The sequence below is a fragment of the Barbus barbus genome (genome assembly GCF_936440315.1).
Source record: "Barbus barbus genome assembly, chromosome: 17".
Taxonomy (NCBI): domain Eukaryota; kingdom Metazoa; phylum Chordata; class Actinopteri; order Cypriniformes; family Cyprinidae; genus Barbus; species Barbus barbus.
Window position 1 is genome coordinate 406642 of NC_136745.1, and position 72089 is coordinate 478730.

Consider the following 72089-nt stretch of genomic DNA (forward strand, 5'->3'; position numbering starts at 1 on the left):
TGTTAACATGATTGATTAGTTCAAAAATCAGATGTGACCTGGTTAAACATTTAACTAGTCTGTCTTTCCCTATAAAAGCTGATCCATTCTCCATACCTCTTATCCTCTGTTGGATCGCGGGATATAGAATATACATATATATTGATACAATTGTTCAACACAATGTTGAACAATTGTATCAAAATGTGTTGTTTGCTGATGAGCAAGTGCAATGACTTTGTTGCTGCAGTGACACATAGATATGCTGTAGCAGCTGGAAAACAGACATGCATGAGCTCCATGTGTAGAAGACCTAGACAGGAAAACACTCTGCAGTCAGACTGTTTAGCATCAAATGACTGCTGACCTGACAGCTTGTGAAATCATCCATTGTGTAACCTGTCCAAAAAATTATTGTGTGCCATCTACAAATTTAAAATAAAATGTCTTTGCTTTACAAAATGTAAGTACTTTTAAAAAATGCTTATACATGCATTTGGGTCATTCTGTGCCAACTTAACCAGAGGTCCCTGGCAAAAATTTTTGATTTTGCTAATATTTATTTAGAATTTTTTTCTGACGAAAGATAAACATGTATAGTGATGAAGGCCAAAATATTAAATGTCTTGGATGAATATATATATAATCCACTTTTTGTAAGGGGGGGGGGGGGTCAGTTCAACATTTGGTCAGTTCAATACATCTGGAAAGGGGAATTTGGCGTTCCTTGTAACCATGAGAGCTCCCCAATCTCACCAGTAGGAAAATAACAGGACAAATTTGACGGTAATTAAACGTTCTTGCTGCAACGTCGTCTTAAACTTTGTTTGCTGAAGACCGCGGCCGCACGACTGCCACTGTTGCCAACTCTCACGAAACAAATAAGCAACCGCAGCTTCAAAAACAAGCCCAATATTGTTTTGATGATTTATTATCATCAATATTATTTATTATCAATTATTTATTACCAATAAATGAGCCTCCAACATATTAAACTGAAACCACTCTTTTATCTGAAAAGCAAAAACAGAAGCTATTTTACAAAAATCAGCAAACTACAACATAAGTGGGAACAAAACTAATCTCCAATCACCTGAATCAAACTCAAAAATCTGCTGAAGCTGGTTGCCTTAAAATTTTAAGTTAGCTCCACTTTTTTTTTACAGTGTAGGGGTCATTCTATTTTTCTGTCCCTATAGCTTTACAGAAATATTACACATGAAAAACACTAGGTTACATAGTTTTTTAATATTTTAAAAATAAACAATGTGTTATTTGAACAATTGCACCCTTTTGAGCCATCAATGTGGCGATATTTGTTTTTAATTAATTATAAAGAATTCCAAGCACCACATAACTGCTCATCCCCACAGCCATATACAGAGGGAAAGTGCTTTATTTTGGTCAAAAACAGGTTGTTCTACCATTTAAAATAAATTAATGTATACATAAATATGAAATAAATTACATAAAAAAGCCAAATAAATAATATATAAAAAATATTATATTAAATTATAATATATATTATATTAAAAAAGAAAATGTTCTATTATAAAATATTATTAGAAATATTATAAAAATAAAAAAATCATTAAGCTGTCATTTATGTGTATTCATGAAGTCAAATGGTAATCTAATGATGTGGTCTAAGTTTAAATGTAAAAAAAAAAGTAATACATTTTAAGACATCTTGCCATTCCAGGCTATTCGAACCAAATGTATTTACTCTTAGTATTAGGTTTTGTTTTTTTATTACAGCCCGTGATAATTACAGAAACGTTGTAAAAATGAGGCTAAAAGAAAGTGACCCCACTCAGGGGCGTCGCTAGACCCCTTTTACTCGGGCACGTGCCCCAGTATAAATCTCAAGTTTAAGTTTTAACTATTTACTTTATTTGTCAGTGTATTCATTTACATCGATAATCGCGGCAAAAAACAAACAAAAAAACTGGTCTATATGCTACGTAGTAACCTAACGCACGTGAGAGGTGGCAATGCCTCCATCACGATATGATTGGATATGATCGGTTATGATTGGATGTGATTGGTTCATGAGATAAATCCCGCCTCTTGTTTTCGTGCGAGCTTCCGGCAGAATGAAGAAAATGATGGTGTATTGACTAAATATTAAGTAAACAACTCACCCACTTAGATTTCACATCAAATTAAAACTTGAAATGGCCTGAAGACGTGATGACCGTGTCAGTTAGTGAGCATTCACTACAAATACAAATAACTTCAGTTCAATTCAGTACAAATAACTGGTAGAAGCTACACTAACTCCGCCCATCAATGTAAAGTTACTACAAAAGACCTCAGTTAATGAACAAGTCCAGTGGCGTAGAGAGTAAAGTGCCAAAGTCATTTATGATGCGATCGACCCGGGTCCAGTTCCGCCCTTTACCGGACTTTTTTTCTCCATTTTCAAGTCTCATATCATATGGGGTAAGTGTAGGGAGGGCTTATATTGCCCCAATACAGTGGCAACCATTTAATAATTTGAATTAAAATGATAATTTACTCTCAATATGTATTTTATAATGTTCTACAATACTAATGTGCAGATAATTGCCACTATTTGATGATATACTTCGGCTCTCAACGAGAGCGGACACATTTTTCTTCCCTCTCCTCCCCTTACCCTCCCTGCTTTGCTCTCTCGTCTCGTCTCGTTTATTGTCTAATACTTGAGAGACTCTCTCTGCACTGCTCTCCAAACTGAAAAAGCATGGATTTGATCAACTGGTCTCTCAACGCAATTGACACCATCTTCTCGACGAGAAGCTTGGGTTCGGGGAAACCTGGCTGCCCTGCCGGAACGTTTGCAGCTGGCTACACGATGGACACATGGGAAAGATGGCGGGTCGTGTGTCTGGCAGCTCTTTCCGTGGAGGACATTGAAGATATCTACCTATTCGGAACCACGATAACAGGATTTCTGCTGATTGGATTAGGCTTTGCCCTGGGTTATCAAAGAATTCGGGAAACGGGAACAGCCATCAAAAGCCTCACAAGGCTGCCCGTCATGATTGAAGCAGTGGGCAGAGCGGTCAGCACTGAGACTATTAACCGCAATATGGATAATATTACGGAGAAGCTCACTGCTTTGCAAAGGAAAATTGATGGATTTGGAGACCAGAATGGACAAAGAGAGTAGCCGTGAAAATCGGAATGCGGCTACTCGCCCCAAGACCAAACAATCACAATCTTATCTTCTTTCGGCTTCCCTCATCCAACATTGACCTCGGACAAGGCTGTTGTTGGAAAACAACCCCGGGAAGAGCACTGCAGTGTGACGCTCTCGCGTTCCTTCCCCCCTCCACAGACACCTGCTGATTGTTGACTCTGTCTGGGTCCTGACCAAGGCTGTCTCCATGGCAACATGCTGTGTTGCGGAGCTGGATTATCTCCTCTGTTGCAAGTTATGTGTCTATGCTGTACTGATTATGTGCTTTTGTTGCTGGGGTGTTTTTCCTGTTCTCACACTGTACTCCCTAGGGAGCATAGTTTGGGGGTTATCCCCCCCCCCCCCCCCCCTCCTCATGTTTAAGCTGTATTTCTTCCTCAATTCCCTGTCTTCCAGTCCTGTCCACCCCCTTGTCATATTGTATTGTATGTATGTTTGTGTATGTATGGACAGGTTGATGGCTAATTTCGCTGGTACTTGTGACTAGTGACAATAAAGGGCTCCTACTACTACTACTACTATTTGCAATAAGTAGTATAAATAGCAGAAAATCCTGCTCTGTTAACAGTGTAAATAGAATCTAACTCAGATTAATAAATGCTGTAGGAGTATTGTTCATTCTTAGTTCATGTTATCTAATGTTAGCCTAACTAATGAAGTCTTTCCAAAATAAATATTGTTCAAAATTTTACTGCCTATCGTTATTATTTTGGAATAAATGTAAAAATGCATAAAAACAATATGAAATGTATAATTATTATATGTTAATAAAATTAAGTGTAACATGGACATGAGTTTATATATATATATATATATATTCTTATATTTGATATACCGGATTAAAGGACTAAAACCCCTGATTCTCATCTGTCATACTCATAAATGGATCATAATCATCAGATATATAATCACCTTTCAGCTGAGTTGATATTGGCAGAAGTCTCCCGTCCTTTCCCCCGGTGTCCGTCCTAGCTCAGTCAAGTTCGGGCCTCTTGGAACTCGTAATAAGGATTCAGATAACTAGTTATTATTTATTAATCACTCAGAGGCTTGTTTAAAAGGGTTAACGAATCACCAACACAATGGTTTCCTTTAATTAAAAACAATAACAAAAATAACAGCGAGTAAAAGATCTTCACCACTAATGTACATTCATTATTCCAGCATTTTATAGCCTCGCATATCATTTGCATGAATCCCATAATAAAAACCTCCCATCACTTCCCCCTCTTCTCCCTCTGTCTGTGTCCGCCTCCGCTGCTCGTGCAGGCAAGAGATGAATCCTCTGCTACAGAAGCCGCACAAGACAGGGTCAGAAGTTCAACAGAAGAAATGATAACATCTCCAGACAGCAAGCATGCATATTGTTATTTTAAACTATAAGGAAAGCAGCAACACCTTCGAAAACATAAGTCTTGTAAACACTTGTCTGAACCACTATATCACACCCCTAGCGTGTGCGAGTAACACTTCAAGTCTCGGTCTCAGATACAAATTACTTTCTTCAAACTGGTTGCAAAATGCATCTCCTAGTTTCGACCGCTCTCTCACAAAACAAACAAAATAGCCACAAAGCAATCAATACTCGTGCTCTTACATATACAGCACATACTTTTACTATTGATCAGGAGATCGCATATCGGTTATGGCAGGAAATGCTTCAATATATATATATATACACACTGTAAATACTGTATATAACTGCCTCGTTTTAAAACACCACCGCACGCCACTGGTGCTATTAATGCTCAAAAAATGAACCAGCCTTGTTTGGACTTGGCTGAGAAACTGGGGAATGCCTTTGTTTGTTTGTTTGTTTTTTCTAGATTAAATATGCTCTTTATTTTAGTTGCAGCCATAAAATGACTGGTTTCTTGAAATACTGTAATTGTAATTTTTTTAAAAGATGTAATTATTCATTGTTATCATTGTGTATGTAGAAGAACGCATATGTGCAAGAACAAATTCTCTCTGCTTTTATTATTTCCATACAGTGTATGCCATTTATGCCGTAAACAATGTTAATGTTCATGTTAAGTATGTTAAAGATACTTCATTTTCAAACATACATATTTACCTTCCTCAGTATTGTTGCACTGTAAGAATAGTGTTTTAAGCAACGGAAGTTTGTAAAGTGCCTTGTGTTGCACAGTTCTTGCACACAGCTGGCTTTCAAGAGAACAGTGATAGAGGACGTGATGTGGCCTGTGCCCCAGTAGAGCCGAGTCTAGCAACGGCCCTGATCCCACTCCTCTACGATCTACTCCTGTCACCGCTTGCACTACAGCGTCAGGTTTTCTCCAATGAGGGGTGGAACACATGGCAAATTACGCTACGACACTTATATTATTGCACTGGTTGGCTATTAACTGCGAGCAGACAGAGTGTCAATCAGTGCATTGCAGAATGTCCCTAACAAACCGTATTTCTTTCCAAATAAGCCCAAAAAAACAGCAACCCACGACCAGACATTTTTTCACGCAACTTTACAAAAAAAGAAGGCCAAAGTCGGTATAACACACGGATCTGGCGACTGGAGTGAAGCACATAATTGTTGTAGTGAAAATAATTGTTAAAAAGCTAAATAAATAAATAAAAGTAACATTATTGTCAGATGATGACAAATGATATCTGTCTATATTCTGTACCGGTTTTGATAAGTAAAGAGAGCACTATTTACACCAGAACATGTATTTTCATATTATCCTATCTCTGTGGTTAATACTACATTATGATATACTATAAATTAATAAAGTGTATACTACTTCACTACTACAGTTTACTATAGTAAAAATTAAATTTGACTACAGTTACGAACTCACTATAGTTAATACTGGAGTATGCTGTAGTATAAATTAACAAACCGTAGTAAATACTATAATACAGTACAGTGTACTACAATTTACTATAATACATACTATTTTACTGCAGTATTTACTATAGTTTATGAACTTTTGGCAGTACTACAGTTTGCTGTAGTATAAGTTAACAAAGTGTAGTAAATACTATAGTATACTACTACAGTTTACTATAATTTACTACAGTTTACTATAGTATTTTTTCATGTGGGAATCAATTTATGGGGCAAATCAGCTCTTAATATTCAGCTGCTTTGAAGTAAGCAGCACACAGAATATGAGGAATATGAGGAATATGAGAGCTTCAGTCAGACCGGAAGTGACGCGTCTGAAGCTGCTGCAGCATGAGCTCCTGGCGTCTGGGAGCGAGTCCAGTCTCTGTTGAATCAGTGTAATGTTGTTTACACACGGGACGCTTTGCGGTTGTTACATAATGTATGCAGAATATTGCACTTTACCTTCCGCTGTGGTTAGACTAGGTGGTTTACAGGGTTTATTTAGGTGACGCTGTTCAGTCACGTGCATGTGATGATTGTGTTGTGTTTCGGATGTAGAGCACCAGGCCGTTAATAAACGAGACTTGAGCTCCTTCAGCTGACAGACGAGTGCTTTATATGAACATCTCGAGATATACGGGTCGAGCTGTAGTTAATGATGTGTTCAGCTGGCGGATCAACACCGAGGTAAAGGTAAGAATGACGATTACTGCTTATTATTGTACTTATTAAATCATCTTCAGGTGTAAACTGATGTTTGTAATGTATCGAAGCTGATTGAAATGTAGAGTTAACAACGCTAGTTTGTTTCATTCCCAAATCAGTCTCGTAGTTGTTTATATATTTATTTGCCCATTAAAGTTTATATAAAGTATTTGGGTGCTAATGTTACTTTGGCAAACACCTTGCAGCCTGCTAAACATTATATTAATGTGTCCTGCTATTTGATCATATATTGTTATAGTATGCATTCAAAACATGGTAATGCAGTAGTAGCCTATTTTTAACTATTTTATTAATTAAAGGATTTATATACAGTACTTGGCTTAAATGAATACAGAAACGCACACACACAAGAGATTCTTAACGAGTATTAAATTGATGGGTGAGGTCATTTATAGTCTTTGTGATGTTGCAAAGTGTGAGGAATCGGGCATCTTCTGCTTCATTTTCTGTGTTTCAGCACATGCTGGAGTGTAAAGTGATGCCAGCACTGATAAAGTCCTGTTCTCATCCTGTAGAAGAGCTTTACTACCATTGGACCGCACTTCTTACTGTACTCCTCTAGAAATGACACAAATCTATATTTTGTAAATGTGGGCCTTTAAAAAAGTCTCAGTGAGTTCAAAGTGCTTTGGCTGTAGTAGCTGTTTTTTGTGGTGGATAACCACGCGTGTGACTTCTGCAGTCACCTTTATATAATAGCGCTTTTACCCGTGCAGATTGTGTAAAAGCAGCTTTACAGTATTAAATGGGAAAATAGAGATCGGTTATGCAGTGTGCATCTTACTGCGTGAGATAAAGTCACTCTTCACAGCTTTTGCTGGATTTGCTTGGTATTTCTTCTGTTCTTTTTGTAGCAAAAAATCACTCTTTACAAAATAAAAGGGTGAAGTGAAGGCCTGGGGTCTGTTCTAACCTCACTTGACACTTAATAGCCTACATCTGAGATGATTTAACAGAGTTGAGATTACTCGTGTTGACATGTTCAATCGATTCTCGAAACCGTGATTGGCTGGCATAATGACATCATATAATTAAGATCAAGGGAACAGCCTGACGAGCAAAATGACAAGTTCTAATATAAAAATAAAATGTGTAAAAGTGAATTTAATTTGTCCCCATTTCTAGTATTTGTACAGGTTTGCGTTTTTCAATGTCAAGACTAGTATTGCGATTAGCAATTTGTTTTATTTTGAAGCAGATTTGTTATGAGATGGCATTAATTAAACTTTCTTTATTTATTTCTCCGTCTAAATACTGTAAAGCTGATATAAAGCCACCCAGCTCTATATCAAGCCGATGTAAAGCATTGTTAAAAGCACTATAATAATAGTGACGTGACTTCATCCATATGATCCATCTTAAGACGTAACTGACTGTTTAATTGTGCATCATGAAAGTATTTGGTGATTTGAGAATCTAGTGTATCTCCAGCGATGCACAGCCACCTGCATAAGCTCAGAATGGTGCGACTGCAATACAGTTATGAGAATTATTCCTTCATGAATAAATCTTTCATTGAGTAAAATTGGTCATGTATATTTTTATAGATTCTGTAATGTCAATTATTTTAAAAACACCTTTAAAATTTTACACACACACGTGTGTATATATATATATATATATATATGTGTGTGTGTGTATATATATATATGAGTTAATTTGCAAAAACCGATAAACACCACTTTAAAAAAAAAAAAAAAAAAAGCTGAGTGCCATACATTAAGAAAAAAAAAAAAAAAAAAAGTGAAGTGGTGTGTGGTGACCCATGCTCTGCATTTAACCCAACCAAGTGTACACTCAGCAGTGAACACACACACACACACACAGCAGTGAACACACACACACACACACACACACAGCAGTGAACACACACACACCGTGAACACACACCCGGAGCAGTGGGCAGCATTTATGCTGCGGCGCCCGGGGAGCAGTTGGGGGTTCGGTGTCTTGCTCAAGGGCACCTCAGTCGTGGTATTGAGGGTGGAGAGAGCGCTGGACATTCACTCCCCCCACCTACAATCCCATGACCATCAGGTTACAAGTCCAACTCTCTATCATTAGGCCACGACTGCCCTAATATTACACTCTAAAAAACGCTGGGTTGAGGCCGCTGGGCAGGACGTTGGGTTGTTTTAACCCAGTTTTGGGTTGAAAATTGGTCTTGATCATAACTCAGCGGCGCTGGGTTGGGAACGCGGACGCGAAAGAGAGCACGCACGTCACGTCAACGCCGGACGACACCAGCGCGAGAAGCCGCCATTTTCTCCGCCTGAAAGAAGCGAGAAGCGAGTGAAAGACGTTATGGTAAGTAAAGATTAAAAATGTAAAGTCATAATTCATAGTTTGTGTCCGGGAGCATTTTGAGATTTCATGGAAGGCGTTATGTAATAAAGACTAGCTTGATTATTTTAAGGCTGATGAAGTGATAATTGTTATAAGTAATGTTTTGCATGTAATATTTCAGACTTGTTGAGCTTGTGTGTTAATGCCTGCTCCGGGAGTTAAGGACACAGAAGCCTGCTCGTGTGAGGACGCCATATTCTCAGCTTCTGCAGAAGAGAGGGGAAGAGAAGGCAAGTCAACTTCAGCATCCCATGTTAGCAAAAACATGTTTTGTTTGTTTTTTTAAAACTAAGAGTAAAATAATGTTTGTTTGTTTTTTTGTAGATGTTGAAAGCCAGAGACATAGGAGAGCATCATTCTTTTGAGGTTGATGAAGTTATTTTTTAGAAAATAAATGTTTCTGTTGTCTCCTGCCTGTTTATTTCACATTTTGACAACAACAGTGTGTTTACGTGTTCATATTTTATGTAAACATTGATGTCTGTGTTTTTCATTGCAGAACTCAAACCAGCTTTGGAGATGTCTGATTTGGAGAGTCATCATTCTTGGTCTTCCTTTCTTAAAGGAATAGTTCACACAAAACATCATTTACTTGCCCGCATGTCATTCCAAACCTGTAAGACGTTTGTCTGTCTTTACAACACAAATGAATATATTTGTAATTTTCTCTCATAATTCTTTGTTAATCCATTGAGAGTCTAGATAATCTGTATTTTCAAGCTTCATAAATACAGTTATTGTTGAAGTAATCCATTCCAATATTTATATATGAATAAACCTTAAATTATATGATAGCGAATGTCTGTTCAGAAGAAAATATTGGTCTCCCAGACTTGCAATGGAGGACAAAACTTAAGAGAATATTAAATATATTTATTTGTGTTCCAAAAATAATCAGAGTTTATGGGTCTGGAACAACATGGGGAGAGTACATTATGACAGCCAAAGAGCAGCCCTCCACGGTCATGGAAGATTGTGAGGTATGTGAAGGTCATGTCTGTTTTAATGTTTCAGTAAAGAAGTAGCTTTCTGAAAGCAATATATTTATTTAAACAATATTTCATGCCCTCACACTAGTGCTGCATTGTAGAGCGCTGCGGCAGACAGACATTAAACAACCACACAAAGCAGACTATTTACCTGTCCTTACTGATGTGGATGCACTTCAGTCTGAAAATGGATAGTTTAATTAAATGTTTTCTTTTTTCAAATGTTTTTCTCTTTTTAGGCCACTGATGGAGAACAGGCGGTGACTGGGATGAATGCTGGTCAGAGAGGAGAATGACGTTTCCCCCTGATGCAACAGTGGTATTAAAGGAGGACGCTGCCCTGGATGCTGTGCTGATGACTACATCAGTTATGCTAAAGAGATCATGGAAACTGACAGTGATGCATGATCTGTATTCATTTACACGCTGTCATTCACACACATGCATCTGTTGAATGTTATAATATCAGTGTTAATATTGTGCTTTATTTGTGTACTGTCATGCCAGAATAGTTTGTAAAGGACTTAACTATTAACTAATTGTACAATTATTGTATAATAGTGTTTTTGTATATTTTTATGCATTATATAAACTATTTACCAAAAAAGTCCAATTTGATCAGAAGTTATATATAATAAATGTTCAATGCTTCATTTATAAACTCTGTAGCTGTTAATGCCATACTTTGCCTCATTTCTTCTTACATGCATGTTACTTTTTGACTGTTTTCTCTTGTTTTTAATAAATATTTACCTTTTGAAAGTCATTCTTTGTGTGATTTTAAAATGAACAAGATTTGTAGGTTTAATTTGGGATAATTTTAGCCTAGCAATGTAGTAATTTTAAACCATAAAAAAGCAACCCAGCATGCTGGGTTAAACATAATAACCCCACTTGTTGGGTTAAAATAACCCAGCGCTGGGTTGCCAAATAAGCCAAATTGGGTTGTTTTTAACCCAGCAGTTTTTAGAGTATTCTCCACATATAGCGCGATCTGAACCCTAAACACATTTTGTCAAAACAGCCTGTATTGTCCACTTCCAAAGGGTCGTGTGTTCACGTTTTACTGCAGAAGCCGAGCGTTCTTGTTGTTTGTGAACAGAAGCCGATAAGTCCATTCTAGCGAATCAGCGCGCTGTATTCAGGTCAGGTGACAAGGCTACTTTCCCTTTGAAAGACGTGCTAGCTGAGAGGGGTTTCGTCAAAGCTGACTAAAAGTGATCGAGGATGGATAATTCCGACGGACTTGATGAATATCCTGTGATATCTTCTTTAGGGCATAAAAGGAAAGTAAAAGCTGAAACGTTTTCATGGATACTCGCAAAAGCAGCGTGTTACAATGATGAGGGAAACGCTCTGTGTACTGCGTGTAATCACATCCAGAATCTATGATCACAACAGTGTTTGAGGCATCTACATCGTCATCTGAGATTACAAAGATATTTAACTCTAAAACATGCAATGTGGACTTATCTGCTTTTGCCAAAAAACAAACTTTTAATATGTAAAAAGCCCCCCCATACTCTCAATGAACTTTAATTTGTAAATGACCTGTATTAGTTTACTGATTATTGCTCAATCAAAACAACCCAACTGCAGTTTGATATTACCTGGAATGCCCAACCCAGCTTTATCAGAAGAATCCGTTCAGCGTGGGGATACTCGCCCGGAGCAAACTTAATGGAACAACATGTAAGGAAATCAAACATCTGAACATTTCTTATTTTCTTATTTTGAAACCTATTCTAGCGTCACTCTTACAGTATAATGTTACCGTCACAGTAGGGCACTAATGTTAATGTTCTCCAGCGTTATTCAGTAAACGCAGTGCTAGGCTCTGAATGCCGCTGCCGTTTACTGCCATGTTTAGGTTTCCCAAAAGCATCGTTAGCTAAGTGGATTGTTGAGGCAAATGTTTCTACGATCAGCTTAGACATACGATGCTTTTTGGGACATGCAGCTCTGGTCAATGTAAATGTTTATTTGGTCTTTAAACAACTAGCTGATAACAGTATTCATCCTAAATTAGTTTAAGGCTAATACACAGACATGAATTTTGCATTATATTGCAATATATACAAAAGCAATCTACACATTTGTAGTGAACCTTTACAAACTTCCTTTAATTGCAGGCTGAGCTGAATGCTGAAAGTAAAGAGTGAGCCTCAACACTTCAGGTAACCTCTGTTGAGTTGAAGAGCAAGTCTTGTGGTGGCTCCTCACATAACAGGAGACAGACTTTGCTTGTTCTTTTCTACAGCTATTGTTGGTTATACACTTAACTAACTTGTGTATGTTTGTGGTTTTCTAGGTTTGTGCTGACCATATAAGAGAAAGCAGCACACACTAGCAAGATTTCACAGATGCTGCATGACATTCTTAAAGTTGGATCTTCAGGTGAAGATCAACACTACTTCAACACTAACTACCTCCATCACTCTCTTCATTGTATATAAAATAATGTTGGCATGCTGGTTTAACATGTTTTTTTTCCATGATGTCAACAAGAAACGAGCCCTTCGTGCTCTCCCAGTGTACGTGTGTGAGGAGAACTGTTCTTCAAGACATGAAATGTAAGTATTGAGTGCATTAAATAGAACTGCTGCTGGCAGTAAACATACAGTTGAGGTCAAAAGTGTTCTTACACCTAGCAGAATCTGCTAAATGTTCATTATTTTACCAATATAAGAGGGATCATACAAAATGCATGTCATTGTTTTTATTACTGACCTGAATAAGATATTTTACATAAGACGTTTACATATAGTCCACAAGAGAAAATAAGTTAAATGTATAAAAATGACCCCGTTCTAAAGTTTAGATCCCCTTGATTCTTAATACTGTGTTGTTACCTGAACGATCCAAAGCTGTGTTTTTGTTAGTTTAGTGATAGTTGTTCACGAGTCCCTTGTTTGTCCTGTACAGTTAAACTGTCTGCTGTTCTTCAGAAAAATCCTTCAGCTCCCACACATTCTTTGGTTTGAACCCTTTCCAACAATGACTGTATGATTTTGAGATTCATCTTTCCACACTGAGGACGACTGAGGGACTCATTTGCATCTATTACAGAAGATTCAAGCACTCACTGATGCTCCAGAAGGAAACAATGCATTAAATGCTGGGGGGTGAAAACTTTTTGAATTTGAAGATCAAGGTAATTTTAATTTATTTTGTCTTCTGGGAAACAGGTAAGTATCTTCTGTAGATTCAGAAGGGCAGTGCTAAATAAAAAAAAGATTTACACAAAATAATAAAAATATACACATCTTCATTCTGTTCAGAAGTTTTCACACCTGGCTCTTAATGCATGGCTTTTCCTTCTGGAGCATCAGTGAGTGTTTGGATCTTCTGTAATAGATGCAAATGAGTCCCTCAGTTGTCCTCAGAGTGAAAAGATGCATCTCAAAATCATACAGTCATTGTTGGAAAGGGTTCAAATGCACAAAAATGCTGGAAAACCAAAGAATTTGTGGGAGCTGAAGGATTTTTCTGAAGAACAGCAGGCAGTTTAACAAAATAAAAATAAATAAATAAACCAAATTTTTATTCACCAAATAAAAACACAGCTTTGGATCGTTCAGGTAACAACACAGTATTAAGAATCAAGTGTATGTAAACTTTTGAACGGGGTCATTTTTATTAATTTAACTTATTTTCTCTTGTGGAATATATGTAAACATCTTGTATGAAAAATATCTAATTCAGGTCAGTACTAAATAAAATAAAAAACATTCATTTTGTATTATCCCTCTTATTTTGGTAAAATAAATAACATTTTTCAGATTCTGTAAGGTAAACTTTTGACCTCAACTGTATGACCACAACTGTCTACTTTTCGTTCCTTAAGTTAAAGTTCCAGTTTTACTCTGTGCTTATTCCAGGAGGAATGGCGCGAGCTATACAACGCTGACACAAACACCTTTCCTGCTGAGCACTACGAGTTCTACAAGCACTGAAATAGTGATGATCTTCCAGTGTGTTTGACTCAGAGATACACTGTCACAAGGTTTAAAAAAATAAATAATCAATTGTAGGGCTGCAACAACGAATCGATTAAATCGATAAAAATCGATTACTAAAAGAGTTGGCAACGAATTTCATAATCGATTCGTTGTGTCGCGCGACGCGGAGACGTTTGATTATTAAAAAAAAAAAAAAAAAACTTTAGTTGAGCGCGGAGCGAACACACTCGGTCTCTCTCGCACACGGGTGGGTGCTAGCAGAGTTCGGCGCCTCATAGACAGGGCGGAGCTAAAATAAAAAACGAGCTGAGGTAGAGGAAAGATACATGGGAGGCAGAGAAATCCGTGCGACCCAAGTCATCCAAGGTGTGGGAGCATTTCACACTAAATAAACAGAAAAAGTGTGTTAACTGCAATGCAAAGTGTCTGATCAAAGTAAGTGTGTGTGTGTGTGTGTGTGTGTCAGTGTGTGCGTCTGCGAGTGTGTGCATCTGCGAGTGTGTGCGTCTGCAGTGTAGTGTAGAGAACAAGTTCTGACATTCAAACAAATCCTGTTAAATTTTCTGATTTGTATTGTTCTTTATTTTTTATAAATTATTTATTGTTCTGCAGGTGCGTGTCTACGTGGTTAGGTGCCCCCTCTACCAGATGTCTTGCGATAGGCTTGTTTTTAATAAATTTCTAACTGCATCTGGCGTATCTTGGCATGTGTAGTCAGCTACCTAGGGCCGCTTACTTCTCTTCTTTATTAATTATAGGCATTTTAGCGTGATCTAAATGACAGATGTCGAGAGCGCATAATGTTACGCGATCATGTAATGCGCGAGCACGCATCTCTCCACTCGCAAGCGGATTTCCTTCACTCGCACAAAACTGGACGTGTGCTTTTAAATCTACATTGTTCTTTTATGAATTGGCTCGGGTCTCACTCAGATATTGTGTGTATGCTCAAACGTTATCCTCGCATCACTGAAGACCAGAAAAGCTTTTTTTTTCTAATTCAAGTGAAGAGTAGGCTTTTCTCACTAAATGGAAGCAAGCTGAATATAGTTAGCCTTCTCTAGTTATTAATTTTATTAATACTTATTTTAGTTAAGTGCTTAAATTGTAAATATGCATTTATTACATTATTTTATGTAGTGCATTTGTATTTTGTTGTTTTTGTATATAGTTATAGAAGCATATCAACCAGGTTCCAGAAATAATCACCAAAGCTGCTTTTGAAATAAGTGGGGGTGCTCTCTTAATGCACATTTTCACATATTTTGTCCCTTCTATTACTATCAATATGCTGATACTTCGAGAGCGAATCCTGCATAAATATGCAGATGTCATTCCCAAAACTTTGCAACGTGTGTGGGCAAAAAACAAAGTTCTACATTTTAAATGGATTGCCTAGAAAGCTTGCAAAGAGTGCTCATAACCAATAAAGCTGTCACGCTTTGTTCATCGCGATCTCACAAAGTTCTGTGCAATGAATCTCACACTGTGCAATTAATAGCCTATATAATATAGGCCTATTAACATCATGTATCCAACCCCTCCCCCCGGCCACCCTCTTTTGAGGCAGTGCCCCAAACTGGCCTCTCCATTTAAAATGCTCTAGACATGCCCCTGTTGTTCTGGCAGCTCAGGTGGCATTTTATTTAAAAAAAAAAAGTCTATATATTTGGCAGATGTAAAGCATACATGTGTATGTTTTTTGTGTTAGTCCATTTTTATTTTATTTTATTATTATTATAACAGCTCTGGGATGTTCAAGGAGCAACGTGTTTGTGCACTTTCTAAATATTTTAGTTCTGTTTTTGAATAAAGGGTTGGAAATGAATGCCTTGTTTTTGTTTTTTTATCCGATTCATCGATTAATCGAAAATAGAATCGACAGATTAATCGATTATTAAAATAATCGTTAGTTGCAGCCCTAATCAATTGTATAGCCAAAGTTGTGTATGTGTTTTATTTTTTTATTTAATAAAGTACCACTGCATCAAAATAATTGAGAAATCAAAAACATTACATATGGTACAAAATAATTGTAAGTACGGTGCACTTAAATGAAGTAAAAACAAATAAAAACTTTTCAGTTTGACTTAATTATTTATAATTATTGTTAACTTAAAAACAATTGAGTTGCTTAAGCTAGATTTGTGAGGTATCGGCATCTACAAAAGAGTACTCTGAGCTTATCAGGTTTAGCAGTGTGCACTCGCCATAATGACATGGCAAAAACAGATTCAAAAGGAAACACTGAAAAAAATGACATTGCACAAGTCTTTATACCCTTTGCTTTGACACTTGAAATTTAGATCAGGTGCATTCCAGTTTCACTGGATCGTCTTTCAGATGTTTCTGCACAGCAAAGCCAGTGTACATTTAACTCAATTCAAGTCATATCAGAACTATTAACAGGTGAAATATCACAGATAATACTTTATTCAAAACATTTAGCCACAAATTGTCATCATTTATTTACCTTTTTTCTTGTTCTAATGCCGAATGCCCTTCTTCCTTGAACTTGAACTTGAGTATATTGATAAGATACGTGATACAGTATGAGCCCAAACACGATTTCAGCAAGTCTCAACACAGAGTTGTTTTTCAGCGGCAGGGACTGGGGAAGTGATCAGAGAAGACGGAAAGCTGAATGCAGCTAAATACAGAGCTATCCTTAATGAAAACCTGGGTCAGAGCACTCAGAACCTCAGACTGGGCTGAAAGTTCACCTTCCAACATGACCATCACCTTCCACACACAGTCAAGACAATGCAGGAGTGGCTTAGAGACAACTCTATGAATGTCCTCGAGTGGCCCAGCCAGAGCTGAGACTTGGAGCCAATCAGACATCTTTGGAGAAACCTCTAAATGGATGTCCACCGATGGTCCCCAGCCAACCTGAGATGATCTAAAGAGAAGAAGGGCAAAAAAACAGATGCAGATGCAGATGTACAAAGCTTGTTGCATCATACCCAAAAAGACCTGAGGCTGTAATAGTTGCCAAAGTGCTTTGACTAATTTTTGAGTTAAGGGTATGAAGACTTGTGCAATGTCATTTTTTCAGTTTTTCCTCTTTAATACATTTGCAAAGTTGTGATAAATCCGTTTTTTTTTTTTTGCTTTGTCATTATGGTGAGTGGGGTGTAGATTTATGTGGAAAAAAAGTAATTTAAAGCAGTTTAACATAACACAACATAACAAAATGTGAAAAAAATGAAGGGGTATGAAGACTTTCTATAGGCATGTGTGTGTGTGTGTGTGTGTGTGTGTGTGTGTGTGTGTGTGTGTGTGTGTGTGTGTGTATATATTAGGGGTGGCACAGTACACAGATGTCACGGTTCGATATGATTTCGGTACAACAGGAAAAAAACAACATCTACTGTGCTCGGTTTCTTTTCATTTATTTTGAACAGAGAGTATAGTAATACTAAATATTATTACACTATATATATAATCTGCAGTACATATATACATACAAGGAATAAATTCTTGAAATATATTTGATTTAGTTAACAGATAAATAAGGGGAAAACAGTGCGACGCCTTGCCTATATATGCTGAGTTTCAGTTCATTTTTGTGACCGGCTTAATTTGTTCCCAGAAAGGAAACTCAAATGGTTTTGTTTTCATTGTGAGTGTACACAAGTAAAAGCAGCCCTTTATACAGTGATGCATTATTAAGACGATAAGTGTTTAAAGTTGATTCTGCTGGTATAAGGAAACACACACATCAGTTCCAGCATGGCTAAAGTTGGTACTTCATCAAACTAAAGTACAAACATCAGCGCCTCTGTGTCTCCGTTGGAACGCAACTGAAGTACAAAGCCTATAATTTACATAAATAATAGTTTAGCATTCAGATACGTTACATCGCAAATATGGAAATGTGGAATATTTGGATTTGTGCCGAATGAGGGAGGTAGGATACACGAGCACAAAGCTCCATTTCGCAAACAGTGCACAAGCCTCTAAAGTATACTCCTTTGTCAGTCTATGTGAGAGACGCGTTCAGAATCAGCACATGGTCACTGTCTAGTGGACTTTGTTTTCAAGTGCGCAACTCACTTTGCATTTGCTGTTCTTCTGCTATCAAATAGTGTTGCATTGCTGCGGGCGCCCTCTTCTGGATTGGGGTGAATTGCCTGTATTCGTTGTAAGGCCTCATGTACTGAACCGAGATGCCAGTTCCGTGACGGTTCGGTACGAATATATGTACCGTGACACCCCTAATATATATATATATACACACACATATACAGTCATGGCCAAAAACATCGGCACCCTTGGTAAATATGATCAAAGAAGGCTGTGAAAATTAATCTGCATTGTTAATCCTTTTGATCTTTATCTTATTTAAGATCTTTTATTTAAAATCTAACCTTTCATTGGATTATAAGAATTTAAAATTGGGGAAATCTCATTATGAAAAATGTTTTCTCAAATGCACGTTGGGCACAATTATTGGCACCCCTAGAAATTATTATGAGTAAAATATCTCTGAAGTATATTCCCATTCATAATCACAGTTTTGAGCACTCCAGGGTGATTATGAACATGAAATTATCCAGCCATGGCTTCCTGTTTCACAGAAATATAAATAGGAGGGAAAACAAAGCCCAAATTCCCTTAATCATCCATCACAATGAGAAAAACCAAAGAATATATTTCTGATGTGCAGCAAAAGATAATTGAGCTTCACAAATTAGTGAAGTGGCTTTAAGAAAAGAGCTAGAGCAGTGAAAATTCCCATTTCTACCATCAGAGCAATAATTAATAATTTCCAATCAACAGAAAATGTTATGAATCTGCCTGTAAGAGATCGTGTGTCTATATCGTCCTAATGCACGGTGAGGAGGAGAGTTTGAGTGGCTACAGACTCTCCAAGGACCACAGCTGGAGAACTGCAGAAAATAGTGGAGTCTCGGGGTCAGAAAACCTTTAAAACAAATTGTCAATCAGCCCCTTCATCAGCACGTGTTGTTTGGGAGGATTTCAAGAAACATTCTCCTCACTCATCCAAAAACAAACTCCAGCATATTCAGTTATCAGACAGGACTGGCACTTCAAATGGGACTGGCTTCTATGGTCAGATGAAACTAAAACATGAGCTTTTAGCAGCAAACACTCAAGATGGGTTTGGGGAACACAAGAGGTGTCGAAATTAATCGATGCATCACGATGCAGAAGTAGAGGATTCTGCATCGATGCAGTAATAGACCATCAGTGATTATAGCCTATGGCATCATTCACACTTGCTTGCCACCTGAGTATTAAAAAAGCACTCTCTATTTTTAAATCTGAGCTTGGCTTTTTCTTGCCTATGGCACGTGTGTGCACTAGAGACAAACACAGCGGCTTCATTGCACAGAATATGTGCATTGCTTGACAGTGCTTCCACTCGCTGTTATTTTAGTCTTTTACTTTAGATATGCTCTCATTTCTGCCGTTTGGTATGCAGTACGTAATAGAAATAAACTCGCATACTCACATGCGCTTTGTGTTTGTTTGTTCTGAAGCTCGGGGCTGCGGTTAAATGCACTTGCGTCTACTTTTATGATCCAGAATTGATGTAAACACTGTCAGTAATGTTTTCAGAACAGGACAAAGCATCTGATATGTGGAAATAGATCTGTGCATTAGCGTGAATGCAGTCTATTAAAGCTGCCAGAGTCTATGATCTCATCAGTAATAATAAGGCTGAGGAAAAAAGAAAAACCCATAACTATGATTATCTGTAAACGTTTGATACTTGAAGCACTCCCAGATAATGAAAATGCTTTTTGTTTATCACTTGTAATTGTCTTTTCCCCCCTTTATTACTTTATATTTGCTTGTATGTTTATGTTTTGAAGCTAGCTATATTTACTTTTAATTCTTAATAATAATTAATTATATATTAATTAATTAACACAATTATTTAAAAAAGTAGCCTGCTTATATGATTTAATAAAAATGTACAAATATATTTGATATAATCGTGATGCATTGTGATATCGAATCGAATCGTTGACATTATAATCGTAATCAAATTGAATCGTGAAACCAGTGCCGATTCACACCCCTAGTGAACACAGGGATAAAAGTACCCCATGTGTAGAATTAAATATACTGCTGTATTTGTGATGTTGTGGGCCTATATTTCTGCTGGAGGTCCTGGACATCTTGTTCAGACACATGGCATCATGGATTCTATCAAATACCAACAGATACAAAATCAATAAGTGACTGACTCCGTTAGAATCTTATAATGGGCCATGTTTGGATCTTCCATCCATACAATAATACAAACACAAACCTCAAAAACAACACAAAAATGGGTCACTGAGCACAAAACCAAGCTTCTGCTGGCCATTCCAGTCCTCTGACCTGAACCCTGTAGAAAATGAGTGAGGTGAACTGAAGAGAAGAAGCTGTGAATCTGAAGGATCTGGAGTGATTCTGGATGAAGGAATGGTCTCTGATCTCTCATCAGGTGTTCTCTAACCTCATCAGACATTATAGGAGAAAACTAGTTCTTACGTACTAAGAATGGACCCATGGTTATTTCAGAGACCTTGTTTTTTTGACAATGTATCATATCACAACTGCATTGTTTTTGAATGTCTGTGCTGTTTAGTTCCACTCTTGAAACAGTGATTCAGTATTCAGTTGTCCTCTTTTATGCAAAGAAGACTCTTCATGATTCTCTATCAAGTGCTTGCATTGTTGTCAGCATTAAGTCTACGAATGATTCAGTGGGCTCTATAACATTTTTAGGCCTAATTGTCAAGAAATCAATTCTCTTTAAATGTTTTGTTTTAACATGCTTACCTGTGGATCAAAAATGCCCTTTAACTTGCACCAAAAAATGCATTTAGTTTTATTTCAGGAGGGTGTTCTCATTTTTGCAACCCAACATTTTATCTCTTTGATTTTCCTGAATAATATTAACATGGTTCTTTGGCATCAGGTCAAGCAGACTTACTCTAAAGGACCCTAACATGTCTTCTGAGTAAAGAGAAATTGATGAATTAACAGATTTGCAAACAGGATCGAGAATGTGGCCTATTTTTTGGTGGTTTCAATTCTGCATTTTGTGCTATTTAATTGACCAGCTTGGGTTTTTTTCTTCTTTTAAGGTCCAGTCAACCAAATGAGGAAATGCACGCCTGTTGTTTCAGGCAGCAGAAGTGAAGAGAAGATTTTTTGCTCAGCTATCATGAGGAGAGCTGTTAGACAGTGGCATTGTCAACCCAGGTAAACACAGGACATGATAATACTAGGATGCTTCTTTACCTGGAAACCCTTAAAGCATGAATTCAGTCACTGATGCTGTAAGTTTGATTACATTTAGGTAACTGACCTTTGTTTTACTCCAGCAGAAGGCTGCTTATTCCTCTTCTGAGCTTGGCGTTGATTTCGCTGGCTCTTTTGAAACTGCCTGTCTTTCACTCGGACCCAAAGCCTGTGGAGGTGCCAGTGGACCCCGTCTATAGAAAGGTGTGTCTGTCTGTCTTTTACATCGTCTTTACATCACTTTACCATATCTGTGATCAACTCAAATTAATGTAGCTTCTGTTGACTTCTGTGTGGATTCGCAAATATAGGTCTGATGATGTGGATGGTATCCGTGTTGCCAAAGCAGAAAACGCACTCGGTCACTATCGTAACCTCGGTTCCCTGAGATACGGAACAAGTACTGGCATTTGTAAACATGAACTAATGATCAGTTAAGCATTATATAATGTTTGGTAATGATTTATAAATTAATCTTTTAATCATTGTAAACCATCTGCCAAAATCATTTGAAGATTTAAAAAAAAAAAAGCATGATCATATGAATTAAAAGTTTAATGACATTTGCAAGTATTTAAATCTACATTAAATAATGATCTGTTAATCATTTGGTAATGTTTAATAAGTTAATTAGTTAATACGGGTATAACGCATATCATGCATCAAACGGTTCAGGGGCAGTTCCAAATGGAAGTGATCATCCCTATCCCCTTGGAGTGGGGACTTTGCAGTGAACAGGGCATGTGCGTGTCATTATGTAGTCGTTTGGGATGCACTTGGTGAAGGGAGCGTAATTTCCTCATTATTTTCAGCTGGGATGCTCCCGGGACAACACAGCACGGTGTGCATCAGCAGATTCGCTAACGGACACCGGCATAAAATAAATACACATTTTAAAAAGTAATTTTTTATATATTACACAGCATATTTTAAAAACTTTTTAAAATATAAAATGTATGTTTATTTGCAACAGTTATGCTAACAACAATAAAAAGACATTTGACATTTAAACAGCGATATCTGCTGACGCACACCGTGCTGCATTGTCACGGCAGCATCGCGTTCCAGGCAGGAGAGCGCCTGTAGGTCTCCTACTCGCTTAACCGACGCTAGTGCTAGTAGCAGAGCAGTCTTTAGCGACAGTGACCGAAGGTTCATAGACTGTAGCGGCTCAAAGGGAGGGCCTCAACACAGTGGGCAAATCCCATGTAGGGACGGTGAGGGGCCGAGGCGTGTAGTGCCTAAGTAGACCAGGACACACACACAAAAAATTTCACATTCTGGAGAAAGTTGTTCTTTTCACTATCTGTGGCCATAAAATTAATTAATGACCAGCACCGTGCACAAGCATCCTGCTCTGCTCTCCTTAACGTCTCACGAGACCCCTAAAAACACAGGACATATGTGTGGAAAAATCTGGAATGTATTTAAAACAGGACTTCACAGTTGTTTCTTATCACTTAAGCATAATTCAACCAGAAACAGGACAAGACCTTGGTGTCTGGAAAGGCTCCAGCACCGACCCTCCCGGATATCTCCTGACCATTAACGCATAAATTCAGTGATGTTATCAACCAGGAGAGATTTATTTATTTATTTTTCTTCAGTGCATTAAGTACAAAGCATGGTTTACACAATAAATAATAATGCGAATGACAGTCCTGTGGTATATAATGTTATTTTGTTGAAATGTAGTTTTTAAAATAAAAAAAGTATTACATCAAAATATGTAATTGGCCAGCGAAGGAAGTTCATGCTGCTGGAAGCGCCGCTGCGAGATGCCAATGCCACAGTTTCTGCCAGCCCCTGATAACTGAGAGGAGACTTTCTATCGCAGAAATCAGCTAAAACTAACAAATCATCCACAATCCCTCTCAAACACGCTTAGATTCCCCTGACATTGTGCGTCGCTTGAATCCGTCGTCTTACTCCTGCTGTAATGACGTATAGCTTTTCTCGCTGTCCAGTGACAAGGCGTGCTACATTTACAAGCCAGAGACGGGTTGGCTCTTCAGATCGAGGCGAAAGTTGATTGGTTGCTCCCACGTGTTTAACTCGATTGACAAAAGGACAAAGAAAAGCATTTGGTAAATAGAGAGAGAAAAGTGTTTGCCAAATGCATTTTTAAAAATCGTTTTAAAATGTGCATTTAAAAATATTTATTAATGCACTTTTTATTGTATTATTAATCTACATTTTAAAACATTAATTAAATAAACAGTTTTAAATTTGTCTATTTATTTATACATAAAAAAAAACTTTTTAAATGTATTGTTTTATTGTTTTATTAAACTCAATTTAAAAACTTGAATTAAATAAACATCTTTAAATATGTCTATTAATTTGTCCATTTAAAAGTGATTTATTTATATACATTTTTATGTTTGAATTATTAAATCAATAAATTGATTCTTCATTTTATTTTTAAGTGGCATTCTTGGTCCTCCATATATCAGAACTACCTCCTATCTACTGAATAGCAAGATGTTAAAACTTGTGTTTAAAGAAAACTTATCAAAAAGGGTCACATAAGTTTGTTACTTTAAGTTACAGATTCACTTTTTACTATGGCAGGGCCTGCCATCTTGTCTTTTTGGCTTGTTGTTTCTGATTGCACTTTAACCCCAAGGGGAAATCCAGATTAAATCCCAGAAGGGAAACTCAAAACAAAATGAAGTTAAAACTTGTTTTGAACAATTTCTTTGTCATCAGCATATTGATTTTAAGTAGGGGGGATCAATTTAATCAATTCATATCGCCCAGCCCTAAAAGCAGTGAACACACACACCGTGAACACACACACAGCAGTGAACACACACACCGTGAACACACACACAGCAGTGAACACACACACACCGTGAACACACACACACACACACACACACACAGCAGTGAACACACACACAGCAGTGAACACACACACAGCAGTGAACACAAACACACAGCGTGAACACACACACACACCATGAACACACACACACAGCAGTGAACATACACACAGCAGTGAACACACACACACAGCAGTGAACACACACACACAGCGTGAACACACACACACACAGCAGTGAACATACACACAGCAGTGAACACACACACACAGCAGTGAACACACACACACAGCAGTGAACACACACACACAGCGTGAACACACACACACACAGCGTGAACACACACACACAGCAGTGAACACACACACACAGCAGTGAACACACACACACACACACCATGAACACACACACACAGCAGTGAACATACACACAGCAGTGAACACACACACACAGCAGTGAACACACACACACAGCGTGAACACACACACACACAGTGTGAACACACACACACAGCAGTGAACATACACACAGCAGTGAACACACACACACAGCAGTGAACACACACACACAGCGTGAACACACACACACACAGCGTGAACACACACACACAGCAGTGAACACACACACACAGCGTGAACACACACACACAGCAGTGAACACACACACACAGCATGAACACACACACACACAGTGTGAACACACACACACAGCAGTGAACATACACACAGCAGTGAACACACACACACAGCAGTGAACACACACACACAGCGTGAACACACACACACACACAGCGTGAACACACACACACAGCAGTGAACACACACACACAGCGTGAACACACACACCATGAACACACACACACAGCAGTGAACATACACACAGCAGTGAACACACACACACACAGCAGTGAACACACACACACAGCGTGAACACACACACACACAGCGTGAACACACACACACAGCAGTGAACACACACACACAGCGTGAACACACACACACACACACACACACAGCAGTGAACACACACACACACAGCAGTGAACACACACACACACACACACACACAGCGTGAACACACACACACACACAGCAGTGAACACACACACAGCAGTGAACACACACACACACACACACACACACACACACACACACACACACACACAGCGTGAACACACACACACACACATAGCAGTGAACACACACACAGCAGTGAACACACACACACCGTGAACACACACACACACACAGCAGTGAACACACACACAGCAGTGAACACACACACACACACACACAGCAGTGAACACACACACACACACACACACACACACAGCAGTGAACACACACACAGCAGTGAACACACACACACCGTGAACACACACACACACACACAGCAGTGAACACACACACAGCAGTGAACACACACACAGCAGTGAACACAAACACACAGCGTGAACACACACACACACCATGAACACACACACACAGCAGTGAACATACACACAGCAGTGAACACACACACACAGCAGTGAACACACACACACAGCGTGAACACACACACACACAGCAGTGAACATACACACAGCAGTGAACACACACACACAGCAGTGAACACACACACACAGCAGTGAACACACACACACAGCAGTGAACACACACACACAGCGTGAACACACACACACAGCGTGAACACACACACACAGCAGTGAACACACACACACAGCAGTGAACACACACACACACCATGAACACACACACACAGCAGTGAACATACACACAGCAGTGAACACACACACACAGCAGTGAACACACACACACAGCGTGAACACACACACACACAGTGTGAACACACACACACAGCAGTGAACATACACACAGCAGTGAACACACACACACAGCAGTGAACACACACACACAGCGTGAACACACACACAGCGTGAACACACACACACAGCAGTGAACACACACACACAGCGTGAACACACACACACAGCAGTGAACACACACACACAGCATGAACACACACACACACAGTGTGAACACACACACACAGCAGTGAACATACACACAGCAGTGAACACACACACACACAGCGTGAACACACACACACAGCAGTGAACACACACACAGCGTGAACACACACACCATGAACACACACACACAGCAGTGAACATACACACAGCAGTGAACACACACACACAGCGTGAACACACACACACACAGCGTGAACACACACACACACAGCAGTGAACACACACACACAGCGTGAACACACACACAGCAGTGAACACACACACACACAGTGTGAACACACACACACAGCAGTGAACATACACACAGCAGTGAACACACACACACACAGCGTGAACACACACACACAGCAGTGAACACACACACAGCGTGAACACACACACCATGAACACACACACACAGCAGTGAACATACACACAGCAGTGAACACACACACACACAGCAGTGAACACACACACACAGCGTGAACACACACACACACAGTGTGAACACACACACACAGCAGTGAACACACACACACAGCGTGAACACACACACACACACACACACACACACAGCAGTGAACACACACACACACACAGCAGTGAACACACACACACACACACACACACACACACACACACAGCGTGAACACACACACACACACAGCAGTGAACACACACACAGCAGTGAACACACACACACACACACACACACACACACACAGCGTGAACACACACACACACACACACAGCAGTGAACACACACACAGCAGTGAACACACACACACCGTGAACACACACACACACACACAGCAGTGAACACACACACAGCAGTGAACACACAGACACACACACACACACACAGCAGTGAACACACACACACCGTGAACACACACACACACACACACAGCAGTGAACACACACACAGCAGTGAACACACACACAGCAGTGAACACACACACACCGTGAACACACACACACACAGCAGTGAACACACACACACACAGCGTGAACACACACACACACAGTGTGAACACACACACACAGCAGTGAACACACACACACAGCGTGAACACACACACACACACACACACACACAGCAGTGAACACACACACACACACAGCAGTGAACACACACACACACACACACACACACACACACACACACACAGCGTGAACACACACACACACACAGCAGTGAACACACACACAGCAGTGAACACACACACACACACACACACACACACAGCGTGAACACACACACACACACACACACAGCAGTGAACACACACACAGCAGTGAACACACACACACCGTGAACACACACACACACACACAGCAGTGAACACACACACAGCAGTGAACACACAGACACACACACACACACACAGCAGTGAACACACACACAGCAGTGAACACACACACACCGTGAACACACACACACACACACAGCAGTGAACACACACACAGCAGTGAACACACACACAGCAGTGAACACACACACACCGTGAACACACACACACACACACACACACACACACACACACCCGGAGCAGTGGGCAGCATTTATGCTGCGGCGCCCGGGGAGCAGTTGGGGGTTTGGTGTCTTGCTCAAGGGCACCTCAGTCGTGGTATTGAGGGTGGAGAGAGCGCTGGACATTCACTCCCCCCACCTACAATCCCTGCCGGCCCGAGCCTCGAACCCACAACCTTTGGATGACGAGTCCGACTCTCTAACCATTAGGCCACGACTTCCCCAATAAATCATTAACAAGCATTACATAATGTTTAACTAATCATTACTTAATATATATTCACATATCTAAATATGAGATAATGTGCTTGTTAGTTAACTATTAAACTTATTAAACGTTACCAAATGATTAACAGATCATTATTTAATGTAAATTGCAAATGTCATTAAACTTTTAATTCATATGATCATGCATTTTTTTTAAAATCTTCAAATGATTTTGGCAGATGGTTTACAATGATTAAAAGATTCATTTATAAATCATTACCAAACATTATATAATGCTTAACTGATCATTAGTTCATGTTTACAAAAGTCATTAAACATTCAATGCGTTTTAAAAACCTTAGAAATGACACTATTACAAGTTTATTTGTTAATGTACTGTTGAATGCTGAGAAGTGTCATTTACACTTCAGATCACATATTAACTAATACTCATTTTTACATTTACAAATGTTGTGAAAATGTAGCTTAATTATTCATTTTAAGCACTTCACAAACTATTCATGTTAATATATTAATGAACTCATAATCACAGTCTGTAAAGGTCATATATTTGGTCTTTGTTTGTTGTGTAGATGTGTACTATTTGAGTGTCTTAAATCATTTATTAATAATTTATTAATGTTTTTGCAGTACCCAATCTAAAGTGGGCACTATTCATCAGTTGTAAATGTTTATAAACATTTACTAATCATTAGTACCTTTATGAGCAGTCATTTTGATGGTAAAAAGTCACCGCAATTCACCCTATTTTCAAATCTTTACAAATCATTTATTCATGTTTTTGCAGCATCCAATCTAAAGTTGAGACTATTCATCATTTGTAAATGTTTATAAACACTTACTAATTTTTAGTATCTTTATTGGCACTGGACTTTTAGCTACTGTAACAATGTTTGTGTCAAGGGTGGTTAGTTTAGTTTAGCTAAATGCTTATATAAGGACATAACACACATTATAATTTGGGTGCAAAACATGTTTTTATTACCTCAACACTTATATTAGTATACTATTGTCACGGGTGGAGAGAGACGAAGACTCACATGCTGGCGAAAAGTGGGTCTTTTAATAAAAGAGAACAAAAAAATGAACAAAAACCACCCCGAAGGGGAAAAACAGGCAGACAGAGAACTGCAGTACCTGCAAACATACCCACACATACAACTCAAACATCAAACAGGAAATAACGAAGCAGCACAGGACTGCAGACATCAGGAGAATAAATAGGGAGACAAACGAGGAGGACACAGGTGAAGTCACTGAAACAATAATGAGATAACAAGGAGGGCGGGGTCAGACAATAGACAGGAGAGCACATGGCACAAACCACAAACAACAAGCCATGTGCTCAAACAAACACACAGTGACATCTGGTGGCCAATAAGGGCACACCAGCACGACGTGACAACTATTGTATGTCATTAAACAGAATATTCCTTGAATCATCCATCAACAGGAGGGGAAAAAATTATTTTCAAGAACATACTTATTTTATCATTTTTCAAAGCAATGCAATATAAACAGATTGAATCGTGTTTCCTGATAGTAATCAAATTGACCCCTGTACACTTGTTGACCCCTTAACTAACCTTAAACCTACTCATAGCACCAAGCCTGTCCCTAACCTTACCCGTATCACACCTGTGTTGTGCATTAACAAAAGCTTTTAATCATTGTATAACATCTGATCAAATCATTTGTACATTTGTACAAGATGTGCATGATCATAAGAATTAGAAGTTTAATGAGATTTGAAATCATTTTAATTTACATGAAATGTTAATTGTTAGGTAATGTTTAATACATTTATTAGTAAACATTAACACGCACATTATTTCACGTTTCTAGATGTGTGAATATATTCTAACTAACGATCCGTTAAGCATTACAATGTTTGTTTATGATTTATTAATGAAAGTTATTATAAAGTGTTACAGAAATAAGAAAACAGAGAATGGAAAAACATTTGATTCCTGGATATTTCTCCATTCTGTTTTTGAAAATATTACATTAGGAATTTCTGAAAATGAACTCATTATGCAGGTGTTTTTTTGAGCATTTGGAGCAGGCATCCAGAAGTTGAATGATCGATCGCAGATCTGTTTGTCTTTACCATAAGCCAGTTTATGTTGAGCTGCACTACATGAGTGAATGACTGTTTGTCTGAGTCCCTGCGACCAGCAGCAGAGAAAGTGAGTGGTTGTTTAAATCAGACTGTCCGATATCTAACCACAATTACAGTATCAAACCCACATGTCAGAGGTGAAGATAGGCACTATATAAACTTACTATGATATAACTGTGTCTTAAGAACTACAGTAGTCAACATTTGAAGTGGATCAAAACCGTTCATCAAAGTTGTCCTAAGACAAGAACGAGTATTGTTTTGGTTTTAGGACAACTTTGATGAACGGTTTTGATCCACTTCAAATGTTGACTACTGTAGTCTGACCAACTAGCACTTAGGTAATCAGTCTTACTTTTGGATTCAAATTAGACCAGTCTACATTTGTATGTAAACAATAGGGGTGTAACAATCCATTGATATGTATCGATACATCAATCAAATGTCTAATGATACAATGTAACGATGTGACACGTTAAATATCAATATACAGTCATGGCCAAAAATATTGGCACCCTTGGTAAATATGATCAAAGAATGCTGTGAAAATTAACCTGCGTTGTTAATCCTTTTGATCTTTTATTTTAAGAAATTCACAAAAATCTAACCTTTCATTGGATAATAAGAATTTAAAATGGGGGGAAATATCATTATGAAATAAATGTTTTTCTCTAATACACATAGGCCACAACGGCACCCTTTTATTCAATACTTTTTGAAACCTCCATTTGCCAGTTTAACAGCTCTAAATGTTCTCCTATAATGCCTGATGAGGTTAGAGAACACCTGACGAGAGATCAGAGACCATTCCTTCATCCAGAATCACTCCAGATCCTTCAGATTCACAGCTTCTTCTCTTCAGTTCACCTCACTCATTTTCTACAGGGTTCAGGTCAGAGGACTGGAATGGCCAGCAGAAGCTTGGTTTTGTGCTCAGTGACCCATTTTTGTGTTGTTTTTGAGGTTTGTGTTTGGATTATTATCCGGTTGGAAGATCCAAACATGGCCCATTATAAGATTCCAACGGAGTCAGTCACTTATTGATTTTTTATCTGTTGGTATTTGATAGAATCCATGATGCCATGTGTCTGAACAAGATGTCCAGGACCTCCAGCAGAAATATAGGCCCACAACATCAAAAATACAGCAGTATATTTCATTGTACACATGGGGTACTTTTTATCCCTGTGTTCACCAAACCCATCTTGAGTGTTTGCTGCTAAAAAGCTCATTATGATTTGAAGCCAGTCCCATTTGAAGTTCCAGTCCTGTCTGATAACTGAATATGCTGGAGTTTGTTTTTGGATGAGTGAGGAGAATTTTTCTTGAAACCCTCCCAAACAACACGTGCTGATGAAGGGGCTGTTTGACAATTTATTTAAAGGTTTTCTAACCCCGAGACTCAACTATTTTCTGCAATTCTCCAGCTGTGGTCCTTGGAGAGTCTTTAGCCACTCAAACTCTCCTCCTCACCGTGCATCAGGACGAGACACACGTCCTCTTCCAGGCAGTTTCATAACATTTTATGTTGATTGGAAATTATTAATTATTGCTCTGATGGTAGAAATGGGAATTTTCACTGCTCTAGCTCTTTTCTTAAAGCCACTTCACTAATTTGTGAAGCTCAATTATCTTTTGCTGCACATCAGAAATATATTCTTTGGTTTTTCTCATTGTGATGATGATTAAGGGAATTTGGGCTTTGTTTTCCCTCCTATTTATATTTCTGTGAAACAGGAAGCCATGGCTGGATAATTTCATGTTCATAATCACCCTGGAGTGCTCAAAACTGTGAATATGAATGGGAATATACTTCACAGATATTTTACTCATAATAATTTCTAGGGGTGCCAATAATTGTGTCCGAGTATTTGAAAAAAAAAAAAAAAATTTAAATTTTTAAATAAAAGATCAAAAGGATTTTAATATTGACAGATACTATATCGCAATTTGATTTAAGTGTACTGACCTGTTCTTTATTTATTCATCAAAAATATGACACATTACGTGAAATTCTGCGTTTTACAGTAAATTCCGCTTTTATGACTGGATCCGCGCTTCCGTCCCATGTTTTCTGCACCGAGTTTGAGGAAATCATAGACCCTACTAATGAGCAAACGAGTATGATAAGCTCATTGTGAGAGTAAAAGAGGGGGACAATGTTTATTTAAAAAATCTGCTCGCGCGGATCACTTGCATTTTTTCCTTATAATGAAACAACAAAATAATAATAATAAAAAAAAGAAAACTTAAAATTGGGGCTCGTCACATACATGAGAAATATTTCTCAGGGCTCTACGCTTACTTTTCTTTTTAGGAGCGCTTGTGCTCCTAATTTAAAATATTTAGGAGCACGGTCAAAAAATTAGCAGCACCTTCAAATCAATAATCAACAATTCTGATCAAAAATTAACCTTCCCATTACGAGGTGATATTTGACTCCTTAAAGTGATTTACAGGGGATTTAGTTTTTACCTTTGTAATGGCATTTTTCTAACTTTATTAAAAGTATGGCATCTTTTATGTCAAATTCAAATGGGACGTGTTTCCACTCTTTGTAACCACCATTTTTCTGTACACTTTGCATATTACGGTAGTTTGCTCCTCATCTGATTTTCTGTAACCAAACCAGTTGCAAATTGTGGAGGTAGCTCCTCGCGTAACAACAAGCTCCTCCTCATGGAGCGTTCACACCAGACGCGAATGAAGCGTTAAGCGCGAGTGATTTACATGTTAAGTCAATGCAAAGATGCGAATAGACATCCTGTCGCGCAATTCGCGCGAATGACGCAGCGCGAATTGAGCGTTTAGAGCGAAATTCTATACATATGCTCTCTGTGGCAGTCATACATGTGCGCCTGGCAGAAGCCCCGCCCATGACGCGAATTCGCGTCTGTTGTGCAGTGAATTTCACGCGCGAATGAAGCGAGTAAACCCAAATTGTTCACGCGTCCAACTACGCGCGAATAGCGCGATTTATTTGCGCAAGTCGCGTCCGGTGTGAACGCACTGTCAGCCTCACGTCCGCCTTCCGCCATGCTTGTTTTCACTCCGCACGTGAACAGTGAATCGGGCGCGCACAAAACTACGTCATCAACTAGACTTATCGTTATTATCGTGAGGAGACAAATTTTTATCGTGAGGAGAATTTTCAACGGTATATCGCCCATCCCTAATCTGAACCCTAAACACATTTTGTCAAAACAGCCTGTATTGTCCACTTCCAAAGCGTCGTGAGTTCACGTTTTACTGCAGAAGCCGAGCGTTCTTGTTGTTTGTGAACAGAAGCCGATAAGTCCATTCTAGCGAATCAGCGCGCTGTATTCAGGTCAGGTGACAAGGCTACTTTCCCTTTGAAAGACATGCTAGCTGAGAGGAGTTTCGTCAAAGCTGACTAAAAGTGATCGAGGATGGATAATTCCGACGGACTTGATGAATATCCTGTGATATCTTCTTTAGGGTGTAAAAGGAAAGTAAAAGCTGAAACATTTTCATGGATACTCGCAAAAGCAGCGTGTTACAATGATGAGGGAAACGCTCTGTGTATTGCGTGTAATCACATCCAGAATCTATAATCACAACAACAACTTTTGTCAGGAATGTGCATTGTCAACTGAGGAGATTACAAAGATTAAACAAGTGTTTTTTTAACTCTAAAAACATGAAATGTGGAGTTATATGCGTTTGCTATAAAACAATCTTATAATATGAAAAAAAAACTTTAACTTTATTAAATAAATTATTAAATTAACTTTAATTTTGTAAATTACCTGTATTTAAGTTATTATTACTTAACCAAAACAACCAAACTGCAATTTGATTGATATTACCTGGAATGCGTAATAAAAAAAAAAACTTGATTTCTGAAAATGAAAAATAAAAATGGAGTTATCGGTTTTTGCAAATGAACTCTTCATATGTACTTGTAACAAAAAACAATGTAGTGCTTTAAAGGGATAGTTCACCCAAATATTTAATGTGATGTTTATCTGCTTACCCCAAGGGCATCCAAGATGTAGATGACTGTTTCTTCAGTAGAACGCAAACAAAGATTTTTAACTCAAACCGTTGCAGTCTGTCAGTCATATAATGGCAGCCAATGGGACTCACGGCTTTGAGAGAAAAAAAAACATACACAGACAAAACCAAATTAAACCCTGCAGCTGACGATACATTGAGGTCTAAAGACATGAGGGTATTGTGCAATCGGTCTGTGCAAGAAACTGAACAGTATTTGTATTGTTTTTTACCTCTGATCCTGAACGCATTCACAACATCCAGCATGTGATGCATCATCATCTTCTTCGGTGGATCGCAGACTTATAAGTGCATTACTGCCACCTATCTTTCAAATGGTCCATTATCGCAGAAGATATCTTTGATTTAATAATTGTGCAATTATATTGTCTGTGTTTTATTTTTTGCGTAGCTTGTCAGTGAAATATGGCTCTGTGTAGTAAATGCTGCTCCATCTGAAAGCATGTGATGGAGATTTACTGCTGATTAGAAAACCGGCTTTACTGACAAGATGTGCATGACTGTCACATTCGATTAATCGTGCAGCCCTACTTCTGCCTGCTCTTCTGCATGTGATTTGTCTGTTCAGATCAGTGTGGGAAGAACAGCATATGGTTGGAATGAAAATATATTCCTCATCTGTAAGTCATTTTGGATAAAACTCCGCTAAATGAACAATTTTAAAATTAAATTTAAATTCACTCTCTTGATAGTCGCTGCCGCTTATGGAAAAGCAGATGTGCCCTGATAGCAGTGCCATGCAACTTTTCTTTTCTGACACCCACTTGTTGCAGAGAATTGAAAAGAAGTCAAGTGATGTTATGGGGCAAAAATAATAATAAAAACAACAGTCCAAAGGCAATGGTGGCAAGGACATCCATTATGAGAGCTGTGTTGTCTGCATATCCATGAAAGCAAATGCTATGCTTCCTAATATCAGCTAATGCAGTTCTTCTCAGCTCCGGTCCTGGGCACAGAACTGCATTCTATATTTCTGATTCACACATACAAATCCTGTGGCTCCCTAAAACCGGAGTTATGAACCACTGACGGTCAGATATTTAAGCAATGTCAGGTAGGATCTAAACCAGACTAGTGCCTGTCCACGATTGCCAAAACATGAAATTTATTTACTATATTTGCTGATGTCCCGTTTACCATGAGGTAAATTGCACAAAATAAATGTTTTCAGTTGGGTAAATATGTGCGTCTGCATTAAGCAGTGTATTTTCACTTACAGCGTGTCCAGTCCTATGTCCAAGACATACTAGCCCAAGAATGCAGTCCTTCTTTCGCCCGACGGAAAATGGAAGCTGAATATCACAGCTCCACACCAGTGCTAGAGCCCTTCTTGGACAAGAACACTCATCTGAATGAACAAATATTCCAATATCTCCCACCATTTGGTTTCCTGGACATGAAGAACAAACTTCAGGAGATCCTGAACCTCCTACCAGCCTCTTCTGAAGAGAGACGTGGAGGGAGGGACTGTCGGCGATGTCTAGTGATTGGAAATGGAGGGATACTGAAAGGACTAGGACTCGGACCTCTTTTTAACCAGTTTGATACCATCATCAGGTGAGAGTCTGCTCATCTTAAATTGTCTGATTTAGCTAAAAGTGTGTGTGTGTGTGTGTATATATATATATATATAGGACTCTTGTTTGTGTGCAGATTGAACAGCGGTCCAGTGCGAGGTTTCAGTGCAGATGTCGGGAACCGCACCTCCATAAGGATGAGTTATCCTGAGGGCTCCCCAAAGGTCTGGGAAGACATGGATTCTGATCTCAGATTTGTGGCTGTAATCTATAAATTTGTTGACTTCCACTGGCTTCATGCGATGATTACCAAGACGTCTGTTGTGAGTGCTTGTTTGCGCATCAGGCAAATGATTGTCTAGATCACTGCAGTATGTCTGAATGTCACATTTAACACGTCACCTTTCAGTCGCTGTGGGACTGGCTGTTTTTCTGGCAGAATGTGCCAGTGAGTCTCCCGCTCAAGGCCTCCCAGTTCCGTCTGCTGAATCCAGAGATTATTAGAGAGACAGCTTTGGATCTTCTTCACTATCCCAGTGTTAGAGAGCACCTCTGGGGCTGGGACCAGGTGAGCTGCTTTTCTTAGCTTTTATAGGGCGGAAGGTTTTGGTTTTATGTGTTAAAATGATGAACATATTTAACGCAATACCCCGTTCCATCATCTTACCGTGTCTGATGACCATGATGCAGGACGACTGCCTGCATGATGGAATCTGTTAGAATGCAGTTATACAAGTCTAAAATTCTAGTAATGAGGATAAAATAATCACCCTCTTATATTTATCATATGATATAAGTAAATAATAAATCCACAGTTTTGAACGAATCAAGTGATTGAGTGACTCATTCATAAAAACAGTCGCTTGCTTCATTTCTGAATGAGTCAGCCATTGTATAATGAATCTAGTGAGTCAGTGATTTGGAGACTAATTTGTAAACTTCGTTTTCAAACAAATCAGCTGTTTGAATGAATTAGTTTAATAAATGACTGAAACGTTGCCGCCATCTAGTGGTTTTAGTTTTCACAGAGTATCATTTCTTTTTTCAAATAATATTTCAATATTCAATTATTTAAATTTTTTGTATATGAAACATTTCATAGCATCGTGTGTGTGTTTAAAATCAATTCTTAAAATGTTGTTTCCTCTCCAGAATGTCCCTACTTTAGGAGTGTCTGCGCTCAATCTGGCAACATACCTGTGTGATGAGGTGAGCTTAGCAGGCTTTGGCTATAACCTCAGCCAGAAAGATGCTCCTCTCCATTACTACGACCACAGACTCATGACATCCATGCTAAAGGAAGCCATGCATGATGTTCAGACGGAGACGGTTTTCCTCAAGCGTCTGGTAACGTCCGGCACTATTACTGACCTCACGGGAGGAATCCACTGCAACTTCTGTTCAAGATGACTGTCTTCTGCTGAGGGACAGACTCTCACAGTGGCACGTGTGAGGAAGATTTCACACCAGTGAGGGAATAACTGAAAACAATAATTGACACTACTACTGAGTATTGTACCATGTTTAAAGCTGTGATACTGGTGCTCTGACTATTCTGTTTTTTTTATCAGATCAAAACAAGTATCACAAAAAGATTGAGGTTTTAGATTAAATTTTTTATTTTCATTTTTAGTGTCTTTTATTTTATAAAGCTATTTTGCCAAAGTAAAATATTTTATTTAAAGCAGTTTGGTGGGAAATCGATGCCTCCTTTTTTTGTGTGAATGTTTATATTAATAAGCAATAAAACGTAAGCAGATTGTAGTTGTCTGAACATGCAAAATATTATAATTTGTAATTTGCATTATGCATATTTTTTGTTAATGTTATCTGTATTATCTATATTTTGTTGTCAGTGCAATAACTGTACTTTTCCAATAGATGGAGCCGTTGTAGAAAATACACTGAAACAGTCTAGTAAACGTCTAGTAAAGAGAAATGACATTCATCTTTGATTTTTTGGTCACGTGAGGTCACAAAATTGCAGAAAACTGTTCCAGACTACATCTGACACGTGATAAATTGATTTCTTATTTCCATTTGCCCTTCTCTCATGTGGACACTCTCTCACACACACACACAAACACACGTGTTCATACACAGGATACTAAAGTTTCCTTTCTGGCTCCTGCCACTATTTTGAGGAGCTGTAATGAGCTAAATGATCTCCAGCTAAAGACTGCAGCGGTCATCTTCAGTCTTCCTGCAAGTGTAGATCTTTTAAATTGTTTGTTGTTCTTCTGGGCTGATTAATGTTAGCTGTCTTATTTCAAAAGTGCACGGGACAGCATTTATGTCTCAAAAGAACTCCGCGAAATGAGTTTCAAGAGTGTCTGGGTCATTTTCAATTTTACTTGCAAGTCCTAAGTAATGAAGAAATATTACTCACTGATACAATTGCAAGACAGTATTGAGATTTTCACACTTCGTTAGTCAGTACAACCATTTTCATACTCTGCCAGTGTCGTTTCAAAGCAGTTTTACAGAAAACCATGTCTTTCATATTTAAGACGCAAGACACATTTTTAGTTTGTGCTTCATCAGTGTTTTTTTAAATGCTGTACAGACTAATAAAATACTTTTTTAAAGTCATATTTGATGTTGATAAAGCATTTGATATTTGGCAGAGAGCATGGATTTCAGTTGTCAATGTTATCTTCATTGATAATATTTTATCCCAGCTTTTCTCTGTTAACACAAAAATTCTCCCTTTCTAGTGTTCTTTTTTTTTTAGATACTTGCAGTTCTTAAACTTTAAACTCATTTCCTGACTTTCCGAATCTTCCAACAAAATCCCATCTAGTTTGAATTCCCTAAGTAGCCTTAGATAAAAAGGGTGTATTGCCTATTCCATTAAGACTGATCCCCTCCTTTTCCACTCCTTCGCTCATTTATTCAACAAGAGTAGGAATCGGACCTTTGCCTCACATTTGAGGATGAAACTTGAAAGGTTAGGATTGTGATCCCGCCCCAGTAGTATTACAGCACACTGTGGGTTTTTGTTTGCACCATTTGGTGTTTGTTTTTGCCATCTGATGGAGCGTTTTGACCCGGAAACAGTGACGTGTAATATCAGTGCTGTAGCTGGAAAGAATTGCAGTTGTCTTCGAATGGCAGAAGTACCACAACATCAGAAAGATCAGGCCCTTTCTGACAGAGCATGCTGCACAACTTCTTGTCCAGGCCCTTGTCGTTTCCAGGCTGGACTACTGCAATGCTCTTCTGGCTGGTCTGCCATCAAACACAATCAAACCTCTACAAATGATTCAGAACGCAGCGGCACGACTGATCTTCAACGAGCCCAAAAGAGCGCATGTTACACCTCTCTTCATCTCCTTGCACTGGCTACCAGTGGCAGCTCGCATCCAGTTCAAGTCACTGATGCTTGCGTACAGATCTACCACAGGCTCAGCACCCTCCTACTTCCACTCACTATTACGAACCTACATCCCCTCCAGAAGTCTGAGATCTGCTAGTGAGCGACGCCTTGTGGTACCATCACAGAGAGGCTCAAAATCACTCTCCAGAACATTCTCGTTCACCATTCCTGGCTGATGGAATGATCTTCCCACCCCTATCGGGAATGCCGGATCCTTGGCAATCTTCAAGCAACAACTGAAAACTCATCTCTTTCGGCACTACTTGACTTGAAAAAAAAACCTTAATCTTTCCCTCTATCTTTCTCTCCGCATACTAGCTTATTTGAACAATGACTGAGACTTGGTGTTACGAGCACTTCCTCTGTCTGACTGCCTCTTCAAGATGAATCGCTTCTTGTATTCCCCAATTGTAAGTCGCTTTGGATAAAAGCATCTGCCAAATGACTAAATGTAAATGTGCTGTGCAGAGTATTCAGACAGGTGGATGTGATTTTCCTGATATTGTGGAACACCACTTTTGGTGAGGTTCACAGCATTTTTGTCCATCACATGGTTTCATTTATGCCTTAACAAAGCCCTGTGCTGGAACGGAGCCACATATTTGAATGGGGTCACACTTTTACACTTATGCGTCTTAATGCTTTTCTTCCCATTAGCTAAGACAAATCATAAAACAAAAAGTCCTTTGGTTTATTTAGTCTCTCCTGTTTCTCCTTGCCTAGACAGCAACTTGGAAAACATATTTTGTAATAAGACTGATCCAGTACCTTGTGAATGAGTGTGAGATCTGCATGCTATACAGATGTGCCAGCCTGATGATATTCAGTTTTTCTGTTTAAATCATTTATATGAAAAACTGGTTTTGACAGCCTGGTCAGACCACACCCTGACCGACCCAGAGGGAAGAATCCTGATGCTCCCTATGGCCAGTCTGTCCCTGTATGAATGGACTCAGTAATGTTACATATGTAGAAAGAGATGGGGCCCAGCATCGACCCCTGTGCTACCCCAAACACCTCTCCTTCCCAAAAGAGCTTAAAGCTTCTTCCCTTCTGGAAGGTTCAGCAGAAAGAGGATGGGACAGATCTTGAGGCAGGTCTCACCAAATGTTGGGAGACAGAGATGGACATTCACCACCTTTTAGAAAGTCTGTGGTAACAGTATGAAGACCTGAAAGGCACAAATGAAAATTATCAATAATTGGTAATTACAATGTAAATCACAATGAAACCAAAACAAATATAGTTGTTGTTGTGGTGTAATTGTACACCAACTGGAGGTTTAGAGAAGCAAACCTCTTGTTAAAGGATACCTATTATGCCACTTTTTACAAGATGTAATATAGGTCTCGGGTGTCCCCAGAACGTGTCTGTGAAGTGTCAGTTCATAATACCCCACAGATCATTTATTATATAATTTTGAAAATGCCCATTTTGAGTGGAAGCAAAAACTCATAGTTTTCATGCATGTCTCTTTAAATGCAAATGAGCTGGTGTTTCCCCGCTCCCTTTTGTAAAATAGGGACACAGCTCATACCTCAGATACTCTGCTAAAACACGTGTTTGGTTTTGATTGTCACATCTATTGCACTGAAAACTTATTTGCATGCGTTTTAAAGCCATATCAGTTTAAACTTCTGATATAGGGTTTTCTGAGCGCACACATCTGAAGCTCGCGCACAGAAAGCGCTTAAACTGTCAAATACACACATCTGTGTGGCAGCAGTGTAATATATAGTAAATAAATCAATAAATGCACTGCTGTCTTGTCTCCTCTGAGGCTGGGACTCTAAATAGTGTTCTGTGCTCTTCAGTGCAGCCGATGACAGAACAGTTAGCATCAGGGTTGCCAGGTTTTCACAACAAAACCAGCCCAAAACTAGCCTTATCTCATTTCGAGGGGGGTCCACCAGTAAAGAATCACATTCTGGGGGTAAAATACACGTTTTTGGCGAGCTTCCCTTGGTAAAATTTGCATTCCAAGGGATAAATATGATGTTATTGGGGTCGTTTAAACCCGCAGACATGAAAAACAACCTGCGGCAGCAGCTCAATTTCGAGGACTTGGCAACACTGGTTAGGAGGCTTTGCTCAAACTTTCGTCATGGCATTAGAACTGGTACACCACTGTCGCTTGCAAAAAACACGATGGCGGTACCATGGGTGGAAACTTGCAGATTAAGGGGCTGTAATATTACAATAAGATCTCCTTTCTATGTCACAGGGGGAGCAAAATCTGAGTAGTTCGGTTTTTCACAAGCTTGCAGAGAAAGGCTTACCAAAACATTTACTGGGGTCTATTTCACATTTTCTGAGTTGTTAGATGCACCGGGGACCGATTATAGCACTTAAACATGAAAAAAGTTTGATTTTCATGATATGTCACCTTTAAAGGAAATCTGCACAGCATAGGACATGCAAAAAGTCCAATTGTTCTGGAATCTTTGAAAAAATCACTTTAGGAAATGTGCAGGTCAGACTTATGCTCATGTGAGATGGAACCAGACTATCAGGGGTGAGTTCAGTGAAGAAGACCAATACTCTTGTCTCGGAGTGCTTTCCTTCAGATAGAAGGAAGGAATGACGTATTCAAAGACTGCAATGTGAGATCTTGACGTGGTGGACAGATGGTCTGAGAAGGGAATGAAAGTATCGCTCTGTCTCTTTTCCTGGCAGTATCAGCGGACCATGATAAGAGTATGATCACAGAGGATGATTTGTGAGACATACAACATTGTGTGAGGTTAAATGCTTGAATTCTGAACACATTCAGAGCCAAACACAGTTCCAGAATGTTACTTCATAAAATGTTATATTAATACAATACAATAAATATTTTGTGTAAGTTTCCCTGAAATGTTAACAGATGGCTCATCTTCACATAAAATAAATTAGTTTTTTCTATTGACTAATTCTTTGTTATATCACGTGATAATCGACATCCTCAAATAGAAGTATCTGTCTGATTTCATGTCTAATAATCTGACTCCACTTCTCCCTGCTATTTCAAATCATTTTAATGCACATTTTGATGTTTTCACAGAAAGGAGTTCAATTTATTAAAGCCTAATAATAAAATGAAAGTGACCAGTAGGTTTGGCTTTGATGAGCAAATACAAAGAATCAATCACTCAATGATTGTTTATGTTGTTTATGTACTATTTGCTTAATGGTGGGGACAGAAACAAAAAACCTTTGCATGTGTGCGCGTGTGTAGAACAACAGATAATACTGACTTTGAAATAATTAAATCGTTCATTAATTTGTTTTAATGACGTGATAGAGGCTTGTTTGTGAATCCCTCACAGGTCAGAATGTTAGATCTGGTTGCTCCTGGAGTTTGATGTTTTGGCAGGTCACCAACAACTGACTATTAATGCCTTAAAAAAGCAGTTCTTCAGTCATGAAGATAAATTCTTGGACTACGTTTAATTACAACAAAGTATTTCAACAGTAAATACATTTATAAAATACAGTCAGCGACTGGCTGACAGAGCCAGAACAAGAACGATTGTTAATACAAAACAAATGGAAGACGAGATGAGTGCTGAATTTATTATATGCATTTTCATTTATATGATTGTTTATGATGTATTTGATGAAATAAAGAATACAAATTATATGGATTACAAAAAGGAAAGAAAATGTGCTCTTTCTTGCACATGGCAGGACATTTTTGACAGAATTTGCACATAAATTTGTAGCTGTGTTTGATTTCCTAAACCGTATAAGAACACTGCAAATCAAAAAACAATAAATAACCAGTCTGCTGCAACATGGAAAATGAACTGATTTCACATCATCTCCGTTTCTGCTGTGCAAAAGTTGTATAGCATATTATTCAGAGCCTGGAGCGGTTTTGTTTTCGACTCGGTTATCTGTAGTAAAGTCAATAGTGCAGTGTAAAATCACTTTATACTTTCTTTACAAGGCTTTCCCTGCACGGGGAGAGTGTCTTCATGTTGATGGATTGAGCTCCTTCTTTCTCCACCTTCACTTTCTTCATTTTATTCCTGTTGTGAAGAACAACAACAGAATCAGTGTTAGCTGCCAAAAACACAAACAACAAAAGCACGCTATTCTGACTAGATGAAACGGACTTGTTGCATTGCAACATTCATGCACATTTCCATGTTAGCTCAGTGCTTTTCAAGCCTCTGCTGTGCCAAAACATTTTTCCCCTCAGACTCACTGGCTCTACTTGACAAAGGGATTTCTTTCTTGGCCGGCGCCCCTCCTCCTCCCGTTTCCCCTCGCCTCTCTAACAGCTGCTCCGTGGAGCCGTATCCTAAGAGAGTGATGAGCGCTGCGTTTTTATTTCAAAGTGTTTTTTTGGAACAGATGGCCAAGGGAGAACTGGGGAGCGGGCCAAGAGCGCGCTGGGGAATGTGCCAGTTCCTGCAGGAGTGCGTTCTCTGGGCTCGGCTCGCGTGCCTTCCCCCTGCCCTCTGCCCTGAGTGGCGCCAGCAGGACTTCCCAAGCAGAGCTGCGAACATCTGGTGTCTGGCTCTGACAGGATGGGGGGAGCGCATGAGCTCACATGCCTGCCTTCACACACAGCCTGCTGGCTCTGTCACAGCTGCTCCGTTACTGCTAATAATCTCATTACAGACACTCTGAACTCTCCTATCAGAGGAAAAACACACTACGTGGGAGTCATGAGCGACAGCAAAGCAGGACTACATAGATGACGGTGTCATAAAACTCCCCCAGAAACACATCAATCACTCTGTTAATTCAGCCGCGGAGGAAAAAGCTGGCGGAACACCCAGTCCTGCTTCTGACAAAACCTGATGATCATTTCATTTAATGGGATGGTTATTAGATGAGGGGAAATTCCCTCTAATTGGTGCATATACGCACATAATGTATGTTCTGCCTTGGTTACTGTTCTCGCTTGCAGGAAATATCACTAGAGGATGGCAGAATTATGTCTAAGAATATAGAATGCAGGCTTACACTTTAAACTGATGGTTCAGGATTTCTACGAACCGTCAGTTAACTAATAGACTGTCTGCTTAATATCTGCTCACAATTTATTTTGATGGACATTCTATTGACTGTCAGTTCAGTGCTGGGAAGTGATTGATTACACATAATCAGATTCCAAACATTTAGCATTTGTACTACTTAATTACAGTATATTATATATAATTATACTTAGTACTAAATTAGAGTATATTACATTTTAAAATGCTTGTAATCAGATTATAGTTTCTTTTTTATGGATTACATGTTCACAGAACGGCAGTAAATTATTCATATATTTTATTGATTCTGGAAGTCTGGACAAAAATAATTCCCAAACGTTTTGTCACCCCTTAAAATAACATATTTGTTGAAATATCGCAGAGGACGTTAATATTTCAATAATTTAGCAACACATTTGCATGTTTACAGTTCTGATGTCAGTTAATGGTCATACTAACAGGTACATATTTTATATTTTTAGTGTCCAAGTGTTTAAATTGCTTTTACTTTACATTTTTATGATTTAATTAATTTTTAGGTTATCAACTCAATATTCACTCTCTATCAACTCATGCATTTTATGATGCTGACATCAAAACATCATATATATATTTTATTTTTCTTCGCTTTTTTATATCAATATGGTACGTTTAAAACAAGTTTGATAAAACGTCATCTAAAAGTAATCTAAAAAAAGTAGTCAGATTACATTACCTAATATTGAGTAATTGCCTACAATTTGTAAGTAATCTACACAGCTCTGACTACAAGTCACTTTGCAAGTAACAATATCAACTTATTCCACTAATTAGAGAACTAGTAAACTGTTAGGTTAGGGTTTAGGTTAGAGTTAGCTGACGTGTAGTTGCATGTATGTCTTTTGAGGAGCATCAAAATAAAGTGTTAACAGATATTAAACCACTAATTCTAATTCTAACTAATAACTGCTGGATGACATGTAGTCGCTAAGTTTCTTACAGTAAACAGAAGTCTAAAGTGGACTCTCAAAATGAAGTGTGACTGAATGCAGTTCAATCTTAAGGTTCTAGTCAGCGTTCTATAATTATTCACAGTTTGTCGGTCAGTGTGGTTCACATGAGAGCAACTTGTCTTTCTAGAGGCACAGGGTGAAATGCACACCTTGTTTTCATATAATAGCGTTTATGACAGTTTGGACACAGACTGGTTACCTTCCTCTTCTTGGAGCGTCCCTCGGCCTGCAGCGTCCGGGTGCACTGCTCCACACACTCCCTAAAGCTCAGCTGGCACTGGTCCGGAGTGTAGTCCAGGTCTGCCAGCTGAGCCAGCGACAGTATGTAGTTGCAAGCGATTCTTAATATAGCCAGCTTGGAGAGCTTCTGGCCGTACGAGTAGCAGGGCACCTGTGAAAGCAGACGAGGGTCAGCATGCGAGGAAATGCAGGCCGTCGATGTATCAAATGTCAAAGATCAATGTGATGATTATGAGGTCTAGAGAAACAAACAACGAAAATTTATTATTGACTCATCCTCACAGGCAGGTTAATCTGTTAAAGAGATAGTTCATCCAAAAATTAAAATTAGCCGATGATTTACTCACCCTCAAGCCATCCTAGGTGTATATGATTTGCTTATTTCAAGGCAAGGCAAGTTTATTTATATAGCACATTTCATACACAGTGGTAATTCAAAGTGCTTTACATAAAAGAAAGTGAAATAGACATTAAAAATCAATAAAAATATGGAAATAAAAATAATAAAAACAAGGAAATTTAAAATGATATAGAAATTGATTTAAAATGAATTTAAAGAAAATGATTATACATAAAATTCATTGCAGTCAGTTGGGACATATAGCACAGTGCTCATTCAACAAATGCACAGTTAAACAGATGAGTTTTGAGTCTTGATTTAAATGTGGCTAATGTTTTAGCACATCTGATCTCTTCTGGAAGCTGGTTCCAGCTGCGGGCCGCATAATAGCTAAAAGCAGACTCCCCTTGTTTTGTGTGAACCCTTGGTATTTCTAACTGACTCGATCCTAATGATCTGAGTGGTCTGTTAGGTTTATATTCAGTGAGCATATCAGCAATATATTTAGGTCCTGGGCCATTGAGTGACTTATAAACAAGTAAAAGTACTTTAAAATCAATCCTAAATGTAACTGGAAGCCAGTGTAAGGACCTGAGGACTGGTGTGATATGCTCAGATTTTCTGGTTCTAGTCAGAATCCTGGCAGCAGTGTTCTGGATGAGCTGCAGTTGTCTAATGGTCTTCTTGGGAAGGCCGGTGAGGAGACCATTACAGTAATCCACCCTGCTGGTGATAAAGGCATGAACAAGTTTCTCCAAGTCTTGATTGGAAACAAAACATCTAATTCTTGCAATGTTTTTGAGATGATAGTATGCTGATTTAGTTACTGCTTTGACATGACTACTGAAACTAAGGTCTGTCTCCAGAATCACCCCAAGATTTCTGACTTGATTTTTCGTTGTTTGACCCCCAGAGTCAAGGTATGCATTCACCTTGAGAACTTCATCTTTGTTTCCAAATGCAATGACTTCAGTTTTCTCCTTGTTTAACTGAAGGAAGTTCTGGCACATCCAACTGTTAATTTCATCAATGCATTGGCAGAGGGAGTCAATGGGGCTGTAGTCATTTGGAGATAAGGCTAGGTAAATCTGGGTATCATCAGCATAGCTGTGATAGGCAATTTGGTTCTTCCTCATTATCTGACTTAGTGGGAGCATATACAGGTTAAACAAGAGCGGTGCAAGAATTGAGCCTTGTGGGACTCCACATGTCATGGCCGTCCACTTAGACTTATGCTCTCCTATACTCACATAATAACCTCTCCCTTCTAAGTATGACCTGAACCATTTGAGTGCCATCCCAGAAAGCCCGACCCAGTTTTCCAGTCTCTCTAGAAGTATGTTATGATCGACAGTGTCAAACGCAGCACTAAGATCTAGTAGTACCAGCACTGATATTTTGCCAGAATCAGAATTGACGCGAATATCATTTATTATCTTAATAAGTGCTGTCTCTGTGCTGTGATGTGCTCGGAAACCAGATTGAAAATTGTCCAGGTATCCATTTGACTTTAAGTAGTTGTTCAGCTGATTAGAAACTACCTTTTCAATAATCTTACCTATGAAAGGAAGATTTGATATGGGTCTATAGTTGCTCAACATGGTGTTATCAAGATTGCGCTTTTTCAGAAAGGTCTTAACAATGGCAGTTTTAAGGGAGTTTGGAAAAGTCCCAGAAAGAAGTGAGGCATTCACCACTTCTAAGAGATCAGCTTCTAAACAGTTAAGCACATTTTTGAAAAAGGATGTGGGAAGTGTGTCAAGATAGCAGGTTGAAGATTTAAGGTGCTGTACTATTTCTTCCAAAATTTTATCAATTTTTTTTAAAAACACACATAGTCACTTCTTTTTGAAATTGCGGTCGAATCTGTGTGACCTCTGCATAACTTGAGGATGTGCCAATCTCCTTTCTGATATTATTGATCTTCTCAGAAAAGAAGGAAGCAAACTCATTGCATTTGCTGTCGGAGAGCATTTCACTGGGAATCTGACTTGGGGGGTTTGTCAGTCTCTCAACAGTCGCAAAAAGAGTGCGGGTGTTGTTTAAGTTACTGTTTCTAAGGTTTGAAAAGAAAGTCTGTCTAGCTGTGGCTAGTTCCACATTGAAAGCATGAAGGCTGTCTTTATAGATGCTATAGTGAATTTCGAGTTTCGTCTTCCGCCACATCCGCTCAGCTTTTCTGCATTGTCTTTTCATGCTCTGAACTGCTGTTGATTTTCTCCAAATTGATTTCTGTTTCCCCGTCTTCTTGCTGACCTTTATCGGAGCAATATCATCAATAACATTCTTAATTTTTGAGTTAAATGACTCCAGGAGAAGATCAACAGAGTCTGCAGAAATGCTTGGTGTTAATGATATTGCCTCCATAAATAGCGCACTAGTGTTCTCGTTAATGCATCTCTTACTGATAGAGACAGATCTAGATTCAGTGGTGACTGAGATCAATATATCAAAGAAAATACAGAAGTGATCAGATAGTGCTACATCCTTAATTACAATGGATGAGATGTTTAGACCTCTACTGATGAGTAAATCTAGGGTGTGTCCACGATTGTGTGTGGGTCCGTGCACATGCTGACTCAGGTCAAAAGTGTTTAAAACAGTTATAATTTCTTTTGTAGTTTTGATTTCTGCATTATCTATGTGAATATTAAAATCCCCTGCAATAGCAAAACAGTCAAACTCTGAGGAAATCATTGATAACAGTTCAGTGAAATCATCAACAAAGGCTGGAGAATATTTTGGAGGCCTGTAAATAATGATAAACAGGGTGTGTGGAGCACCTTTCAGCACAATACCTAGGTATTCAAAAGATGAATACTGACCAAATGACATTTGCTTGCACTGATAAACATCTTTAAACAGAGCAGCTACACCTCCACCTCTCCTAACAGTCCTGCAGACACTTATAAAATTAAAGTTAGGAGTGGCTGTTTCAGTGAGGACTGTTGAACTGCAGCTGTCTTCTAACCATGTTTCATTTAGAAACATAAAATCCAGGTTGTTTGTGGTTATTAAATCGTTGATCAGAAATTATTTATTTTTCAGTGAGCGAATGTTTAAAAATGCTAACTTGATGGAATTACATTTTGTCTCTACAGCAATCTTAGATTGATGCATTATAGGCCGCAGGTTAGATGGGTCAGCCGTACGGCTTGAGAAGGCCTTAGACTTTCTATTGCTTAATAAAACAGAAATAGAGGAGGCTACAGGCACACTGGGTTCCCGCTTGTTCTGTAAACATTTGTGAATGTTGCTGCTAATATAGCGGGGACCCGACACATATCACTGAGAGCTGTTATCAGTTGTTTTTGGTTCACCTACACCAGATGGAGAGGGGTTTGGGCCCTGGCGTTGTGGCAGCGGCCGGAGAGCTCTTGCAGGAGGAGGAGGGTGAGCTGGGCCTGCAGTCTTTGGTGGTTGTGGGGCCCGCCGTTTGTTAGTTGATATCTGGGGACTTGCAGCGAAAGAGTGGGAGAGTTTGGTCCCAGCATACACCAGTTCCTCCATTTTCTGTGAGAAGCTTAGAAGTGGAGATGCTGGAGAGAGGGATAGTGTATCTGGTGAGCAGGGCTCTGGCTCTGGTGTTTCCGCTGGCTGTGAGATGTCGTTCTGGCTTCCCTGGCTGTTTTCCAGAAAGTCGTCCTTGGGTGCTGAGTCTTGGAGCTGTTGTAGTACGTCACAGTCTGCATGTGATGAGCTCTGTGGGCAGGGCTCAGCCGGGATGTCCATGAGCAGTGCTTGTTGTGGCTGCGTGGTGTTATCAGTATCCTTGTAGGATGTGTTAACCACATGTTGACTCAAAAGCTGACATGAAGTCCTCTGGTCACTCATATTCTGTCCAGGTGTGTGTGTGCCATTCAGGCCGAGTAGATTGGCACACACCGCTGAAGGATGACGGAGGGAGAAATAGATATTGTCCTTAAGCACTCTTGCACCGAGTCTGTTTAGGTGGAGGTCATCCGGTTTAAACAGTTGTCTGTGGCCCCAGAAAAGATTGAAGTTGTCGATGAAGTTGACTCCTTTTATACTGCAGGTTCTCTGTAGCCATGTATTCAGCCCAAGCAGCCGTGAGAACATGTTAGTTCCCCTTGCTGGGAGTGGTCCACTGATGAATGACTGAACTTCAAGATTTTGAAGAGTTTCAAAGAGTTCACTGAAATCCTTCTTAAGGAGTTCTGACTGCTCCTTCCGAATATCATTCTTCCCCACATGGATGATGACTCGATTTGCAGTCTTGTGCTTCATCAGAATGTTCCGAAGTTCTTTGTTCACATCAGAGACATTTGCTTGAGGACGGCAGTATGTAGTTGTAGTCCTGCTACTGATGTTTCTGATAATAGCATCACCCACTATCAGAGTCCTGGGCTCGGCTGTGCTCTGAGCTGAGAGCCGCTGTCTGCTCGACCTTGAGCGCCTGTTAGTAGCGATGTTAGTTGCTGGCTGATTCGATCCGTGTTTAGGCACATTTGCGGATTCCTCACCCACATTCATTAATGCTTCAAATCTGTTCTCAAGCTGTATTGGGGGTGGTAGATTACCAGTGTTTACAAGTCTTGTCATAGCCGTATCTGGGGTAGAGGATGCTACGGCAGCAATACGAGATACTCGTGATAATCTGATGTCTCGATTGCCTTTGGGTCTCACTCCCTGTTTGTGCCATCGATTTGTCTGTCGATCTGTTTCGGCTTTTTCCTCTACATGTATAAACTGTTGAGATTCACTAGATTCACAGGACTCACCAGCTGCATGCTGAGGGGGTCCGTGATGACCATCTGCTGTGTGTTCCACCTGATTTGGAAGTCCAGCAAGTAACTTTGTTTCAAGAACCACAATCCTTTGTAGAAGTCTGTGACAGTTTCTGCAGCAAGTAGATTCCACGAGAGGCATTTTCTCTCGTCTGTTTCAATGTAGACAGCTGTGTTTTCCGTCTCTGGAATGTAAACTGCTGGGAAAGAATCTTAATTTTCCCCAAAAATTGTGTTGTATGAGCACTGTGCTGATCTGCTGAAGTTAAAATCTTAGAGAGATCTGACAAAAGTGCAAAAATAGGGAGCAAAGAGCAGAGCAAGTGCAAGAGCGTCCGAACAGTAGCAAAGCCGGAAGAAGGCATATTTCAGACGAAACCAATCTGAGTTATATTAAAAAACGTCCTGGCTCTTCCCAGCTTTATAATGATGGTGAATGTGTGTTATTTTTCAATATTCCAAAAGAAGTCCAATAAAGCGCATCCATCCTAAATTAAAAGTGCCTCACATGGTGCCTCACACTGCAGCAAATCAACGAGTTATTGTAAGAAAAATATCTATATTTAAAATGTTAGAAACAGTTTTCTTTAGCTTCTGCTAACTGTCATACGCACATTCACAATATAACGCCGTTCCGGCGGATGACGGAGAATGTCGGTGTAGCGTAAGCGCCGGTGAGAATATCCTCATTTGCGAGAAACAACGTTTGTTTACAGGAGCAAAGGAAGCAAAGTTTCCTTACTTTAGCAAAAGAAAACCAGTCTCCTCTCGGTTTATATCAAAATCCTCCTACATTTTTCTTTACAAATCCTGAGGTACATTTAATTATGGATGGATGTGCTTTATTGGACTTCTTTGAAAAAAAACACCCATTCACTGCCATTATAAAGCTTGGAAGAGCCAGAACAATGTTTAATATAACTCCAGTTGGATTCATCTGAAAGAAGAAAGTCATATACACCTAGGATGGCTTGAGGGTGAGTAAATCATGGGCTAATTTTCATTTTTGGGTGAACTAACCCTTTAACTCCACACAGACCCACACCATCTGATGAGAACATAAGCTGAACTGAACTTTACAGCTGAACCACATCTCACAACATCGACACTGGTGTTATCAGCACTGCACTGACTCGAGCCGAATAATCACATTTCTGCCTTCTGTAGAACAACTTATAGCTGAACTGAACTTAAATTGATGAACTTCACTCTGTCATTGATCTGAACTAACACTGAAGTGACTGGAGCTATTGCCATAAAAAAAAAAGTTCACAAAAAGGAATTGTCATGTCAGAGTTGCTTTACAGCATGAAATAGGATTTCATCGAGGTTTTCCTGGTGATTTGAAACTCTCTCTGTTATATAATGTGCTATAGAAATAGATGTGACATTATTCTAGGTGTTTGCTGCAATACTTCAAGTCGTCAATGTTCAAACAGTCATTTGCTCTTGGCTATCTTTCAAAACAGAATGAGTGTGTGGCCTGGATGTCTTATATTCAGTGAGGATCTATATTCAGTGCAGTGTTGTGGGCTTGTTACTCAAAACATTTAGTTTATTACTCATTATTAGTTACTCCTTTCAAAAGTAATATTATTACGGTATTGCTCTCTGGAAACAGTAATTAGTTACACTACTGTTTCTTCACGCCTCACAGAAGTTGTAACTGTGTATCTTCCACATATAATTCTTCAAGAATATTACTAATAACATATTTCTGCCTCATTTCACCAAAATCCACACTAGATCAGTCAGTTATGATTATACGATTATATTTCATGATGTATTTTATCAAAAGAAGTCACACAAGTTTGTAAGAAAAGATTCACAAAAAAACATTTTTAATTCTATTAATACAGTTTATATCTGGATCAGAGGGACGAGGGCAAGCCGTGTAATACCAGAGTAAAGTAATGCCACGACTTACACTACAGTGTTCAGATCATCTTTTCTCCTCACTGAATCAATGTAATGCAATATTTCCATCTGCTGAATGTTAGCTTTTCCAAGCTCTCCTGATGCTCTGGTGACTTCATGTGCTCGTGAGTCATGAAAATTAACAACACTGACTTTTTACTTAATACAACTTAATACTAACTTGTAAAAATGACTTTTTGATAAGCTTTCATGATAACACTTTAATTTGATGGTCCCTTCTGAACACTCTACTGACTATAAGTAACTTTGCAAGTACGTCAACTTATTCTAACCCTAACCTACCAGTCTACTAATACTCTACTAGCACTCTAATGAGAGTTAGTAGATATGTAAATGCAATGTTGCTTATAGTCAAAAAAATGTGTTAAAGGGACCCTCAAAATAAAGTGAAACCGCTTTCACAACAGGACAACAGTCATTCGCAGAAAAATCTTCTTGTGAAAAAGTTTCTTTGCTGCTTACAATCATTCCTTAGTTTTAATCTAACTTTGATTGCAGTGGATCTCAGAGCGCGGTGTTGCGCATGCGCAGACTCTACCTGTTTTCGCAGCGCCTCAAAGGCTGCGCTGATGGTGTGCACGCGCGTCCTCTCTCGCGCGTTCGCGAGCAGTCGGCGCGTCTGCTGGATGGCTTTGATCGACGGCTGCCCGGCGCGTTCCCGAGGCGCGTCCGCGCTCTCACCAGGCGCCTGAGAGGCGGCGCGCTGAAGCAAGGCTCGCTCCAGAGGAAAGCCCTGCGCCGGAGCGCTTCTGCCGCTCACAGGCTTCTCTCTGAGTCTGGAGTCAGGCACGGCGTTGATCCTCATGTCCACCGCGCCACTGAACGCGCTGTCGTCGAGCGTCTCTGTCTCCGCCGCGAGGTGCGCGTTCTTGTACAGTTTAAAGTAAGGCAAGCGCTCGTCGCCGCCGCGCTTCATTGGCTCCCTGGCTTTGCGCTTGAGTCTCTTGTCTCCTGAGGGCAGGATCTCGCTCAGATGAGGGTTCTTCATCGCTAAAAGTCCAGTAGGAAGGTAAAAGCGTCAGAGCAGCGCGGTCTTCAAGTCTTCTAGGAGGAACATGCCTTCTTCTCCTGCTTAAGAGCTCATGTCAGTGTGTGTTTGCGAGGGACGCGCTGCTCCTGCGGTTTCCAGACTCTTGTGAAGTCAGGCAGACATTGCCAGGACATTTTTGTGAATGTGCTCGACAGTTCATCTGTGTTTATTTAGCCTCAGTTAACACAGAAGCCCCTGTTGGTGAGATAAGCAGCGCCCAGAGAGAGAGAGAGAGAGAGAGAGAGAGAGAGATTATATAATAATAATTCAGCTCTTATTATATATCATAATAATTCAGCTCTATTATTATATATCACCAATAATTCAGCTCTTTTATTATATATCACCAATAATTCAGCTCTTTTATTATATATCACCAATAATTCAGCTCTTTTATTATATATCACCAATAATTCAGCTCTTTTATTATATATCATAATAATTCAGATCTTTTATTATATATCATAATAATTCAGCTCTTTTATTATATATCATAATAATTCAGATCTTTTATTATATATCATAATAATTCAGATCTTTTATTATATATCATAATAATTCAGCTCTTTTATTATATATCATAATAATTCAGCTCTTTTATTATATATCATAATAATTCAGTTATTTTATTATATATCACCAATAATTCAGCTCTTTTATTATATATCATAATAATTCAGCTCTTTTATTATATATCATAATAATTCAGTTATTTTATTATATATCACCAATAATTCAGCTCTTTTATTATATATCACCAATAATTCAGCTCTTTTATTATATATCACCAATAATTCAGATCTTTTATTATATATCATAATAATTCGGCTCTTTTATTATATATCATAATAATTCAGCTCTTTTATTATATATCACCAATAATTCAGATCTTTTATTATATATCATAATAATTCGGCTCTTTTATTATATATCACCAATAATTCAGCTCTTTTATTATATATCATAATAATTCGGCTCTTTTATTATATATCACCAATAATTCAGCTCTTTTATTATATATCACCAATAATTCAGATCTTTTATTATATATCATAATAATTCGGCTCTTTTATTATATATCACCAATAATTCAGCTCTTTTATTATATATCATAATAATTCAGCTCTTTTATTATATATCACCAATAATTCAGATCTTTTATTATATATCATAATAATTCGGCTCTTTTATTATATATCACCAATAATTCAGCTCTTTTATTATATATCATAATAATTCAGCTCTTTTATTATATATCATAATTCAGCTCTTTTATTATATATCATAATTCAGCTCTTTTATTATATATCATAATAATTCAGCTCTTTTATTATATATCATAATAATTCAGCTCTTTTATTATATATCATAATTCAGCTCTTTTATTATATATCATAATTCAGCTCTTTTATTATATATCATAATAATTCAGCTCTTTTATTATATATCATAATTCAGCTCTTTTATTATATATCACCAATAATTCAGCTCTTTTATTATATATCACCAATAATTCAGCTCTTTTATTATATATCACCAGTAATTCAGCTCTTTTATTATATATCATAATAATTCAGCTCTTTTATTATATATCATAATTCAGCTCTTTTATTATATATCACCAATAATTCGGCTCTTTTATTATATATCACCAATAATTCAGATCTTTTATTATATATCATAATAATTCGGCTCTTTTATTATATATCACCAATAATTCAGCTCTTTTATTATATATCACCAATAATTCAGATCTTTTATTATATATCATAATAATTCAGCTCTTTTATTATATATCATAATAATTCAGTTATTTTATTATATATCACCAATAATTCAGCTCTTTTATTATATATCATAATAATTCAGCTCTTTTATTATATATCATAATAATTCAGCTCTTTTATTATATATCATAATAATTCAGCTCTTTTATTATATATCATAATAATTCAGCTCTTTTATTATATATCATAATAATTCAGCTCTATTCTATTTGTGCCAGTCATCCAGCGACCTGCCGCTGTTGCTCTGATATGAGATTCCTCTGGCTCTGCCTGTGCCCAGCCTGACTCCAGCGCTCCACACGAGCCCACAGTAAACACTCACAGCTGCTGTCGGTGCTGAGATCAGCCATTGTCCTCGCACACACTCAAACATCACAGGCCAACATATCAATCAGGTCTTAACACTTATAAACCCTGTGTAGACTTCCACGCTTGTGCTGCTGAGATGAAGTCAAAGAAATTAATCAAATATACTTACAGATAAGTTACATAAATACATTTATAAATAGGATTTACAGGTCAAGAACAGATTTTATGGTAAATTGTAACAACACTCTTTCTACTTGGCCTGAATTATCATCATTTATGCATAAATTGATTTTTTTTTTTAAACAAATATAATTTCTTACAGACACACAGAGTTACAGACACTGAAGCACAAGATGTTACAGCACTCCCTGCTCTTCCCTATGTATATGAAAAGCTTTGCTATTATTATTTCCTACATTTGGTAATAATAATAGCAGTTTGTTTACTTTTCAGCTGTTTTTTAGGCCAAACTCTATAGTGTTCTTTGCAGACGCCACACAGCGCTCTTGTGACATCCAGTGGTGGAGTTGAACAGTTCGGTCAACCGCTCCCACATGATCTTTAATGAAGATGAGAATTCAATCAGAGCCTGATGATTAATTATATATATATAAAATTAGGTCAGAATTTAACAGTCTTGCTTTTAAAAGCTGTTAATGTTTTCAAGATGTTGTTAAAAGCAGTAAATTTACTGCATCCTAAATCAAAATTGTTAATATTTTTACTATCTAAAATACGTGTTTTCTATGTGAATGTGTTAAACTGTAATTTATTCCTGTGATGCAGCTGTATTTTCAGCATCATTCCTCCAGTCTTCAGTGTCACATGATCTTCAGAAATCATAATAATATACTGATTTACTGATCAACAAACATTTCTGATTATTATTAATATTCAAAACAATTGAGTACATTTTTTCAGGATTCTTTGATGCATAAATTAATAGAAAGATCAGAATTTATCTTAAATAAAAGGAATACAATGTTTGTAACATTATACACTATATACCATTCAAAAGCTTGGAGTCAATATCGTTGTCATATTTTTTCTTTGGGGGGGGGGGGGGGGGGGGGGTTATGGGTTATATAAATTAATACTTTTATTTAGGAAGAATGCTTTAAATTGATCAAAAGTGATGATAAAGACATTTATAATGTTACAAAAGATTTCTATTTCAGATAAATGCTGTTCTTTCTATTCATCAAAGAATCCTGAAAAATTCTACTCCGCTGTTTTCAACATAATAATAATAATAATAATAATAATAACAACAATAAATGTTTCTTGAGCAGTAAATCAGTATATTAGAATGATTTCTGAAGGTCATGTGACACTGAAGACTGGAGTAATGATGCTGAAAATACAGTGTTGAAATCCCAGAAATTAATTACATCTTAAAATATATTCAACTAGAAATCAGTTATTCTAAATAGTAAAAATATTTCACAATAATTACTGCTTTTACAGTATTTTGGATCAAATAATGGTGAGCAGAAGATAATTCTTAAAAAATCCATAAAAATGTAAAAATCTTACCGTTCAAAAACTTTTGACTTGGACTCTGCTTTAAAAAAAAAAAAAGTTTTATTCTAGTGTCATGTATTCTTTTAGTCTGGATGGGATTCAGATCGATAATTAAAACATAGATGGAGTAGATCACTTCAATCAACACCTCCAAAACTTGCATTTCATTCGGTAACATTAAGTAGTTTTGATTTACAGTATATGCTGTTCATAATGTTTGATGATCGAGTTGTTTTCCAGAAGCATTCAGCCTATGAGTTCCCATGTGAATATTTGCTGGGGTTAGGCTCTTAAAAAGGAATACATTAATTAATAAATAAAATAAGAAAAAACAAAAATAAATAATAATAGAAATGATTCAATATAATCCAGATCAAGTTAACAAAATTAATATTGCATTTTTTGTCACATATAACTGCACATTTGATAAACTACTGATTTTGAGCAAGAACACAGAGAAGTACATTTATTGCTAAAGGCAAATTCACACACACACTAATGATTTTCTTCTGTCTGCAGGTGAAAAAAAAAGACTTCTATACATATGCTGATTTTGTACGTTTACGTCTACTGACAAAGAAATAATCAGTCTATAATTTTAATGGTAGGTTAATTTGAACAGTGAGAGAATAAAAAAAAATCCAGAAAAACGCATTTCAAAAAAGTTATAAATTGATTTGCATTTTAATGAGCGAAATAAGTATTTGATCCCCTATCAATCAGCAGGATTTGTGTCTCCCAGGTGTCTTTATACAGGAAAGGAGCTGAGATTAGGAGCACTTCCTTTAAAAGAGTGCTCCTAATCTCAACTCCTTTCCTGTTACAAGCGGTTGACCTCTGCCTTCCCAAAGACAGACCAGATTTTCAGAACCGTTTGAGGATGTAGTGTTCATTTCCCTGTTGCTACATTGCCTCTGGACAGCATATCTGCACTAAGGTTCAGTCTGCCCGGCACATGAACTACCCTTAATGAGAGGAGTTCGTTCTGGCCCAAAGGAGGAGGCAACGAGGCATCCTGTAAAGAGCGTGTGACCCGAGACCGCCTTGGTCTACTTCAGCTACCACCGTCATGCTGTCTGACCGGACTAAGACGTAGTGCCCCCTCAAGGCCGGCAGGAAGGTTTTCAGGGCTAAGATATGCATTTGATATGCAGGCGTTGCTCCGGGGCTGACCAGGACAAATGCCGGTTTGCTCTCCAACAGGGCGCCCCCAACCTAGTTGGAGGCATCTGGTATAACCGCCTTCCTTCTGGAGGTCAGTCCTAACCCATGCTGTGAATGTTTCTTCCAATCAATTCTTTGTCAAATGCATCATAGTCTTATTATGAAATCATGTTCAAAAAGGTATACTTTGCCAAAGCCTGTAAAATTCGGACCATGTGACTGATAACAAGCTGATTTATGATGTAAAGAACACCCCTAGCTAAGACAATACAGTATCTAATTGGTCAAGACATCCAGATGGGATGTGTCCAGAAGTGAGTTTAAAACTGTTGTCCCTCCTCCTTTCTTCCTCTTTTTGTTCGCTCTTCGTACCGTTCTCTTTTGCACATTCTACATTCTTTTGTTCTCTTTATCTCTCGTCCCTCTCACCGCGTGCTCACAACGTGCCATAACGAGAAGGAAAACAACTTAGTCTCGTTACATAATTTTATTGTTATTCTTTTACTTTAGTTTCTTTTCTTTCCGTGGAGTTTCGTGTTCTAATGTACATTTGCTACAAAGTCCAGTTCCGACTGCACTCAAACGTCAACCAAACTTCAACTCCACGCCCAAGAGACATCACTTCAAAGACTACTGAACTTCCAGCCAATCAGACACTTTGGGAAACCCCCTGTCTGCAACGAGGACACAACCCCGTTACACAGGCAAAGCAAGCAACACACACCTCCAGATTCTAACAGGTTCTAATTGGTGTATTTAATATAAATTTTGGCCTCATTGAGAAACTCAAAGCGAGGGTTAAATAAGTGATTGATGGTTGTTCAGGTCTATGCAATTGAACATATTGCTGTAAACTTGGGATTTCACATTTCCATTCTCTTAACTCATCCTTTCCTCACTTTCTCTCTTTCTGCAACGTGTGAATGTGTGAATGCTTGTGTTCATGTGTCAGATTAGTTTATGTCTTAGGTTTATATAAATAAAATCTGATTTATATTTTAAAAGAGAAGTATCTTGTGTTTTCTGCTCACAAGTTAATGCCTTAATCTGTCGATCTTGTTACTGTGCTATTAAATAGTGTTTTCACTATATTTGGGATTTTAATATCCAGTGCAGAGTTTGTTATACGGCTCGTTCAGTGAATCGCCGTAACACTGATTCTGTTCAAATCCCTATAAAATCATAAATGATTCCCTTTGAGCTAAATTAAACTATTTCTTTAAATTACGTATTAATATTATAAAATGTATAACCCCTACAAAGTCATTGTTAGAAACCAGTTCTCAGGGCAAATCTGCAGGAGGATCTGTTTTAAAGTTAACATCTGAATGGCCATCTCATAAGTGAGAGATTCAGATGCCTTAGATCTACAATAGATCTGAGCCCACCATCTATCTTTGGAACGAGGAAGTAGTGGCTGAAAAAGCCTGACTTGGTGTTGGCTAGAGGTAGTTTCCACAGCACCTTTTGCAAGCAGTGCTTGTCTTTCGGACCGGAGAACATGCGCTTCGTTGTCCCGTACCGAAGTCTGGTTAATACCTCTGAAACAAGGTGGCTTGCGAGCGAACTAGTGTGAGAAACCTCGTTTACTGTATTTAGAACCCAACACTGGAAATGGTTGCCAGGCCATAAAACAGGTGGCAAGAGGCTCCATTTTGTCAAATAGAAGTTCGCTGAATGTGGGCGGGGAACTTGCATCCGCGGATGTGAGGAGATGAGAATTGCTCTTGTGGGTCTGCTATTACAGCAGTAGTTTGCTTGGGCACATGCTAATGAAAAAGACGTGCCCAGCTTGAATAGAACATGCATCGCTCAGGTGTTGAATAAAGAGCGAGCACAAGCTTTCTTTGAGGGAGTTCCGTCCTCAACGAGAACCGATCCCTTCCTTTTCCTCAAAACAAAGCTTCATCACAACACACACAAATGCAAAGCTGTCAGCAATAATAATCATTGGTGACAGCATTCTACTCTGATCTGCCAAGAGCGATTGAGCTGCTAGATGTAGCGAGGAGCGCTGGCGGATCAAAGTGCTGCGGGGAGAGTGAGCACGCAGGCTCTGAACCGGCATGGGGTCAGTCAGCCCCGTGACTCCACTGTTTCTTTCTCCGAGCTCACTGAGAGAAGAGATACAGGAGAGCGGGGCTGCCTTCATTAAGAAAGCGATAAGCGAGCGGAGAATAGTGAGACTCATGCTTCGAGTCCCTGGCTTTCTGCCCGAGCCACACTCGCGGCACAACATTTGAAACAACATCGCTAGTAAATTTATTTCGAAATTTGCTCTTTTAAGTGGCGGATAGCCACAGGGGAAGGCTTCTCGCTTCTTCCTCTGCCGGGGGTCTTCTACAGCGGTGAGCTGCAGACTGAGCTTTGTGATTGCAGAGTCAGTGAAGAGATGATCCAAATTAAATAGTGGTCCTTTCTGGCGGGCTAAAGCACCATTGGTTTGTGCAGCTACACAAACAAATCAGGCTTCAGTACAGAGTAAAACAGGAGTTTTCCCCATATGCGTTTCCACGCAATGGGAGAGACCGTTCGAAAGGGATCTGGGACAGGATCTAAAACTTTCAGAAGACACCGTTCATTTCTCCGTCACTGTAAGTTACCTAAACCACAAATCAAAAAATGCAGCACACATTAGACACACGTGTAACAATTTATAAGCTCAAAAGGGAATTGTATATAAATAATTACATTTTAATTATTTATTTATTTAGTCATTTAGCAGACACTTATCCAAAGCGACTTACAAATGAGGACATAAGAAGCGATCAAAACCAACAAAAGAGCGACAACGTGCAAGTGCTATTACAAGTCTTGGTTAGCCTAACGCAGTACAGATAAATATTGTTATTATATTTTATTTTAAATAAAAAGACATATAGATAAAATAAAATGAGAATAGAGAGTGCTAGAGTTAGAGGGTCAAGTAAAGATGGAACAGATGAGTTTTTAGCCGTTTCTTGAAGATGGGTAAGGATTCGGCTGCTCGGATCGAGTTGGGCAGGTCATTCCACCAGATGGGAACAGTTCATGAAAAAGTCTGTGAAAGTGTTTTTGTGTGTCTTTAGGATGGCACAATAAAGTGTCGTTCACTTGAAGAACGCAAGCTTCTAGAGGGCATATAAGTCTGAAGTAATGAATTTAGGTAAAGGGGTGCAGAGCCAGAGCTGGTTCTGTAGGCAAACATTAATGCCTTGAATTTAATGCGAGCAGCTATTGGTAGCCAGTGCAAATTGATGAACAGAGGCGTGACGTGCGTTCTTTTCGGCTCATTAAAGATTAATCTTGCAGCGGCATTTTGGATTAATTGTAGAGGTTTAATAGAATTGGCTGGAAGACCTGCCAAGAGAGCATTGCAATAGTCAAGTCTGGACAGAACAAGAGCCTGAACAAGGAGTTGTGTTGCATGTTCCGAGAGAAAGGGCCTGATCTTCTTAATATTGTATAATGCAAATCTGCAGGACCGGGCAGTTTTAGCAGTGTGGTCTGAGAAATTCAGCTTATCATAAATCACAACTCCAAGGTTTCTGGATGTTTTTGAAGGAGTTATGGTAGATGAGCCTAACTGGAAGCTGAGATTGTGATGAAGCGATGGGTTAGCTGAAACTACAAGCAGTTCTGTCTTAGCTAGGTTGAGCTGAAGGTGATGGTCCATCATCCAGCAAGAAATGTCTGTTAGACACGCAGAGATGCGAGTAGCTATCGTCGGATCATCAGGATGGAATGAGAGGTAGAGTTGAGTGTCATCAGCATAGCAGTGATATGAAAAGCCAAGTTTCTGAATGACAGAACCTAGTGATGCCATGTAGACAGAAAGGATATTTCTTTGGCCACAGGAAATACTTTCCTATTAATGCATTAGAGCATGTAGTGAGGGTCAAAATCGTAAAGAGACATTTAATTTGCAAGGCAGAACCAGAAACTCATGTAATTTGTGCACACAACTTTTATTAACTAAACACTAACGCAAACTAGTCTAACAAACAAACATACATACGTACAATCACTCACACACGGGGAAAGGGCTAATGAGAGTTGATGGATTAAATCATCAGGAAAACCAGAGAATGTAGTTATGGAAAGTCACTATAGCCACCTGATTAAAACCATCAGCGCAGTTTATAACGGGGTCTATAACTTGTGCCAATAACCTCTGTTTTGGTCGTGACAAGTGTCCGGAATGCAGTCTCAGATGAAAGTCTTAATGGTTTCAAGGTTTAGGATTCCTGATCACGATCTTCCAGGTTGAAGAGTGATGAATTCCAAAGATGTTCTTCCCGGTAGAGAGTGGAAAAAGAGCTAAGAAAGATTTGCTGAGGTCCGAGGAGCTTTGTTTGAGTGGAAAGACAAGGCCGCAAGGCCTGGCACAAAACTTAAAGTCTTCAGAAGAGTTTTAGCTCACATCTTCCTCATCCTCTTAGGATATAACAGGACCGCAGACTGCAGGGGTGTCACTGAAGTGAGAGCTTTATCTGCTATAGAGGTCACACCTCTGGGGAGTCAAAGAGCCTATGGTGACTTGAACTTTTGGAGGGAGAGTTTACGACTCTTTGTCTCCATGCATGGTAATTTGCATATGAACCGGATTGGAAGTTGATATACAAATTATTAAAGATTCACACACTTATGTTGCATAGATAGACATATAATATACACTCTCAATTACATCATCTGAAGATGAATTGATAGAGACCAAACATGATATACATGAGGTAATATTAACTAGTGTTCTATCATAAGCATGCATAAAACAGGATACAATACACAAAAACATATACAAGAGCAGTAATAATATACACAATGTTCTAAAGATGTGTGTGTTCATTAAAAGAAATGTCTCTTTGTGCAGAGTGTTGCTCTGCCCGCATTCCTTTGAGCAATAAAACTGGTGTTATCAGATTGGTTGCCATGGAACCAGGGGCCTGAAGTCATTGACAGACATACCAGCACCAGTATGTGTATTGGGTGGGGGGTCTGTGACTATTTGTTAATCTAATAGCTAATTGATTTGTTAAATCAAATGCAAAATTGTGTGTCTGATTGGTCCAAATGACACCCAGACTGAGATCTCACACACACACACACACACACACACACAGGGCCTTGCCCTTTTCGCCTTTTTATTCCGTGATCTCGCTCGACTTCAATGCAATAACATTATGCCATACGGAACCGTTTGCCACTGAACCTGCTTTAACGACGACAGTGGGGCTTTGACAGCCTTAGTCAAACGGGTTGGCGCGTATGGTCGGGTTGTTAGATAATACGCCATACGGAACCTTTTGCCACTGAACCTGCTCTAACGACGACAGTGGGGCTTTGACAGCCTTAGTCAAACGGGTTGGCGCGTATGGTCGGGTTGTTAGATAATACGCTATACGGAACCTTTTGCCACTGAACCTGCTCTAACGACGACAGTGGGGCTTCGACTGCCTTATTCAAACGGTTTTTCTATAACGTGTAATATATCCACTATAGCATTCTAGAACAAAACCAATCAGAGCGCCTTGTTATCACTAGTTTTATTCTGATTCTCGAGTCTGCTATTAGCTTATAGCCCGTTAGCATCGGCAGCGTGGCTGCCGCTAATCTCGCTTACATTGCAAATCCTCTATTCCAGTGCTTCTCAAAGTCCGGACTCCGGTCCGGACTCCGGTCCGGACCCGGAGGGAATTCAATCCGGACCCGCTTCTATTTCATATTTCAAGAACACTAATTATATTTCCTACTTTGATAAACGCACGTTAAACTTGTAAATCATTTGTTTATTTATTCTTATTTTTTTATGTCTTTTGGAGAAGGTCCGAAATTGCAGGCGAGATATTGAAACTTTTCCTTCATGACATTTGTTGTCATCATGACATCCAGTGAGCGTATGACGTTTGACATAATCGGGCGACATAGACCGCTAATATTTTAATTTTTTTGTTTTGTTATCACTTATATTATGGCAATTTGTCTTATAGCAGTGCCCAGTGTATACATTTATTTGTGACGGCTTGTCACAATATCAAAACTGACCGCTACAAATAGATTTTCCAAAAGGCTTATACTTCGTTGAATAAACTGAGCACTGCGCGTTTCAAAAATAAAATGCTGCACGGGTGTTTTTATATGAATGTATCTTTTAAAAGAACCGTCCGTTTTCTTCAGAAAAGCTTTGATGTCAATTTTCATTTGGTCTTTCCTGTAATGGCTGATAAAGTAGCGCTTATTTGATTACAGTCGTTACCGGGGAAACAGCTATATATCACGCTTCAACAGCGCCTCCTGCTGGCAGAGAATCAACTTGCATCTGCTAGTCTGCGGGAAACACTGGCGTCTGTCAGCAAACATAAACAAAAAAGCATGCTTCAGAACTGTTTTGAGAAGGTGCTTAAGTTTTGAGCCATGTATTATTACTATGAATTAGGCTACTACTACTACTATTACTATCTTGTGCCCTGCAATAACCATTTACGCAAACTCTCTTTTGATATAAAGGGAAAAAAAGAGAAAATCGGCCCAAAAAAATCAGCATCATATATCGGCCATAGGCTGCCCTGATTTCTAAATATCGGCATTGGCCAGAGAAAAAACATTATAGGTCGACTTCTACTGTTGACACTTAAATTAATTGTTTTGCCACTTTTGCACTTGTTATTAAAGTATTTTGAATGCAAAGGGAACCTTTTTTTTTTAAATGAGTGTTTATTTGTTATATGTTATGTATGTTTATTAAAAACACGTTTTGTAATAACCAATTGTTCCGGACCTTTGACACTGATGAAAATTCAGGCTTTAAGATGGTTTAGATCCTACCTGTCCGATCGCTACCACTTTGTTCATTTAAATGGGGAGTCATCTCAATTATCACCAGTAAAGTATGGAGTACCACAAGGATCTGTCCTAGGTCCTCTGCTATTTTCAATACACATGTTGCCCCTTGGAAATATTATTAGAAAACACGGGATAAGTTTTCATTGCTATGCTGATGATACTCAATTATATATCTCAACAAGACCAGATGAAACTTCTCAACTATCTAAGCTAATAGATTGTGTAAAAAGTGTAAAAGATTGGATGACCAATAATTTCCTCCTACTAAATTCAGATAAGACAGAGATATTACTTATTGGACCAAAAAAACAGTACACAGAATCTCTTGGATTATAATTTGCAACTAGACAGATGCACTGTTACGTCCTCCAAAGTCAAAAATATGGGTGTTATATTAGACAGCAACTTGTCCTTTGAAAATCATATTTCCCATGTTACAAAAACAGCATTCTTCCATCTCAGGAACATTGCTAAGCTTTGAAACATGCTACCTGTTTCTGATGCAGAAAAGCTAGTTCATGCATTCATGACCTCTAGACTGGACTATTGTAATGCACTGCTAGCTGGTTGTCCTGCGTCTTCAATAAACAAGCTACAGATAGTCCAAAATGCAGCGCCTAGAGTTCTTACCAGATCAAGAAAATATGATCATATTACCCCAATTGTACAGTCTCTGCACTGGCTACCTATTAAGTTCCGTATCATTTACAAATTATTATTACTTGCCTATAAGGCCCTAAATGGTTTAGCACCTGCGTACCTAACTTGTCTTCTACCACGCTATAATCCAACCCGCTCTCTAAGGTCAAGATTCAAGAGTTTTTATTTGTCACATACACAATTATACAGGGTATAACCAGCAGTGAAATGTAGGTCAGGTCCGCTCCAAGGACAGTGCAATTATATAGAATACAAATATTAAGAAGGAGAAAAGTACAAAACATAAAATAAAATAAAAGAATAAAATAAAAGATAAGATAAAAAATTATCTTTATTGTGATATCTTTTTAAGCCCATATCACCCATACCTATTGCACACGCAGTTAAAATTTACTGTAGTGTTGTCAAAAGTACTGACCGCGATACCTTTCGGTACTGAAATTGTAAAAATGTTTAAGAATCTGCTCAACAGCGCTCAAATCTTAGCGGGAAATGGACGTTTTTAAAATTTCAGTACCAAAGGGTATTGTGGTCAGTACTTTTGACAATACTAGTTTATGGTATGGTAGTTGCAACATTTACTTGTGTTCAGATGAGCAGGAAAATAGTTCTATCCTACACAATTATTTGCTAACATAGGTTATTCATTCAATTCAAAGCATATGGTATGCATTAAATTTCTTTGTCAAACAAAATCACTGGTAAATATTTTTGAGTATCGATACTTCTGATGCTCACATCAATATATCGATCCTTTAGGATCGATACACCCAACCCCTAGTTGTCACTATCTTTAACAAATCAGTCTAGGGCTGCTGAATGTGAACTCTGAGAAAGCCTCAGGATGAAGACTGCTGTGAGGCATTGAGGTCTCTTTGAGTCTGGTGTGTAATTCAGGATTCAGGATTGCTGCTCTGCAGGGCTGACGTCTGGGGATTGGGATAGGATGGAGGCAGGAGGCTCCTCAAGCCTGCGAACAGCTGGTTGACCAAAGCCTCCATGGATCGGGTGTGTTCGGCCAGCACTCGGGCCACCAGACGCTCCTCTCGGATGTGACTCTGCTCCAGCTGCTTCTCCAGCCAGGCGTTCTGGGTCTGCTGCAGTCTCTCCAGAAAGCCCTGATACTGAGTGTGCAGCGCAGTGCAGCACGAGCGTCTGTGCTTCAGCACGCCTGAGAACACACAGAGAACACGGTGGCAAACAAACACTGAGAACGCGGCGGCAAACAAACACTGAGAACGCGGCGGCAAACAAACACTGAGAACGCGGCGGCAAACAAACACCGAGAACGCGGCGGCAAACAAACACCGAGAACGCGGCGGCAAACAAACACCGAGAACGCGGCGGCAAACAAACACCGAGAACGCGGCGGCAAACAAACACCGAGAACGCGGCGGCAAACAAACACCGAGAACGCGGCGGCAAACAAACACCGAGAACGCGGCGGCAAACAAACACCGAGAACGCGGCGGCAAACAAACACCGAGAACGCGGCGGCAAACAAACACCGAGAACGCGGCGGCAAACAAACACCGAGAACGCGGCGGCAAACAAACAGAACGCAGCAGCAAACAAACACTGAGAACACGGCGGCAAACAAACAGAACGCAGCAGCAAACAAACACTGAGAACGCGGCGGCAAACAAACACCGAGAACACGGCGGCAAACAAACAGAACGCAGCAGCAAACAAACACTGAGAACACGGCGGCAAACAAACACTGAGAACACAAACAAACAGAACATGGCGGCAAACAGAGAGAACATGGCATCAAACAGAGAGAGAGAACACAGCGGTGTGGTCTTCTGCTGCTGTAGCCCATCTGCTTCAGGGTTCGACGTGTTGTGTGTTCAGAGATGGTATTCTGCATACCTTGCTTGTAACGAGTGGTTATTTGAGTAACTGTTGCCTTTCTATCATCTCTAACCAGTCTGCCCATTCTCCTCTGACCTCTGACATCAACAAGGCATTTTTGTCCACACAACTGCCGCTCACTGGATATTTTCTCTTTTTCGGACCATTCTCTGTAAACCCTAGAGATGGTTGTGCGTGAAAATCCCAGTAGATCAGCAGTTTTTGAAATACTCAGACCAGCCCGTCTGGCACCAACAACCATTCCACGTTCAAAGTCACTTAAATCCCCTTTCTTCCCCATTCTGATGCTCGGTTTGAACTTCAGCAAGTCGTCTTCACCACGTCTAGATGCCTAAATGCATTGAGTTGCTGCCATGTGATTGGCTGATTAGTAATTTGTGTTACCAAGCAATTGAACAGGTGTACCTAATAAAGTGGCCGGTGAGTGTGTGTGTGTGTGTATATATATATATATATATATAGAGAGAGAGAGAGAGAGAGAGCCTAGCTTTATTATATTAGAAGTATGATGTCATAGCTTATGATGACCACGTGAATCCTCATGTTCTGTTTGATGCTTTTTGCGCATGTAAAATGAATCCCCAGAAAACAAATGTTAGTATCTTTATCGGGGCACAGACACTTATTCTTTCTAATTCAATTGAGATCTAATTTAAAATAATCTTGTCAACTTGTAAACTTGAGAAATGTCTCATCAATGGATGCTCTGCAGTGAATGGGTGCCGTCAGAATGAGAGTCCAAACAGCTGATAAAAACATCACAATAATCCACACCACTCCAGTCCATCAGTTAACATCTGGAGAAGACAAAACCTGAAACAAATCCATCAAGATGTTTTTCAAGCTGCAGTCCGTACGTTTTGCCTCTTTTTCGCCATCTCTGTTTGAAACTAGGGCTCAGTGTTTCCAGCTGTGGTGGCAGGACTATTTCCCATGGCCACGCCCCCTCCCCATCCAAGAATCAGTGCACTCAAAAAACTAAAGAAAAACTAAAAATGACAAGTAAATAAAATATGAACGAACAAATGAATGACAATCAATAGCACAAACAAAAACAACAACAAGATACATATTAAATGTGTAATCTATTGAACTGTAAAATAACCCTGGATAGTGTTCACTGTATAAATAGACAGTAATGACAGACAGCAGCAGGTTTATTTAGGCTGCTGTCTCTTTAAGACCTCATGCATGGATCTAATATACTGTTAAACAGGGCTCTATGCTTACTTTCCTTTTTAGGAGCGCTTGTCCTCCTAATTTAAAAAAAAATTAAGAGCACATTCTGATCAATCAAATTCTGATCAAAAATTAGCCTTCCTAATACGAGGTGATATTTGAGTGATTTATGGGGAATTTTCTTTTTACATTTGGCATCTATGTCAAATTCAAAAATGTAAATTGATAAGCTTTTTAGAATTTCTAATTTAAACAATATAAGAAGTAGAATAAGACAAAAGTTAGAAATCATATGAAATTAGTATTAATAAAAAACTTCATTTGTACTACAGAGGTGGCACAGAAGAACACAAAAGTGGCTTGTAGGTACGGTTAATGAATGAAGAGGTGGCATGAGTGCAATTAAATTCATAAATTCACATTGAAATTAATGTTTTAAATATAAAATGTTGAATATAGAAATATTAAATGATTTAAATAACTGAAATTATACTTTAAAAATGAAACTGAAACCGGCCGCAGGTGGCGGTATGTCACTGATTCATTCATTCAATTGATTCGTTCGAACAGCTGATTCAGTCAGGAATGAAGCAAGTGACTTTCTTAATGAATGGGTACTCATGAATCACTGACTCACTAGATTCATTTAAATACGCAGCTCATTCATGAATGAAACACCGCTGTGTTTGCTTTTAGAGATGCGCAGCGGCTCAGCGGTTACTTTATTTGGAACTATTGTCCTTGATGAAATGCACAGAATCAGGCAGTAGTGTTATATTCAGACAACGTAAGTCACTTCATATTAACTTCTTGTTTATTGAACTGTTGTATTAAATCAATACCTCATTTGCAAAAAAAAGCGGTCACTCTCAGTTTATTGCGACCTGTGGGTTCACAGAAAATGGTCTATAAGAGAGCGCACGAGTGAGTTCTTTCACTTTAAATAAGCAAGACTCAAAAGCACGTGCAAATGATACATTGTGTCATCTGTCATCGCCTTATAAGCACGGAACCTGCGGGAATGAGTTTAAATATACACTCACCTAAAGGATTATTAGGAACACCATACTAATACTGTGTTTGACCCCCTTTCGCCTTCAGAACTGCCTTAATTCTACGTGGCATTGATTCAACAAGGTGCTGAAAGCATTCTTTAGAAATGTTGGCCCATATTGATAGGATAGCATCTTGCAGTTGATGGATATTTGTGGGATGCACATCCAGGGCACGAAGCTCCCGTTCCACCACATCCCAAAGATACTCTATTGGGTTGAGATCTGGTGACTGTGGGGGCCATTTTAGTACAGTGAACTCATTGTCATGTTCAAGAAACCAATTTGAAATGATTCGAGCTTTGTGACATGGTGCATTATCCTGCTGGAAGTAGCCATCAGAGGATGGGTACATGGTGGTCATAAAGGGATGGACATGGTCAGAAACAATGCTCAGGTAGGCCGTGGCATTTAAACGATGCCCAATTGGCACTAAGGGGCCTAAAGTGTGCCAAGAAAACATCCCCCACACCATTACACCACCACCACCAGCCTGCACAGTGGTAACAAGGCATGATGGATCCATGTTCTCATTCTGTTTACGCCAAATTCTGACTCTACCATCTGAATGTCTCAACAGAAATCGAGACTCATCAGACCAGGCAACATTTTTCCAGTCTTCAACCGTCCAATTTTGGTGAGCTCGTGCAAATTGTAGCCTCTTTTTCCTATTTGTAGTGGAGATGAGTGGTACCCGGTGGGGTCTTCTGCTGTTGTAGCCCATCCGCCTCAAGGTTGTGCGTGTTGTGGCTTCACAAATGCTTTGCTGCATACCTCGGTTGTAACGAGTGGTTATTTCAGTCAAAGTTGCTCTTCTATCAGCTTGAATCAGTCGGCCCATTCTCCTCTGACCTCTAGCATCAACAAGGCATTTTCGCCCACAGGACTGCCGCATACTGGATGTTTTTCCCTTTTCACACCATTCTTTGTAAACCCTAGAAATGGTTGTGCGTGAAAATCCCAGTAACTGAGCAGATTGTGAAATACTCAGACCGGCCCGTCTGGCACCAACAACCATGCCACGCTCAAAATTGCTTAAATCACCTTTCTTTCCCATTCTGACATTCAGTTTGGAGTTCAGGAGATTGTCTTGACCAGGACCACACCCCTAAATGCATTGAAGCAACTGCCATGTGATTGGTTGATTAGATAATTGCATTAATGAGAAATTGAACAGGTGTTCCTAATAATCCTTTAGGTGAGTGTATCTGCAAGCAGCAATTACGGGGCCAAGCACTCCAGCGGCAAAATGAGGAGCTAAGCATAGCACGGAGCATCAGACCAAATACAACAATGAGTGCTAAAAGCAATTTTAAGATGATGTCAATTAATTAGTCGATTTTAGTCGACTAGTCGATTATTAAAAATCGTCGACTTCATTTTGCTCGCGTCGACTAACCAGCAAAATACCAGAAGTGGTGCATTTCACGGACGAGAATCCATAAAACACATTATTAGACTATTTTCCAAGGCTGCATGATATATTAAACCCATTTAAAATCATAATTAAGCATAAATGTGAATTCACAAACGCTATGATTTAATGAAATAATTATATGTGATGCAGTTCACACAGTATATGGTCTTTAATTATTTCCATGCGTGTAGTTAAGCTCGTGCGTCTCACAGCAGCTGCACAGAAACTGTGATCATTTACATGAGGAGCGTCTCAAACTCATCTCTGCATGCTGTTGTGAGTTTGGGTTTATTATAACATTCATCTGGGAACACAGCGCACGCCATTTCATCAGACGTGTGAGGTAAATCATTTATAACTCTACTCAAACACAGGAGAATACATCGAGATTTCAAAATAAAAGCTCAAACCCTCGCTCTGAGTTACACGGTTTGATGTCCACATATTCATGTAATTACAGCAGCTGTAGCATTTCTGTCCTAAAGAGATGGACAAATATTAAAGATTAAGAGTACGTTTGAATTAAATGGTGCTCGGTCAATATTAAACAGTAATGTGTAATAATAATCATCAGGCGTCGGGGCCGCTGCAGGTCTTTGTTGTGATGCGTAATCTACATTAGCTCTATTGTTTATAATACATTATGTATTTTAACAGTTTTGTTCAATAAAACCATATGATTTCTTGCTTTTGATACTTTATTTGAACTAATTATTATTGCATCATTGCTATCATATATGTACTTTAAGTCATTTTAAAAGCTATTGTTCACTTAAATCCATTTTTATTACTACACAAAAAAAAAATATTATAATTATAGGGCCCTATGAAATCCGTTTTATTTCCAAATTCAGTTTTTTTTTATTTTATTAATCAAAAAGCCTGTCTAATTAATTGAGTTGTATCTTTACCAAATTCTGTTTTCCATTATTTTCTGGATTCCATTTTAATTGTTCCATTAAATTTTAATAATAAAAAGCATCTCCAATTAATTGATTTTATATTAAAAAAATGATTTTTTTCAGAAATACTGCACATTTACATTTTTCACCTAAATAACATTTCTGCTAAAAATA

General features: G+C 38.8%; 3 protein-coding genes across 6 annotated transcripts in view; 1 reads left to right on the forward strand and 2 right to left on the reverse strand.

The window, feature by feature from the left end:
- The first annotated feature begins 6330 nt into the window (after window positions 1-6330).
- Window positions 6331-38181, forward strand: st3gal5 (ST3 beta-galactoside alpha-2,3-sialyltransferase 5). 4 transcript variants are annotated; one of them, XM_079438534.1, is made up of 8 exons: window positions 6331-6459; window positions 6579-6713; window positions 21156-21273; window positions 21396-21516; window positions 35293-35630; window positions 35727-35913; window positions 36000-36158; window positions 36743-38181. In XM_079438534.1, the coding sequence occupies exons 3-8, from the start codon at window positions 21170-21172 to the stop codon at window positions 36998-37000; spliced, it is 1167 nt and encodes a 388-aa protein (XP_079294660.1). In that variant the 5' UTR covers window positions 6331-6459; window positions 6579-6713; window positions 21156-21169; the 3' UTR covers window positions 37001-38181. The 4 variants fall into 4 exon arrangements, with proteins under 4 accessions (XP_079294660.1, XP_079294662.1, XP_079294659.1 ...); XM_079438536.1 differs by having other exon boundaries at window positions 21399-21516; XM_079438533.1 differs by having other exon boundaries at window positions 6331-6713.
- Window positions 38182-42122: 3941 nt separating this feature from the next.
- LOC306883089 (transcription factor atoh8-like) lies at window positions 42123-53405 on the reverse strand. The gene is made up of 3 exons (XM_079438181.1): window positions 52736-53405; window positions 45131-45322; window positions 42123-42982 (listed from the first exon to the last, which is right to left on the reverse strand). Exons 1-3 carry the CDS (start codon window positions 53183-53185, stop codon window positions 42977-42979), a joined length of 648 nt encoding a protein of 215 aa, XP_079294307.1. The 5' UTR covers window positions 53186-53405; the 3' UTR covers window positions 42123-42976.
- Window positions 53406-65636: 12231 nt separating this feature from the next.
- Window positions 65637-72089, reverse strand: part of LOC306883017 (uncharacterized protein) — a 12577-nt gene continuing 6124 nt past the window's right edge. Inside the window, exon 3 of the mRNA XM_079438064.1 lies at window positions 65637-66661. Coding sequence (XP_079294190.1) covers window positions 66384-66661 — 278 coding nt within the window. The 3' untranslated portion in view covers window positions 65637-66383. The remainder of the gene's footprint in view (window positions 66662-72089) is intronic.

What these genes read in the sequence shown, in the direction of transcription:
- LOC306883089 (XM_079438181.1), bottom strand. Translation starts at nt 53,185, where the DNA reads ATGAAGAACCCTCATCTGAGCGAGATCCTGCCCTCAGGAGACAAGAGA. An exon ending in TTGAGGCGCTGCGAAAACAG is followed by an intron (nt 45,323 to 52,735) that starts GTAGAGTCTGCG and finishes CTGCTTTCACAG; the next exon opens with GTGCCCTGCTACTCGTACGG.
- st3gal5 (XM_079438533.1), top strand. Translation starts at nt 21,170, where the DNA reads ATGAGGAAATGCACGCCTGTTGTTTCAGGCAGCAGAAGTGAAGAGAAG. An exon ending in CAGTGGCATTGTCAACCCAG is followed by an intron (nt 21,274 to 21,395) that starts GTAAACACAGGA and finishes GTTTTACTCCAG; the next exon opens with CAGAAGGCTGCTTATTCCTC. An exon ending in ACCTCTGGGGCTGGGACCAG is followed by an intron (nt 36,159 to 36,742) that starts GTGAGCTGCTTT and finishes TTTCCTCTCCAG; the next exon opens with AATGTCCCTACTTTAGGAGT.